Source organism: Giraffa tippelskirchi, chromosome 10 (assembly GCF_054371585.1).
Source record: "Giraffa tippelskirchi isolate mGirTip1 chromosome 10, T2T-mGirTip1v1.2.pri, whole genome shotgun sequence".
In the NCBI taxonomy this organism is placed as follows: Eukaryota; Metazoa; Chordata; class Mammalia; order Artiodactyla; family Giraffidae; genus Giraffa; species Giraffa tippelskirchi.
This window is the reverse complement of record NC_137284.1, coordinates 68,137,623-68,209,711: the sequence shown is the minus strand read 5'-3', so window position 1 is coordinate 68,209,711 and position 72,089 is coordinate 68,137,623. Positions and strand designations below refer to the sequence as shown.

The following is a 72,089-nucleotide window of genomic DNA, read 5'->3' as shown; positions in this document are numbered from 1 at the left end:
AACCCACTCCAGTATTCTCACCTGGAGAATCCCATGGACAGAGGAGCCTGGCAGGCTACAGTCCAAGGGGTGGCAAAAGAGTCCCATGCAACTTAACAACTGAGCATGGTAAAGGGCAAAAGAAAAATAAGATACAAGATAGCTATGGCCATTGTAATTTCAGTAAGACCTGTGCCAATTAAGATCCAGAAGGTCAATTGACCCTCATCATATAACTAAGCTTACCCATTTGTAAAAGAAATTTATGAAGTGATTTGAAAGAGTAAATCCTAGATCTTTCTAGATTGAGAGGTAAATATTACTTCTAAAAGAAATTATAATGCCACAATGCTATTACAACTGCTGAATTTTCACCAGGTATCTATATACTTTAATGCAATAAAAACAGCCCTCACAAGGTTAAAAGGATAAATTTTCTCCAAGTTATCTATGTAGTAGGAAATAATTCTATAAAATTTTTATAAAGTATATTTTCATTCCCTATCAAAGTGTTGATATTGCACATTTATAAAGAATAAAACAACTAAACCATAGAATGTCATAAGTAAAAATCATTTTTTCCTATGAATGTGTATATCATCACACAATGAACACCTCTGTTAATTAGAAGTGTATATTGCATACAAATGCACTCCCTTCACATTGGCTATAGAAACATCCCTTTACCTTAAGGACATTCTACATCATTATTATTTATTCACTTACAGTAAAAATTTTAAATATTTTTTTTTAGGTTTTGGAAATTTTATTCATATGCAGTACAAATCTCTTATTACAGAGTAGATTTATTTCCTGACAATATTATCAATTGGGAGCATGATAAAAAGAAGAGAATTAGTATATGTCCTTTTTATTCCCATTTGGGGAGTAAATGAAATTGAACCTATTTTGATGCATATGAGCAATATTGAAATGTATATTACTTTGAATGGAGTATTTTATTAAAAAGGAATCTGTCATTGTCTCACTCATAAAATCCAAGCATGACATTTCATAATATATTACTCCCTGACATTAAAGGTTTTATGTAAGTTCTTAGCCTTTGAAACGTTTCAGTTATCATGTTTCAACACATTGTACTGGTTGATATTTAAAGTCGCTACAAGCTCATGTGGCATTTTAGGCCTGACTGTCATTACTCTGCTGCCTGACAACAGATTTTCTTCAGGTATGAAACTCAGTGACCCAACTGACACCACCAAGGGGGTATGAACTCATTAAATCCAAGCAGATCTAATTAACCAAATCAGTAATCCCTTGAAGTATTTTGCTTCCCAGAAATCTTTTGTTCCTAATGATTTAGCATTAATGGGAGATCATCCAGAATCACTTTCAATAGAGCTGTTCCAAAGAGATCTTTCTAAATTAAAGCTGTCTCCGATACTTGCCTTCTTGGAAGCCCTTTTTATGGATTTTAAGTGTCTTTCTTGTGATGAATAAAGAAACATTAAGGATGATCTTAATATTCAGCATCACCTTTCTAAGCTTCCCTTTCTTCACCCTATTCTATTTTTACTTGTCCACTTCCATGTTTTTCTGAAGTTTTTTATCTCAACTGTGTCCCAGTTACTGCATTTAGTTCGCCTTTTCCTCTTTTCCTCCTCCCCTTTGCACTTTAAAAAAATTTTTGTATATACCTAAAACGTGTTGTAAAATCTTACTCTCTTTCAAATTTTCATATATATTCTTGTCTGCAATTATTAGACTGCAATTATTCACCTTCAGTTTTGCTGACTTATCAACTTAACCATTTCAAAATCCTTATCATAAGCAGTCACGAAGTGATAGCTAATAAAGATAACTAAGATATACTAACTTCTTAATGTGTATCAAGCTCTCCTCTAACATGAGCTTGACATTTATTTTTTATAACAGATGAATGGCAACATAGATGATTGATACCTCAGATATGAATGGATAGATAAATCTAAAGATGTAAAGACAAATGGAATTTTCTGTATTTGTTCTTTTCATATGTTCCTCCATCAATTATTTCACACCTATGTTTGTTTTACATTGTTAATCCATAAAGTTGAACAAACTTACCTGTAATGTAAATTCCCTTTGTGTCTCAACTCTTACATTATGGCTATAATAAGCTTGTAATCATTTCAAACACAGAGCTGACTGGTGAAGTATCAGTCTTCATTCATTGAAAGGGAGCAAGAAATCCTTTCTACCAAGTACTTAAAAAAGAAAAAAGACATCAACCAACCACATGTGTACAGAAACACACCACCCAACCCTCACATCCCAAGCCAAGAAGAAAGCCTCTGGGACCCTGTGCCTAGACCTCCTTCATTCTGTACCCCAGGCACTGTGATGAAAGGGGAAAATTGTAACTACAGGAGGTGGGGACACATTTTTTTTCTAGTGAAAATGGGAATAGAGTCTCTAATTAAAAAAAAAAAAAAACTGCAATAATCAGACCCTTTCTTTCTTAACTCGGCAGCTATACACTACATCAAAGTATATCATATCACTAATAACCCCACCTCATTCAACTCAAACAGTATGAGGTAGCTAGCTGACAGAGTTGCTACTCCCAGTGCCTAAACCTTTTTGTCAGCCATTGTCATATACAAGGAAATCATATCTTCCCAGAGCAAATGCAAAAATGGGGCTGCTAACCTAATAGCTTATAATATTTTTGATTATTCTAGTTTCCCCAATTTCTGCTATATTTAACAGTGAAAGTTACTTCCTCCATATCTTTCCTCACCACAGTAGTAAAAGATATGAAAATTGCTACTTATAGAACACAGTAAGGGTAAAAGCAGGTGAATGAAAAACTAAGTTTTAAAACCAAGCTTGCATGCAACAAACTCCACAACAGATACACTGCATTTTTCTTACTTTTAGAGCAGGGATTCTTAACCATGGTTGATTTTGGTTCCCAGGGGCACGTGGAAATATCTAGGGACATTTTGGGTTATCCTAACTGCTCTGGGCCTCTAGTGGGTGAAGAACAAGAGGCCAGGGTTGCTGCTCACCATCCCTCAATGCACAGCACAGTCTCCCACCACAAAGAATCATCTGGTCCAAAGTTTCAATAGTGCTGAGAAAGCTGAGAAAGCCTGCTCTATGATGAAGTTTGCAGTACATATTTGATTATATTTTAATATCAGAACATGTGAAGAACAGTACATGAATACCTCAAGTAATTCAACAAAAGAAAATGGTAATTTCCCCTTTTGTCTTTAAAAATCCATTTGGAGAAGAGGGAAAAGACAGAGACGAAGATAAAAAAGACCCTATTTAGCTGTGTTTTCTCCCTCAGTAATTCAGACTTTAGAACCTGATTATTTTGTCTTCAAAACATGTTTTGGATACACTTGAGGATATTTACCAAATAACTCAACATTTTAACAAAGTTTAAATAATAATGCTGATGATTTAAAAAATGTGGGCTATAGTTCATTACAGTTCATGCACAATCCTCCAAGTTGTCTGAAGACAGGAATATTCACTCACCTTTTTGCCAACGATGCTTCTTCCTCCAGCTCTTCAAGCTCTCCAGACCCTCTCCTCCTCCCAGCTCCACCCCCCTATACCCTACTCTGTCAATTTCTTCAAACATTCAGTAAGAAAAAATAAAAAGCACTCAATCACTGATCTCAAATTACTAGGCATGTATCAATTCAATGATAAACAGAGCAATTAAGACCATGCACATTTACCTAACTTATCTTTATCAATACGTGTATGTTTTTTCCATACTTAACAGTTTCCTCATCTTCCGCCTCAGAGACAACCATGATATTACAATTTGTTAACACACACAGTTTTTATTTTATGATTCAGAGTCATCACTGACTTCTGCATCCAGATATTCCTGGGTGGTTGCACCCCAAATCCCTCTATTTTGGTTACAACAGCTGAATTGAGTTTAACTTTATACTTTTGGTATTTCTTAATAATAACATTATTGCCACTTCTAACTCTCCTGATCATTGAACAATTGAAAAATGAGCTAAGCAAACGAACCACAACAAAGAATAATTATCAGGACCTCATACAAAATAATGCCGTTTTTTTTCCCTGTCCTTAGCCATAATAAAGATAATTTCCTTAGTCTAGATTACTTTGAATTTTCACACTTCTATTGCTGTTTGCAATTTTTCCCTTTCTTTGACTCCATCTTTAAAATCACAGGGTAACTCCTTCTTGGCTACTACAAAAAAGTTTTAAGTTTTTAAAAATTAAGTCCTTTGCACTAATTTCTAGTCTTTCCCAATTCATCACTTGATAGTGGGCATTCTATTCCACAACTCTCCCAGGTTTATATGGAAAATCAAATTCTTGCTCCATAACTGCCCTAATTTCACCATTATTAGCAGCAAATATGAGAAACAGCAATAAGAACTTTCATCTAACTAGGAGTAGAGAAGCAAAACAGAGAAAAGGATAAGAAAGGCATTTCCTCACAAGCCAAAGTATGAGCATTTCAGGCAATATTTTTTTCACGTTATATATCATACAAGCACTTGCATTACCTTCCTTTACTGCTGTGACAAACTACTGCAAACTTAATGAGCAAAAACAGCACCAATTTGTTAACTTACAGTTCTGGAGGTCAGAAGTTCAAATGGTCTCGCTGAGCTCACATCAGGGTGCTGTGAGGCCAGGTGTCCTCTCTGATGGCTCCAGGGGAGAATCTATTTGCTTGGTTTCTCCAGCTTCTAGAGGCTACCCCAACTCTTTGGCTTGTGGGCCCTTCCGCCATTTGTAAAGCCAGTAACCGCAAGCCAAGTCTTTCTTGCACTTCCTCTCTCTAAAATTCCTCCCTCCTTCGCTTAGAAGGACGCTTGTGATTACCTTAGGCACACCTGGATCATCCAGCATACACCCAACGTGGAAGGTCAGCTGATCAGCAACATTAATTCCATCTGCAACATGAATGCCCCTTTGCCTTGCAACACAACATATTCACAGTTTCTGGGAATTAGAAGGTGGACATCTTAGGACAAGGGATTATTCTGCCTCCTATAGTGCTTATTTGTTTTGGAGTGTGGGTTTTTTTTCTTTTCAACTTTAAATCAGAATAATTTAAATAATTAGTTCTAACTAAAAAGTTAAATAGTATCTTCTCTCAATTCCTCTTAAAATCCCAGCTAAGTGGCAGTCTCTCTAAGAACAAAAACTACAAAACACTTTAGAGAATAATTAGTAGGCTTTTCATACATTGGTAAAACAAAACAACAAAAAGAAAAAAAGAATGTCAAATAAATGCTTAATGGAATCAAACTAGCTTTTACAATTTAACTGATTTTTGTTGGCATAAGCATTTTTAAAGGTTTTAATCTAAGCAATACATAATAGAGTTACAATTACAAATAAAAGAAAATTATAAAGTTCAAATTATTTCTAAACCCACTACAATGCTAGGCACTTATCTTCTTTATATACATTCATTCATATCATATTATCATAGAAATAATTTTATGTCAGGAATTAAAAATTTTAAATTGATGACCAAATAATATTTTGTTAAAATTTACAGTGCATATTGTCTGCAATTGGGGCTACTTTCAAAAGCTGTGGTAAATATCTTTTATCACATAAAAGATACTCATGTGAATATCTCTGTGTACTCTATCCTTAATTACTAGGAGTAAAAATAAATCAAAGACTATGCTCATTTTTTAGTAGTCATTGTTTATGCACACTACATGGTCATTTTTAATAGGTGGATTCATGAACTCCTTAGTCTGGAAGTGATGTTTAATTTTTCTCTATAATATAAAGTATTCCAATGCTTCTAATTTTGTGATTCCAAGAAAATGTTTCATGCAAATAGCAGCATTATAAACATAATTATAAGTACTCAGTAAAGAACATAGTGTATAGTGAGTAGTCAGTGAATGGATGAATAACCCTTTTTGCTTAGGGCAGGTGGCTCAGTGTTAAAGAACACACCTACCAATGCAGGAGCCACAGGAGATGCAGGTTCGATCCCTGGGTGGGAAAGATCCCCTGGAGGAGGAAATGGCAAACCCACTCCAGTTTACTTGCCTCCAAATCCCATGGACTGTTGGTCCACGGTGTCACAAAGAGTCGGACACGGCTGAAGCGACTGAGCACACAGGCACAGCGGGCATTCTCGCGTGCACACACTGTGCGGCACCAACACGTCCACAGGTCTCCTTAATGTTTTTTGTCAAATGACATATCGTTTTGGAACAGTGACTCTCACAACCTTGGCAGCACATTTGTAGTCACCTGGCAAGTTTTAGGAAATAATGCAGACTAGGCACTGATTTTATAAGCTGCCCCGGTGACTCTGCTATGCAGTCAAGGTTTTATATTTTACTACTCAGGCTTTTTACTGGACTAGACCATTAAATCAGACTCTCCAAGGGTGGGTGTGGGCAACAGCACTTTCTAGAGCTCCCCAGGAGAATAACTGGTGCAGACCAAACTGAGAACCACAGAAATGGTCCTCAGGGTCAATTATCCAAACTATGTGTTTTACAAGGATAACAGGATAACTGAGACCCTGAGTGCCCAGCAGTCTTCCCCCAAAGTTAAAGACCTAATTCCCATAGATTTTGTGTTAGAAGGCCACATTTAGCACAGAGATTCAAAGCACAGAATAAATCATTTTAAAAAATAAAAACATTTTCCAAACCACCAAAAATAGATGAAAATATGACATCATTTAGAATCTTCTAGGAGAACTCATCTATTATATTTGGGTGCTCAGTTGTGTCGAACTCTGAGATCACATGGACTGTAGCCCACCAGGCTTCTCTGTTCATGGGATTCTCCAGGCAAGAATATTGGAGTGAGTTGCCATTTCCTTCTCCAGGGGATCTTCCCAATCTGGGGATCGAACACATATCTCTTGTGTCTCTTGCATTGGCAGGGGGGTTCTTTACCAGTAGCGCCACCTGGGAAGCCCAGCTAATTATATGTCTTATCTATTTATTTGGGCTTCCCTGGTGGCTCAGACCATAAAGAGTCTGCCTGCAAGGCAGGGGACCAGGATTCAATCCCTGGGTCTCGAAGATCCCCTGGAGAAGGAAATGGTAACCACTCCAGTATTTTTACCTGGAAAATCCCATGGATGGAGGAGTCCACCTATTTATTGCTGCTAAACCCCTTGATCAGACTATCTACTGACTCATCAAAGCTCACCTTGCACTTTAAGTGATTCTGAAATGCCTTTGAACTAAACTGGGATAGAATCTTGGGGTTATGAGTGTTATACCCATGTGGGGTTCCATTTCTCAGTAACTGGTCCACTAATGTGTTAATGGCTGGGAGTTTAACAGAATGAAAACAATAGGAAAAGAGACGATATATAGTTAGAGGACTGATTGTTCCATGCCGTGTTTCCTGTGTGGGAAATCAAACGACTTGCTGCAAATTGTTTGTGTGCAAAAGTCTTTGGCAGTGAAGCCAACAAAAGCACTGGCTAGTGTGTCGGCTCAAAGCAAAACACATCAAATTATGTATTCAGCAAGTCCTCATAATCAGAACCCTGGTCATGTGATCACTTGCTTTCTACTTAGGCTTTGGGAGGCTCTTCCTGTGAACAGAATGTCTGGCCTATTAAACACAGAGCTGCCAAGTCAGAGCCACAGGTGGCCCTGACTTGGCAAGCGATAAAGCACCAGCTACACTGCAGACAATAAAAAATAGACAGGACTTTTCATCTGGTTTTCAGTATGTACATACAGAACAAAAGTTTCTTGGGGAAAAGTTGAGTTTTATGATTAAACATAATGCCCAGTGTATTTCCCTAATATATTACCAAGCTCCTGCTTAAGGTTTGGGAAGTTTTTATTGAAAGTCACTGATTTAAAAGTCTGTACAAAAGACAGCATTGGAGCTGAATAATAAGTAGCTATGTTCTTTTATTTTTCCTCATTTCTTCTTACGTTTTAAGTATTCATCATTGATATCTACCTTCTCTGCAACCTTACAGAAAAGGCATACAAAATGTGTCTACCGAGAATTTTATAAATCCCCCAACTTCACCTTCTGTGTCACTCCCAGTCATGATACATAGCCAAAGGATGCTCACAAGAGGTCATTCACCGAACTCTATAGACCCTGCACTCTTTCTCTCTTAACAGGTATGTTCATTGTATTTCTTCTTATCAGTCTGATCCTTCTCAAGTTCCTGAAATACCCATGTTGACCTAAACCTTATTGCACCTACTTAGCTTCACCCTACATCATGTATATGTTCCCATCTCAACACCATCTGTTTCCTCTAATGTATGTTCTCCAAATGGATGTATATATAATAAAGAGTGTGTGAGCAACCCTAGTACCTGCATCTGGGTATCTGTTTGCTCCTCCTGTTCTCTGGGGATATAAACTTCAGTCCCACATATGAGGTGACTGAAAAATGGGATCTCTGCCACAGAAACTGCAACCTATTTCAGGTTCTGCCACTTTATAGATTTATCAGAGTAAAAAATTTAAGGACCTATTTTCTTCATTCATAAAGTAAAATACAATTTTTACAGCATTTTGTTCAGAGTGGTTGTTAAAGTCATGTAACTCAATGGAAAATGACCATCTTAAAAAGGCACATGATTGAAAATTTGTATCACAAAGAATTTCCATATTTCCAATTTTCTTATAGTTTAAAGAAATCTTAAAATGTAACTAATCTAACTTACAGTAAGTACAAAATTTAATTCTTATTCTCTGATAAAAGGTTATCAGTTTCAGCTTGAATATATTTAGTGATAGGAACTCTTTCTGTCTGAAGGCAACTCATTCCAGTCTTAACAATGTGTATTTATCTGTGATAGTTTTCTTTCAAAAAAACCAAAAACAACCATAGCTGATATAACTTGTAAACTGACCAAAGATTTACCACAGGATATTATGAAAGAAATACAAAGCAATTTATTTCCTTGTTCCTTTTTGCTTTTCAAAATTATTACCAAAAATCAATAATTTACAATTAGGTTTAAGTAACAGGCATATTTGATCTTGGAGTACAGAATGCAGGGCAAAGACTAATAGAGTTTTGCCAAGAGAACGCACTGGTCATAGCAAACACCCTCTTCCAACAACACAAGAGAACACTCTACACATGGACATCACCAGATGGTCAATACAGAAATCAGACTGATTATATTCTTTGCATCCAAAGATGGAGAAGCTCTATACAGTCAGCAAAAACAAGACCGGGAGCGCACTGTGGCTCAGATCATAAATTCCTTATTGCCAAATTCAGACTTCAATTGAAGAAAGTAGGGAAAATCACTAGACCATTCAGGTATGACCTAAATCAAATCCCTTACAATTATACAGTGGACGTGACAAATAGATTCAAGCGATTAGATCTGAGAGACAGAGTGCCTGATGAACTATGGATGGAGGTTCATGACATTGGACAGGAGAGAGGGATCAAGGCCATCCCCAAGAAAAAGAAATGAGAAAAGGGAAAATGGTTGTCTGAGGAGGTCTTACAAATAGCTGTGAAAAGAAGAGATGTGAAAAGTAAAGGAGAAAAGGAAAGATATACCCATTTGAATGCAGAGTTCCAAAGAATAGCAAGGAGAGATAAGAAAGCCTTCCTCAGTGATCAGTGCAAAGAAATAGAGTAAAACAATAGAATGGGAAAGGCTAGAGATCTCTTCAAGAAAATTAGAGATACCAAGGGAATTTTTCATGCAAAGATGGGCTAAATAAAGGACAGAATGGTATGGACCTAACAGAAGCAGACGATATTAAGAAGAGATGGCAAGAATACACAGAAGAATTATACAAAAAAGATCTTCATGACCCAGATAATCATGATGATATGATCACTCAACTAGAGCCAAACATCCTGGAATGCGAAGTCAAGTGGGCCTTAGGAAGAAGCATCACACGAACAAAGCTAGTGGAGGTGATGGAATTCCAGTTCAGCTATTTCAAATCCTCAAAGATGATGCTGTGAAAGTGCTGCACTCAATATGCCAGCAAATTGGGAAAACTCAGCAGTGGCCAGAGGAGTGGAAAAGGTCAGTTTTCATCCCAATCCCAAAGAAAGGCAATGCCAAAGAATGCTCAAACTACCACACAATTGCACTCATCTTACACTCTAGTAAAGTAATGCTCACAATTCTCCAAGCCAGTCTTCAACAGTACATGAACCATGAACTTGCAGATGTTCAAGCTGGTTTTGGAAAAGGCAGAGGAACCAGAAATCAAATTGCCAACACCAGCTGGATTATCAAAAAAGCAAGAGAGTTCCAGAAAAACATCTTTTTCTGCTTTATTGAATATGCCAAAGCCTTTTACTATGTGGATAAGCACAAACTGGAAAATTCTGAAAGAGATGGGAATATCAGACAGGCTGACCAGCCTCTTGAGAAATCTGTATGCAGGTCAGGAAGCAACAGTTAGAACTGGACATGGAACAACAGACTGGCTGCAAATAGGGAAAGGAGTATGTCAAGGCTGTATATTGTCACCCTGCTTATTTAACTTATATGCAGAGTACATCATGAGAAATGCTGGGCTGAATGAAGCACAAGCTGGAATCAAGATTGCCGGAAGAAATATCAATAACCTCAGATATGCAGATGACACCACCCTTATTGCAGAAAGCAAAGAAGAACTAAAGAGCCTCTTGATGAAAGTGAAAGAGGAGAGTGAAAAAGTTGGCTTAAAGCTCAACATTCAGAAAAAGATTATGGCACCTGGTCCCATCACTACATGGTGAATAGATGGGGAAACAATGGCAACAGTGACAGACTTTATTTTCTTGGGCTCCAAAATCACTGTAGATGGTGACTGCAGCCATGAAATTAAAAGATGTTTGCTCCTTGGAAGAAAAGCTATGACCAACCTAGACAGCATATTAAAAAGCAGAGACATTACTTTGCCAACAAAGGTCCATCTAGTGAAGGCTATGCTTTTTTAGTAGTCGTGTATGGATGTGAGAGTTGGACTATAAAGAAAGCTGAGCACCAAAGAATTGATGCTTTTGAATTGTGGTGTTGGAGAAGACTCTTGAGAGTCCCTTGGACTCCAAGGAGATCAAACTAGTCAATCCTAAAGGAAATCAGTCCTGATTATTCATTGGAAGGATTGACGTTGAAGCTGAAACTCCAATACTTTGGCCACCTGATGCAAAGAACTGACTCATTTGAAAAGACCCTGATGTTGGGAAAGATTGAAGGCTGGAGGAGAAGGGGATGACAGAGGATTAGATGGTTGGATGGCATCACCAACTCAATGGACATGATTTTGAGTCAACTCCGGGAGTGGTGATGGACAGGGAGGCCTGGTGCGCTGTAGTCCATGGGGTCGCAAAGAGTCAGACACAACTGAGTGACTGAACTGAACTGAGGTTTAAACTTTCAATTTAAAACAATATTAGTAAAACTCAGATCATAAAGACAATCATTTTCTGTTCACTAACTTTGACTCTTGAACTCGAGATTTTAGAGGGTCCATCCTGCAGTGATTCTTTAAGTTTAGCAACTCTAGGTATAGCTTGCAAACAGCTAACAAAAAATAAACAATGACAAGGCTGTTAAGCGGTAATTAAAGACTAAAGGCCAAAAGGAATTTTTGATTAATTACAGATAACAATAAAAAACAGTATTATAGCCAAAAGCATATGGAAACATGCTCAACACATTATCAGGAAAATGCAAATTAAAAATGCAATAATATATCAATACATACAGCAGGTTGTTGAACAAGAGAATAACTGACAAAACAAAGCTACAGCGAAAACATGGAGTGACTAGAACACTAATATATACTGCTGGTGGGAGTGACAGCACAACCACTCTGAAAAATTATTTGACTATATAGTAAAATTAAAAATACCTGTGACCTAACAACTCTAACCTGGGAATGCACTCAATAATGAGTTCTTAGTTTGACTGAATTTAAGACATGAACAGAAATGTTAATAGAACCTTTATTCATAATTGTCCAAAACTGAGTTTGACTCAAATGTCCCTCACTAGCCAAAGGAATAAATTGTATAGTATTCTTGCTCTCAAGTATGAAAAAGAACAAACCATTGCTATAAGCAACAACTTAAATGAATCTCCCAGACATAATATTCAGCAAAAGACGACTCAAAAGAGGAAATATTGTACAATTCCATTTACATGAAGTTCAAAAATAGGAAAAATAAACTCATGATGATAAGTTATACTAATGATTACATTTGTATGTTGACATGGGGCATGAGGGAGCCTCCTGATGTGTTGGAGATATTTTGTATCTAGATCTATAAGGTGGTTACCTAGGCATTTACATTTATAAAACACTTGATTTGTATATTTAAGAACTGTGCACAGAAAAACTACTATCAGTAGAGACCTGTAGTTTTATTATGCTGCTGCTGCTCAGTTGCTTCAGCGTGTCCAACTCTTTTTGACCCTATGGGTTGTAGCCCACCAGGCCCCTCTGTCCATAGGATTCTCCAGGCAAGGATACGATGGTGGGTTCCCCTCCCCAGGGGATCTTCCCAACCCAGGGATCGAACTCCCATCTTTTGTCTCCTGCTTTGCAGGCAGATTCTTTACCACTGAGCCACCGGGGAAGCCTGTAGTTTCACTATATTATATTCTAAAATATAATTCACCTTCTTTTTCCATCTCAGTCTCTTTAGACTATACCAAAATAATATCGTGTGTAATAGAGTCAATTTGGACACAGTTGTCAAGAGTTTAATTTGAATTAATTATTGTGTTTGAGAAGAAAAGCTGCTTCATAATTTTATATCTTGATAGTAAGAAAATATAGTTAGCACCTCTAAAAGTCCTTCTGTTTATTTAATACAGGCATTTATTAAAATGAGTTGCAGAGTTTCTCACTGATGAAAGAATTTGTGAAAAAATAAGTGTATTTTAATCAGCAGTTACTATTCACTATGAAGGTAAATTAGGATGACCTAGGTCAACAAATGGATTTAACTGAGAAGGACTACCTTTTAATTGTGGAATTCTATTAGCCAATTTGAACTAAAATGACTTTTACCACATAACTCTCTCGAAAAAAAAAAGGGGGGGAATTTACTAAAGAAAGCAGTTATTTAGAAAAAAGCATTCTAACAGTATATACCCAAGTATCATGAACTCCAGGAAGTAAAATTTCTAGTCACTACTTCCCCTAGGCAAACATTTTGGGAGGAAAGTGAACGTTCATCCCTGCTGTGGATTTTACTTCTATGAAAACTGTACAGCTGCCTACGCATCCAAGTACACTCAATACTTTCCTTATTCAAAACTATTCATGTGATTTTCATTGGAAAAAAATACTATCCTAATAGCATCTAGCCCCTTTAGAGAGGAATATGAAAATAAAAGTAACCTTATTCTTTCATTGTTAATAAGATAAAAATTAAAGAAAAATAGAGAAAACCAACTACTTAAAACACATAGTATTTTAAAAATAAACCGCAAAAAAAGAGAAGAGAGTGTGTGTGTGTACGCGTCCCCGCAGAGTGAAGAGAGACAGAAGAAAGTCTAATCTTTTCCGTGAGAATTGTTTTGAAATGAATGGGAAAGAAATTAATCAGACAAAGGAAGGGGGAGAAAGAGTCCATTACAGAATTGAATGTCAAATGCTTTTATGATATACGACATTACCTAAGTGGGGCGTATGAGAAAAAAAAAAAAGGGAACATTTCTGAGAAACGGCACAGAAACCCTATTCCACAGGGGAGCAGATAACTTAAGTTCTGTCTTTTAGAGAAGTCTGGGCTCCATCAGAGAACAAGCTTTACTTACGAATCTCCCCCCATAAGAAGGGCTGCTTGCTTTGAGCCCCACCACTCACCTCTATCATCCTCTTAAACCCCTGCCTTTCACATCCCTACCCTCTGCTTGTGTTGGTTTTGGGTTTTATATTGAAAAAGCAGAAGGTATGCTGTAGGTTGAAAGGAAAATGTTCAATTTTCTGGGCATTAGTCCAACTCATGGTTTTACTAAATAAACATTCAATATACTTGTACTGTACGCAAGGTACTGTGATAGATCCAGGAGAAAAAAGACAATTAAAGGAAAATAAAACACATTCTATGAAAGGTTGACTTCAAATTGCTTAAAATCCTGTGGAAGGCAAAAGTGTTGTGGGGATATTTAAGACCAACAGAAAAACATGAATACAATTAAGGAAGTAAAAGAGGGAAAGGATATCCTAAACGCATCATATCTGGAACAATTCGACTTTACTTTTCCATGGGAAATAAGGGTGTTTTAAGTCAGTGAAGGTCATTTAAAAATCTGGTCTCAGAGTCATGGTGAAGGTAGAGTCCAAGATAGTCTCCAAAGATGGGCGTATAGAACAGGGCTGAACACAAAATGTTGTGTGGAAAAGTAAGTGTAGGGAAAAACAAATAATTTAGTTTGTTTGTTTTTAATGAGGCTAAGTACATTCAACTGTTGTGCTGTATTCACTCAGTCGTGTCTGATTCTTTGTGGCCTCATGGACTATAGTCCACCAAGCTCCTGTGTCCATGGAATTTTCCAGACAAGAATACTGGAGTGGGTTGCCATTTCCTACTCTAAGGGATCTCCCTGACCCAGGGACCAAACCTGAGTCTTTTGCATCTCCTGCGTTGGCAGGCGGATTCTTTACCACTGAACCACCTAAGAAGCCCACATTCAACTGTGGCTGGCACTAATTACTACCTTGGAGGTTCAGAGCTTCCTAGGTAGATGAGTCTAGGGGAGAAATTTGGTTCAAGAAAGGTAAGCCAACTTGTCTTCAAGCTTAATTTTCATAGCAAGCAAATCATTTTGTTTCCTTTGTTTATTCAGGATGGCTCAGGAGAGGCTGGTGGACACCAATCTGGCCTCCCATCCCTCTTCCCCTTTCCCCTCCCCCACAGTATTTTTACTCACAGCCTCCACTGATTGTGAATAAAAATAATAATATAGAAAATGAAGAAAATCCAAACAGTTATTTCTTTTTCAAATTAATTTTTATTGGAGTACAGTTGCTTTACAATGTTGGGATAGTTTCTCTTATACAGTAAAGTAAGTCAATGGTATATATGCATATATTTCCTCTTTTTTAGATTTCCTTCCCATTTAGGTCACCACAGAGCACTGCCAAGCAATTATATCTCAATTAATAATTTTAAAGGCAATAGAATAACTAGATATCGTTTACCATTTCAGAACCAAAGGATAATTTGCATAGCCATCTGCAGGTTGGTTGTTTTTCAGCTGCTAAGTTGTGCCCCACTCTTTGCAACCCCATGGACTGCAGCACACCAGGCTTCCCTCTTCTTCACTGTCTCCAGAGTTTGCTCAAAGTCATGTCCATTGAGTCAGTGATGCCATCCAACCATCTCATCCTCTGTCACCCCCTTCTTTTCCTGCCCTCAATCTTTCCCAGCATCAGGGTTTTTTCCAATGAGTCGGCTCTTCCCATCAGGTGACCAAAGTATTGGAGCTTCAGCTTCAGCATCAGTCCTTTCAATGAATATTCAGCATTGATTTCCTTTAGGATTGACTGGTTTCATATCTTTCTTTGCTGTCCAAAGGACTCTCAAGAGCCTTCTCCAGCATCACAGTTCAAATTGTCAATTCTTCAGTGCTCAGCCTTCTTTATGATCCAACTTTCACACTCATATATGACTACTGGAGAAACCATAGTTTTAACTATATGGACATTTGTTGGCAAAATATGCTATCTAGGTGCGTCATAGCTTTTCTTCCAAGAAGCATCTTTCTTGTTAGTTATAGTGGTTTTTGAGAATTAAAAAAAAAAAAAAATTAGTCTCTTCCTTCCAAACTATGTTTATTTGCCTCCGCACACATATTCAAATTATATCAATTTTATGGAGTTTATGGGTCCTTGGGAACTCATATAGTTTTTATTTTAGCCTTCCCTTCAGCCTCCCATCCCCTATCCCTAATGTTTGGAAAGCATAGATTGTGTTTCTATTTTCATACTGCTCTCTTTATATTTTTATACAAACATCCTTCACTATAAAAGGAAATATAGAAGAAGTTTGTAGATACTAATCTTAAATGAAAATACAGGAATTTCTGTATGACTTTTTTATTTGGTGTTCATTATTATCACTGATCTTGATTTTTTCATAGCAATAAGGAGACAGAAAAAAAGATTCACAGATTATTTGGACGAAAATTTTGACTTTGGTGTCTGTAATAGGCTGCTTTTATATACTATGGCTTTTGAAATGTCTAATAATTTAAATAGAAGTAAATTATTAAAGTAAAATTCGGCCCCATCCCTTCACGGCAAATAGATGGGGAAATAATGGAAACGGTGACAGACCTTATTTTCTTTGGCTCCAAAATCACTGCAGATGGTGACTGCAGCCATGAAATTAAAAGATGCTTGCTCCTTGGAAGAAAAGTTATGACAGCATATTAAAAAGCAGAGACATTACTTTGCTGACAAAGATCCATCTAGTTAAAGCTATGGTTCTTCCAGTAATCACGTATGGATGTGAGATTTGGACTATAAAGAAAGCTGAGCACCAAAGAATTGATGCTTTTGAACTGTGGTGTTGGAGAAGACTCTTGAGAGCTCCCTGGACTGCAAGGATATCCAACCAGTCCTTCCTAAAGGAAATCAGTCCTGAATATTCATTGGAAGGATTGATGTTGAAGTTGAAACTCCAATACTTTGGCCACTTGATTTGCAGAACTGACTCATTGGAAAAGACCCTGATGCTGGGAAAGATTGAAGGCTGGAGGAGAAGGGGATGACAGAGGATGAGATGGTTGGATGGCATCACCGACTTGATGGACATGAGTTTGAGCAAGCTCCAGGAGTTGGTGACGGACAGGGAAGCCTGGTGCGCTGCAGTCCATAGGGTTGCAAAGAGTCGGACATGACTGAGTGACTGAACTGAATTGAACTGATTAAAGTAAAATAGGCTCATGCCCCAAATGAAGTTCTCCTAATAAAAAATGCATGTCTGAAACCATAGTAACAAAATGTTCAACAGTAATAATTTATTTGACATAATAACTTCTATCAGACTTACAAATGCAAACAAGACAAATAAGAATATGAAAATTAAAATCCTTTCCTTCAAAATATTTTATTTATAACCAAAAGAATTATACATTTATACCCAAGAAAAATAAAATTAATTTATTTCAAGATATTAAATTATGTATAACAATTATTCCAATTCCTTCTAAAAAGTATCTCTTAGACATAATCCCATGGACTAAGTTTTAAAAAGAAAGAAACCAGATTATAGTCAGTGTTTAATACAATGTTGCTCCATACTTCTTTTGAGATTTTGTAGCTAAAATTAAGTAATAGAGAACAGACATTAGAACATAAGTTACCCCATTATGCTAGTTAAGAGGATGGGTAAATAACACATTAGAAAAATGATCAATTTTGCTATTATAATAAGAGGCAAAATAATAATTAAAGAATTATATTTTTTAGTTGAATGGACATTATAGTTATTTAATAAAACTTTGTTTTAAAAAGAAGGACTAGGGGGCATAGACTGGAAGTTTGGGATTGACATATACACGCTGCTACATTTAAAACAGGTAACCAACAAGGACCTACTGTATAGCACAGGAAACTACTCAATATTCTGTGATGACCTAAATGGGAAAAGAACTTTAAAAAGAATAGATAAATGTATATGCATAACTGAATCACTGCAGTATACACCTGAAACTAACACAACATTGTTAATCAACTACACACCAATATGAAATTTTAAAAATTCTTTTAATGAAGAGGGAGCAGGAGATGTTCACATTAACATATATTTACAAAACAAATAAACTGTACTTGGAATCGGATGACTGATTCAGAATCCAACCGAGCATCTTAATAGTTTGTGTCCTTGGACAAGACATTCGACCTGCCTAAAGTAAAGTCGCTTAATCGTGTCTGACTCTTTGCGACCCTATGGACTGGAGCCTGTTAGGCTCCTCAGTCCATGGGATTTTCCAGGCAACAGATTTAATTTATCAGACAAAAGAGATTTAACAAATTCATAGGATGGTCAGCCTTACAGAATAATCAGTTTAAATAAGATGCTCCATGCATGTATGATAAGTCACTTCGTGTCTGACTCTTTGCAACCCTATGGATCGCAGCCCGCCAGGCTCCTCTATCCATGGGATTCTCCAGGTAAGAATACAGGAGTGGGTTGCCAATCCAGAGATTGAACCTAGTTCTCTCATGTCTCCTGCAATGGTTCTCTACCACTAGCGCCACCTGGCAAGATGATTTATGATTTGCATTGTTTTGCTCAAATATCAGTTATAATTTTGAAGCACTGGGTCATGAAGCTATTGAAGAGGCAGAACCAGGATCAAAAACGTCTTCCCTCTCAGTTCTGTAGGTTTGGTTAGAGCACAGTACTCTTGGAGGCTTTCTAGGTGGTGCTAGTGGTAAAGAACCTGCCTGCCAATGCAGGAGATATAAGAGACATGGGTTCAGTCCCTGGGTCAGGAAGATCCGCTGGAGGAGAGCATGGCAACCCACTCCAGTATTCTTGCCTAGAGAATTCCATAGACAGAAGAGCCTGGCGGGGTACAGTGCATAGGGTCACGAAGAGTTGAACATGACTAAGCATGCATGCACAGATCCCCTGGGTTTCTTGTGAAGCCAGATAAGCCTAGAGGGCTCACAGCTAGGGCCTAATGGCTCTGGCTGCAGTCTTTGGTCTTTTTCCCCAACAGAAGTACAAATAGAAACTCCTCCTACTTGTGCAATTCTGGGAGAAAGTTAGAGAGCAACACTTCATTAACATGGATCCCTCCTGTAGCCTTACTCTAATGGTTTCTCCTGGTTATCAGGTCCTCACGTGTTCGTGCTAAGTTGCTTCAGTCATGACTTACTTTAGTTACTTAGTTTAGTTACTTGATACTACATTTGCTATCATTGAAGTTTTATATAGTTATTTTAAGATAGCATTTCCATAATATAAATGGCTTGAATATAATTCTTAACCGTGAAATATTCCCAGTTCATTAGACCCCCTAAAATTAGATTTCATATGCATTACACTATAATTGGTTCACTATTATTTAAAATATAATTGAAGTCTGGTGTGACCTGGTAGAGACAGATCAGTTCAATTCAGTTGCTCAGTCGTGGCCGACTCTTTGCGACTCCATGGACTGCAGCACGCCAGTTCAAAAGCATCAATTATTCAGCACTCAGCTTTCTTTATGGTCCAACTCTCACATCCATACATGACTACTGGTAGAGAAAAGTGAAACATGAAAAAATATACTGTAAAGTGTGATAAGAAATCTCTATAAGTAGTCTCACGTTTATTTCAGCAAATGTTGATTGGTTGTAAAAACAAAATAAAAAATCAAATCAACTATCACCCCCTTGTCAATTTATTTATTTTATTTTATTAATTTAGCCCTAAATTCACTGATGAATTTTGGGGAGTTGACATTTAGCAAGCACCTGTTTGTTTTTTAAAAATCATGTTGTTTCTAGTACACATTGTACTTTATACATTTCTAAATTATGTACAGTCAAAATACAGTTTCCTTATATGACTTCTAATTTCAGTTTTTTGCTTGGAAACAATTTCCTCCAAGAATTTTTTAAAATTTTCCTCTTTGGTACTTCTATGTGAAATGTGAATTTCAATTCGGCAAACATTTGTCAGATACACTGCCAAAATACTATATATATGTGTGTGTGTATTTTGTTGTTTGGTCACTAAGTTGTGTCTGACTCTTTTGCAATCCCATGGACTGTAGCCCACCAGGGTCCACTGCCCATGGAATTTCCCAGGCAAGAATGCTGAAGTGGGTTGCCATACACACACACACACACACACATAAACGTGCATGCGCGCACACACATACACACATATCATATACATATATATATATATGTATGCTGGACTTTCAAAATTAAAACTTTCTTCTCTGTGAAAGACAGTGTTATGAAATTGAAAACTGAAGCCATAGGAATTACAGAAAATATTTACAAATCACAAATCTGATAAAGTACTTGTATACAACTAATGTATAAACAGCTCTTAACACTTACAAGAAAACAAACAACAAAAATAGAAAATCATGAAAAAGATGAAAACAAATGCTTCACTAAAGAAGGCACAAATGTGTCAGTGAAACATATAAAAATATACTCAACATCATTACTCATTTGGCAAATTAAACCACATGGATAAATCACTACGTATCTATTTTAAATGGTTTTTAAATAAAGTAACTCCAAGTACTGGTAAAGAGACAAAATAACTGGAACTTTCATACACTGATGGTACAATGCAAAATGGCATAATCTGGCAGTTTCTCATAAGGGAAAAGATTTGCTTACCTTATGATCTAGCAATCCAACTTGGCATTACTCAAATGAAATGAAAACCTGCATTCACACAAAAACCTGTAGGCACAAGTGTATAGTAGCATTATTTGTAAACACCCAAAATGGAAACAGGGTTTCCCTGGTAGCTCAGCAGTAAAGAATCCTCCTGCCAATGCAGGAGATGCAGGTTAGACCCCTGAATCAGAAAGATCCCCTACAGAATGCACTCCAGTATTCTTACCTGGGAAATCTCATGGACAGAGGAGCCAGGCTGGCTATAGTCCAGGGGTCACAAAGAGTCAGACATGATTTAGTGACTAAACAGCAAACTGGAAACAATCAGCATGTCACTCTACTGGTGAAAAGATAAACTGTGGTACACTGCACTCAGCAATAAAAACAATGAAGAACTGATACATGCAGTAAAATAGATAAAATAAAATGCATTAAACTATGTGAAAGAAATCAGATTCAAAAGGCTGTAATACTGTTTGATTCTATTAATATGACATTCTTGAAACAGCCATACTATTGGAATAGGGAAGAGAGATGTGCAGTGGGGAGGGACTGCCATCAAAAGCAAAGTCTACTTGGGAGGCAGTGATGAAACTGTTCTGTATCTTGATTGTGGTGGTAACCACATTTTATCAACATTCGTAGAACTGTATGCACTTAGAGTAAATTTCACTGTATTTAAATTATATGTTAATGCTTTAAATGAAGAAAAGAAAAAAAGAATAGGATATTGGTCTCACTCATGGTCCATAGAGTCGCATAGAGTCAGACACAACTGAAGCGACTTAGCAGCAGCAGCAGCAGCAGCAGCATGATTCATATCCATAAAACAAAATCTCTGGATAAATTCCAAGGTACTATTGTACAGCACAGGGAACTATATTCAACATCCTGTGATAAACTAGAAGAGAAAAGAATATGAAAAAGATAATTGAAAAGGAATATGAAAAAAATATAACTGAGTCACTTTGCCATATAGCAGAAATGAACATATTGTAAATCAACTCTAAGGTCATTTATCAGATCAACTAAGATCATGTGTCTTCAGCTAGATCATTTTCATGTTTTTTATAAATTAATTTCTTTATCATTATTTTTGTGTGTGTTTACCTAAATAAGCATTATATTTGAACACTTTAGGAAATCTAAGAATTGTAAAGTGATCCATGTTGTATAGTCTGGAAAGTAAATATTTCTCAGTAATTCTCTTGGGTTCATCTCCCTGGCTAATCCGGGTTTCTTAAATTAGCGACAGTAATAGGATTAATTTAGGATAATTTTAGGATAATTCATTGATTCATAGATTTAAAAACTACTAAGATTAGCTTGTTCTGGAAAGGGAATGCATTGGGAAAGAATGACTAGTAAAAGCATGACCAGAACAAAGGCCATAGGATATATAACTTCCAGAGGGAGCAAAAAAAGAAGTGTTTAGTTGGGACTTCATGCTGGCAGCCTGGGCACCTTGCAAGATATCAAGAAGGCTGCTGCTGGATGCCATGCCCACATCAGGGCTGTTTCCTGCCACGGCTGCAGAAGAGCATGTGTTTCCCAGGTCTGCTGCCAGACTGTCTGCTGATTAACATACTAGTCTAAAGCATGGCATTGGGTGGCATTGTCTCCTCACCAATGTCCTGCAACTGTGTGAACCTGGAGCAAACCATCACTGACAGTGAAAATATAGACTTTGTGAATTTGGGAGAGAAATACTGAAAAGAACCATCCTCAATCTCTAACTTCTTATATATCTCCTAGCAAAAAAGTCAAATGGTGGGAGAGGGGACAAGAAGAAGAGGATAGGAATATGACATTATACAATTCAGTTATAAGTTTATATACAACAAACTTCATCAAGATTTTGACCTTTGCAATGAAAGTCATAGTGAAAGTGTTAGTCACTCAGTCATGTCTGACCCTTGGCAATCCCATGAACTGGAGCCCAACAGGTTCCTCTGGCCATGGAATTCTCCAGGCAAGAATACTAGGGTGGATAGCCATTCCCTTCTCCAGGGGATCTTCCCAACCCAGGGATTGAACCCAGGTCTCCTTCATTGCAGGCAGATTCTTCACCATCTGAGCCACCAGGGAAGCCCATACAAGAATACTGGAGTGGATTGCCATTTCCTACTCCAGGGGATCTTCCTGAACCATGGATTGAACCCACATCTCCTGTGCTTTTTGAGTCATTGCAGGCAGATTCTTTACTACGCCAAAATTACCAAACTGTAAAAATTAGTCTCTAACATTTTTTTCCACAAAATGTTTGTTAATAGAAACAAAAAACAGAAAAACAAACATGGAATAAATTAATGATAAAACAGACATTTGTCACACGCTGAATCAGTGCCAGATTGGTTACATGAGTGATCTCATTCAAAACTCAAAACAATGCAATGAGATTGGCAATATTAACTACTTGGAGTTTTAAGCTGAAGAAATGAAATCCTGGAGATGTCCAATAACTTGCCCTGAATTGGACCTGGTAACCTTACCCCTTTTCCCCTTTCAAGTTAGTGCTGCTCCCAAAGTATGAGGAATGGGCCTCCTTTTCCAATAAAAGTAAAGTGCCCTCCAGGGGACTTACCAGGATTCACCAACCATGATCTTAAGAGCTGATAGTTCAAGAAAGGAAAATTCTCTTTAATTTTTTATGCCTCATGAAGCTTAACATCAGCAGAGGAAGTAGAGTCATCTCTTCCTTTTAACACTAATTCATCTGCAATGTGAATATCAGAGAGATGTCTTGTACCACAATAGCACAGAACATAAGGCAAGAATTAATTTCCAGCCCTAATTTCACTTATCAAACAAATAACCATAATCAGGCCTTTTCAGCCCATTCTATAGTATCATGGATACAGCAAATCTTCATTTAGAATGTCAGAATAGCTACCAAAATATTTTCAATATCCACCTAAGGATAAACTCAAGATAACTCACAGAAGTTTTTAATCTCTAAGTAGAATATAACGTGAAACATTCTTTTTCTATTTACATTTCCTGTGGAGAAAATATAAAGCCAATGCCAATTATACATTAGCCAAAGTACAAAAATATACGACTCAAAAAGTACAAATATTATATGAATAAAATGTGAAATGATAAACCAATTTATTACATTTACTGGGTTTATTTAAATCTTAAGTATATATTTGACTTGATGACTACAATTCTCAGTACATATCTTTTTGCAAATAAATGCTTAATTGACATGATTTCACATTACTAGAGTCGGAAATTTTCTCTTGTGCTCTCCTGCCCTTCAGAGGTTATTTATCACTCTGGGTAGCTGAGTCTATAGTTCTTTCATAAACGTGTTTTCTTCCCATTTATGTGTGTATTGAAACTTTAAAAAATTGCTGGCATGAATTTAAAAATTTGTGAAAATGGCAAATTATTCATGACCCTCCTTTTTTGCTATGGCTCACCTGTCTTCTTTGAGATTTTATTCTCTTTAATAGACCAGCAGGTAGTAATATGTTAGCTCTCAGAGGTGATGACTGTGATGTACTAGAAGTTTCTGGAGATTTAAAGGACAGGTTCTATTGCTGGGAATATCAAACTCTGGGAAGTTTGAGATGAATGGTTCCTTGTAATGCCAACAACTCAAATTGTGTCTGGGCTCTAAAAAGCAAAAGTAACTTAGAAAAGCAGAATTATTAGAGTAAAAAAGAAATCTGTGCTATTTTTTAAAAAATCAACTCACTACTCATAATTCTACAAATCAGTCCAACAATATGAACCTGTCACCTGTTGGGAACTTGTCTTTCTACTAGAGATGCAAATAAAAAGGTAAACACAGTCTTGCTCTCAGGGAAGTCCTAAAAGAAACTACACAGCAATCATCATAGTGGCACTGTGCTTTGCTATGCTTAGTGACCCAGTCATGTCTGACTCTTTGCAACCCAAGGGACTGGAGCCTGCCAGGCCCCTCTGTCCATGGGATTCTCCAGGCAAGAATATTGGAGTGGGTTGGCATGCCCTCCTCCAGGACAGTGGCACTATGAGTTCCATATTAGGAGTATATGGAACAGTAGAAGCACAAACAAGTAGAGGCCAAAATCTTTCAAGTGGGGGCAGAATGAGAAACATGATGAAAGTCTTTGGAAAAGGGAAAAATATAAAGAGTGAGTTTTAAAAAATAAAGAGATATGGCATGGTGACAGGGACTTTAGGTGTCCGGGAAGCATCAGGTGTCATGGCTCAGTGAGACAATGATACGAGGCTCATGAATAGAACTGTGAGTATTCAGAAGAGCTGGGAATGTAGGTGAAGTTGCAGAAAGAGACCCAATTATGAAAAGCCTTAGAATTCCTGATGAGTTTGATATTATCCTCTGAGTAATGATATGATGGTTAATGTGTCACTGCTTCTCTGGAGAATCCCAACTAATACAGAGAGGAAAGCATAAAAAATAATAACCAGAGAGTAACATGATCAGTTTTACATTTTGAAGAATAATTCTGGTGATGGTGAGTGGAGTTCCATTTTCTTGTTAATTTTTAACAGGTTGTGTGTGTGTGTGTGTGTGTGTGTGTGTGTGTGTGCGCGCGCATTTAGTTATCTACCATGTGTTAGGCACTGAGATGGCATTAAAGTTATAAACAAAAAATAAATAAACACAACCCTTGTCCCCATGGAGATAGTCAAAGTAGTTACAAGATGTATTTATTAAAAGGAGATCAAATAAGAGATTACTGGAAAGCCCCATCAAGAAATAATGAAAGCAGAAGTGACAAGCTAGTTATGAGATGGATTCAGGAGATGTCATTCTCAAGACCTAGTGAAATAACTGAATGTGGGGTAGAGGTGGTTCAAGAGAGAAAAATAAGTTGAAGATGATGCCCAGGTTTCTATCTTGAGAACAGCAGAAAGATAGCATTTAGAGTAGAAGATAAAGCAATTCATTTAAGAGTTAAACTTTATTGCATAGAAATCTAAGCTGTTCATAAAGATTATTCATTTAACTTATAGAACAATCCAACGGGGTAGATGTTCCATTATTATCTCATGATTCTTTTGTGGATAAAGAAACTGAGTGTGGGGAAGTTTATGATGTCTAAAGTGAAAGCGAAAGTTGCTCAGTCATGTCCTACTCTTTGTGACTCCATAGACTATACAGTCCACGAATTCTCCAAGCCAGAATACTGGAGCGGGTAGCTTTTCCTTCTCCAGGGGATCTTCCCAACTCAGGGATCGAATCCAGGTCTCTGGCATCGCAGGCAGATTCTTTTACCAGCTGAGCCACAAGGGAAGCCCAAGAATACTGGAGTGGGTAACCTATCCCTTCTCCAGCGGATCTTCCCAACCCAGGAATCAAACTAGGGTCTTCTGCATTGCAGGTGGATTCTTTACCAACTGAGCTATCAGGGAAGCCCCTATGATGTCTAAACTAACACATTTTGCAAGGAGCAGAACTGGATTCAGACTCAGATAGGGCTGAAGTCAACCATGTCCTCTCAAGGGTAGCATAGTGACCATAGCTGGTGGCTCTCATTTGGTTCTCAGATGACTGAGTAAATAGAAAGATGCAGAGTTAGAAGTTCTCCCAAAAAATGTAACCTTATCACCAAAAGCATAGTTGCCCTGTTTGATTCCCTGGTATATGAGTTTAGGTTGATTAACAATCTCTTGAAAGTCATAGGCCAACACACACTTTCTGATTAACTGATTTATTGAACTAGAGAGGTTTTCTTTTAATAAACTATTTGCAAAATGTTCTTCCAACATTTCCTTTGAACTATTTCAGCCACTGCAAATGATATCTCTTAGATATAATAACTGACCATAGGCATGTACTGGTTCTGATTTGTCGTTCAAATCAATGTTCAAAAAACTAAGATCATAGCATCTGGTCCTATCACTTCATGGCAAATAGATGAAGAAAAAGTGGAAACAGTGACTGATTTTATTTTTGGGGGCTCTAAAATCACTGAGAACAGTGACTGCAGCCACGAAATTAAAAGACACTTGCTTCTTAGAAGAAAAGCTACAACAAACCTAGACAGCATATTAAAAAGCAGAGATATCACTTTGCTGACAAAGGTCCATATAGTCAAAGCTATGGTATTTCCACTAGTCATGTGAGAGTTGGACCATAAAGAAGGCTGAGTGCCAAAGAATTGACGCTTCTGAATTGTGGTGCTGGAGAAGACTCTTGAGAGACGCTTGGACAGAAAGAAGATCAAACCAGTCAATCCTAAAGGAAATCAGTCCTGAATATTCATTGAAAGGACTGATGCTGAAGCTGAAGCTCCAATCCTTTGGCCATTTGATGCAAAAAGCTGACTCACTGGAAAAGACCCTGATGCTGGGAAAGATTATGGGCAAGAGGAGAAGGGGGTGACAAAGGATGAGATGGTTGGATGGCATCATCAACTCAACATACATGAGTTTGAGCAAACTCTGGGAGACAGTGAAGGACAGGGAAGCCTGACATGCTGCAGTTAACAGGGTTGCAAAGAGTTGGACATGACTCAGGGACAGAACAATAAATGTGCATGTACTTGGTTCTGATTTACACATGATAGTCCTATGCCAGTGTGCAATGATTTGGGTATATGTAACATGTGTGATCTTGTTATACTTGTGAACAGTCTCTTTAGGCATAACAATGATAGGCTGTACCACTCTTTTCACAAATGCAAAACTAGTTCTTCAATCCCAAATGATACCCAACATTTATGTAGCACTTATGTGTCAGGCACCATTGTAACCCCTTCATAAATATTAGCTCATCTGTTCTCGACAATGGCCTTATGAAACAGATACTATTATTTATTATCCCCATTTTGTAGATGGGGAAACTGAGACATTAGGTAACCTCAGTGTCACAGGGCTAGAAAGCAGCATGGCTAAAAGTAGGACTCAGAGTCCATAGTCAGCTTCTAACCACTACTCCACACTGCCTCTCACATACAGAGTCTTCCTTTTTCGATCCTCAGCCTTCCACTTTCAGAACCAGTTGCAGTCCATCTTAGGGAATCCTGAGACGCAATGGTGATGAAATTCTTCCAAGTCACAGAATAAGAGCGGGGCATGGGCTAGAATTGAGTCACTACAGACTGCAGCACAAACTTGGAGGGGCTCTATGTCACTTAGGTCTGATTTATTTTCCCCTCCACATAGATCCAGGAACTGAAACCCTGAGTGGACTTCATGCCCCACCTTCCACTCAGATGATCCTATAGAACCATGACTAAATTCCCTACTGCTACATACAGGGCAGGGCGAGAGCTGACAAAACCAAACGTGACTGTGGCAGAGAAGAGAAAGATAACATGGCTGAAAACGCACTTCTCTGCTTGTCATTTAACTGCCAAATGATCAATATTGCCTCTTTTCTTTCTATTGCAAAATTGGGGCAGTTTGCATTATAGGAAAGAGCAAAAATTTTGAATTTAGACAAGCCAGATGTTCAGGCATGGTCCTGCCACCTGCTTGGTGAATGAACCCACAGAACACATGGATCTTCCCAGAGTGTCTGTTTCTGCATTTGCACAAAGGGGATAGAAATAATTTCACAATGCTATCTGAAAGAATAAGCGGAAGAATTATGAAAACTGTAAAAGCACTGCTCAAAGATCAGATGTTATCATTATGGTTCAGCAACCAGAGTTTATTACCTTCAGTTGCTATGCACATTATCCAATTGGCTACACCATTTTGTGTGTAAACTACTGGGTTGGAACACTTTTCTCTATCAGATGGTTCACATTTCATTAATATTTATACACATAGAAAATACCTTGTAAATATACATGTATACATATTCTTATAAAATGTTTGCTTTCCAAAATAGTGTTGTTCAATAATTTGCTGGCCTTATTATATTTTATAATTCTCCTCAGTATCTTAAACCTACTGATACTTACCCAATGATACCTTTTTCTGGAAGATGTAAGAAATGTGGGGATATTATAAAAGAGGAGATATATATAGCACAAAAGAAAATATTTTTGGTGGAAAATTCTCACAAATAGTTTGTTTACAACAAAAGTGTTTAAATCATTGTTTTCCTTAGATATTTATTATTGAAGATCACATGTGTATGTGTTCTGGGGAAACCTACACATTTAAAACTTCTTTCTTGAATTACTTTCTAAAATTATATTAATTACTAAATAGTTCATAAGCAAATAACAGTGAGAAAAGAACTCATGTACAATTGTTTGTCAGAAGAGAAGATCATTCAAATTTTTTTAAAAATAGATTTTTATAGGTTGTATACTAGAAGTTAAGTTTACAATTCAGTAACAAATTGCTCTTTGTTTTAAGGAATGAGAAAATTGTTGCAATAGTAACTTTCAAGATGCTGTTTCCTTGGAAGAAAATAGTTTTTAGTGGCAAAGGCCCAGCATACTGAAAAAGACTTATCTTACTGTTTAAAAGTAATTTCCAGGTAAAATCTAAATACAGGTAATTAATTTAGTGAAAAATGGCCATAATATGATCTATTTTTAGGACTTGTAGAACTCAAGATATGATATCTGAATAGGGAACAGAAAGGTCTGGAAGAAAACATAGCAAAGTTCAAGATAACAGCTGCCTTAAGAAGGGAGCAGAAAAGGGAATAAAGTCAGAGATGGTGTTTGCCCTTTATCTGCAATGGAGAAATTTCATTTATATTAATGCAAGGATATTTTAAGTATGACTATAAGCTTTTTGGCTTCATTAATTTTATAACTTAAATTTTAACTGTTTTTTCCCTAGTATTTTTGGAAACTGCTCAGATATAAAAGCCCAGATATAAAAGATGATTATGGATAACCATACTTTTAATATCAGCACTAAAATAATGCATCATTTCTACTACTCTTTCATTCAACTGAAATAATATATTTTGTATTTCTGCCATATTTAAAAGTGTGACCTATTTCTCAAGTACTTTCTAAGTGGGGAGATACAAATGAAAATATTTCAAATATAGAAATACTGCTGAAGTAAAACATAAATAAGTATGATATGGTATGCTTTCACAAACCTGGTCATGTCCCTTGATAGAGAGATGCTCATTTTTCTTTAAAGTTTTGAATAGACTGCCTGGTATCACAAAGTGGCATACCACTGCATTTAAAACTACGGTAATATCCCAAAGACAAATTCAGAGACATAGCATTTTCCTTCACCACAAATGCAGCCCCCAAAATAACAACACCTCATGGTGAACAAATTGTGCACCTGGTGTAGTCATGTGAGTAGCAGAATGAGAACAACAACCTAGGCTTCAATGATCAAATACTAACGTGACATCTGCAGGTAACTCCTTGGGTCCTGGAGTCTACCGGTTATTGCACTGACCTGCAGTGAAAATGCTCTCCATTAATATTAATACCCCCAAAATATTAATACAAATCTTCAGCTTTGCTGATCTTATTAATGAGTGTGAATTTAGACCCAACACTGGCAGTTTTATATATTTGGAGATGAGACGCTGAGAATATCTTTGTAATTGAAAATTCATGTCCACTAAAAAAAAAAAATTCAACTGAATAGCAAATTCTTTTGGAATTATTCTTTATATATTAGAGGAATTTTTTGAACTAGGTACACTAAAAATTTTTTTCTAGCTATTGCCTTTTATATTTATTTACTTGTTTATTAAAATAATCAATCTAGGGATAGTTACCAACTCCTTTATATGCCATCAAAAATAATCCATATGTTATATTTTTGTTAAAATCTGATCCGAAGAGCTAGGAAAAAGCTATCATGAAATACAAGCATAAAAACTTAGGATACAAGGATTTGTCTTCTAGAGGGTCAAAGCTAAGTCTATTCAAGATTTTGTTAACCTTGGAAGATTAGCAAATTGTGAAGTAATTATGATTATTTTCTGAGGTGGTAAAGGGTAGCCAGAATATGCCACCCCAATATATGCCACTTTGGCATGTTGATTATTTTGAGCTGAAGGTATTTGAAAAACAGGAAATACAGGAAGACGATTTCTCTGAACTCCTCTTACCTGCCTGATGACAGATCCTCCAAAGGAATTCAATGGTCATAAATCCTCTCCCTGGAAGTTTAATCAACCAGGGAAGGCTGACCCTCATCATAGGAGAGGAAATTGGAAGCTAATACTAAACCTCAACAAACTTTGTCATACCTTCCCTCCCATCTGTTCTTTAACTGCCCATTCATCTTTCCTAAAAATCACTTATTCCCCTCTGAGACCTAAATCTCCTCCCCCATTTTCTATTAAAATGATGTTTAAGCCTGAATTCTAAGCTAACTCTTTGAGTTACTCACTTTTCCTCAGTATCTCTCAGGTATACACGAATTATACATGTTAATAAATACCTGCTTATTTTTCTCTTGTTAATCTGTCTCTCATTACAGGATCTCAGCTAGGAAATCAGGAGAGTAGAAGGAAAATTATTTTTCCTCCCTTATGGCAGAACACCAGACAGGTTATAAATATTAAATAATAATATCACTTACATCAAGTGAAATATGGGCTTTATCTGACACAGCCCCTGAAAATTTGATTACAGTTCTGTGTGGAAATAGTAATGAGAAATTCATTTGATACAAAATTCACATATGTCTTCATGGAACTTTATTTTCAATCAGAATTCTGCACACCTGCTCCAAATGGCAACTTCTAAAGTCAAACTATCGTTATGCTTCATTTATTGAAGGCCAATAAGGGATAAGTGCAGGTGATATTTTCTCTTTTCTGGAATCATTCAATAGAACACCAGGATCATTTTTTAAATTTATTTTACTATAACAGTAAAATATGCTCATAGTAAAAATTTCAAAACTATCCAGAGGCTAAAAAGGAAAAGTTAAAATCCGTCTTATCCAAAACAATCCTGCATTTTCACTCCACAGAGGTAAATATTTTATAGTTTCCTGTGCATCTTTCCAAAACTCTTGTAATTTGCATTAATTTTTAAGACTCTACAAAGGTTATAATTATCTAGCCTTGGACTAAAATGAATAGAAATCAATAATGAATATGATGCAACTAATGTATCAATTGGCACTTTCTTACATAGAATCTTTTGATTTTTTTGTGCATACATACAGGCTACCTATGCAAACAATCATATAGAAATGATTTAACTATCAAAAATGATCCAAAGTTACTAAAAAGTTTCCAGAAATTTATTGTTTATCACATAGAAAATCTTTTATATTGGCAAAATTTTAAAAATCACTTTAAATATTTTAATAAATATCTTTATTCTAAACTCTATGTGTTGATGTGTTAGTTGTTCAGTCATGTCTGACTTTTTGGGACCCCATGGTCTGTAGCCTGCCAGATTCCTCTATCGATGTAATTCTCCAGACAAGAATACTGGAGTGGGCAGTCATTCCCTTCTCTAGGGAATCATCCCAACCTGAGGACTGAACCCAAGACTCCTGCATTACAGGCAGATTCTTTACCATTTGAGCTACCAGGGAAGCCCAAACTCTATAGGGAGAAAAGCAACAACAACTGTTTGGGCTTAGACCAAATTATGGCTGTTTTTAACACAATCTGTGTAAACCCCGGGTGTCATAGAAAAATGTTTGCCTACTCAAACCATCTGCATCACCATTTAGAAAAAACTCAGCAACAAATGGCAGTATTAATTTCAAATCACAGTTCCCAAATAAGCCAAAGATTTCTGGAGAGAAATACAACTGGTCCAGACATTAGGAAATCTCTTCATTGACATGAACAAAAATGTTCCAAAGAAAGCATTTTTTTATTCCAATGTAGGAAGAGAGGGGAAAGCACAGTAAGAAAGAATTATGAGAGCCACCCTCGCCCTCCGAGACAGTCCACACTCTCTCTGTGGAGTGTGTTTTTCTCTAAATAAATCCGCGTCTTACCTATCACTTTGTCTCTCAGTGAATTCTTTCTGCAATAAGGCATCAAGAATTTGAGCTTCACTGGGTCCTGAAACCAGGCATTCTTCTCATCCTAGGAACTTGCGATCCAGTGGTAAAACTGACCTGGTCTAATGGAGGAGACATTCTAGCCATATCAAGAGGAGGAGGCAGAGAGGAGGCTGCAGTACCGCACACAGAAGACAGTGTAGCCAACTACTGGCTACCAGACTGCGAGATACAAGTACCAGGCTACCAACTTATGACTGTTTTTGAAAGAATGCAAGAGAAAGAATACCAGACACAAGAATACAAGAGGACATCTTTGCTCCTCATCTCCTGTCCCTGACTGTGAGCCCTCATTTTACACAATCCCTCAGATTCTCCACAGAAGTGAGGCACAGTTGAGGCACAAGCGTACTGTGTTCTCTTTTTCTGCCAGCTGAGGGTTAAAGCTGCCTTTCTAGTTCCTCCAAAAAAAACCAGAAAGAATTATGAGAATAGAATAGAATAGGTAGGATTTCAATTCACTTAATTATATCCAATTTATCTTTCTTTGCCATGTACATTAATTTTCATAGTGAAATTAAGGGTTTCTCAAACTTACTAATAACTAATTCCCACAAATGCACAAATAATAAAACAGTAGATAATAGGATTTTATTGACTTTCTATAGACTAAAATTAAATTACCTGAGAATAAAGACAAATGATAAAAATCAACAGTGGTAAAATAGTTCAAAAAACCTGGTCACCTGCTAAATAAGTTAGTTAGCAATTTTAGCAGGATAAGGAATCTTAAAAGAACGCATAGCTCTGGTAATGTTTCCCTATCTTCGTAAGTTTTCCACAGCAAATATATTTATGAGAGCTTTTCCTCTGTTAACTTTATAGAAACATATTTGCATATGAACATAATGACATATATTTATCCATTGTTTTGTTTGCTTGTTTAGTCACTAAATCATGCCCAACTCTTTGACCCCATGGACTGTAGTCTGCCAGGCTCCTCTGTCTGTGGGATTTCCCAGGCAAGAATACTGGAGTGGGTTGCCATTTCCTTCTCCAGGGGTTCTTCCCCACCCAGGGGTTGAACCTGCATCTTTGGTGGCTCCTGCATTGGCAAGCAGGTACTTTACTACTGAGACACCAGGGAAGCCCATATTTATCCATCCCTCCTCTTTATTCTTTCATCACAGCAAACCACTATGAATCACCTGTAGCTGTTAGCTGGGCTGCATATCTATCTGAACCTTCAGTATACATCCTGTCCCTAGAAAAACTCATCTGGATAGAGAAAAAAGTCTTAAAAACAAAACACAGTCATGGAAAAATCGAGTTGTTTAAATCTTGTTTTGCCTCTGACTTCAAAGGACTCATATATGAAACAAACATTGTGAAATATGAAAGGAAGAAAGGATTTGGCCAACAGAACAGAAGGATAGGATCAAAGTACAAAGTTGTGAGAATGCCTGAAAAACACTTCACTGCACTCAGAACCCCTGACTGTGCACTTTGAATAAAACAAAACTCACCCAGACTTGTCAACTAAGAGAAGGAGCAAATGATGCTAATGATGGCATATTAATTGTTTTAATGGAATGATTTAAGTTACTTAAGCATAAAGAAACTTTTCTTTTCATCCAAAGCCAAAGTTACCTGATGTATATTTTTGGATATTATAAATTTCTATTTGCCATTAATTTTGAATGTGGAAGTTAATTAATAATTCAAGTATGCTTGAGGTAAAAAAAAAATCAATATTTTGTGTTTGCTTGGATTTCTAAAAATAAATCAACACATATAAATAAATACGAATCATGTCTGACTCTTTGCAACCCCATGGATTGTAGCCCACCAGGCTCCTCTGTCCATGGAATTTTCCAGGCAAGAATACTGGACTGGGTTGCCATTTCTTCCTCCAGGTCATCTTCCTGACCCAGGGATCCAACTCTCATCTCCTGAATCTCCTGCATTAGCAGGGGGATTCTTTACCACTGAGCCACCTAGGAAGCCCATATAAGTATAGTCTTACCTTAATTACATGATAGCTACTCAAAGATATCATGTAATCATTGTTCCAGGATTGCTATTGTCACTCAAAATATTTTGTGAATTCTCTTTATAATGAAATTTTGAGCCCCTGAAAAAAATTGCACTCAAACTTCCAATTTTTTAAAGAGAAATAAATATTTTGTTTTGAACACAAACTAGTTATTTCCGGCATGCAACATTTTTTTAAATTTAAAAACACATATAAATATAATGGAAATAAAATCACTTATACTTTCTAACCACATTAACTTTTTAATATACAGTGGGTCCTTGAACAACATGGGTTTGAATTGTAAGGATTTGCTTACACTTGGATGTTTTTCACTAAATATGTACTATAGACTATAAAACTTATGGTTGGTTGAATCTGCAGATGTGGAACCACAGATATGGAGGACTGACTGACTGTAAAGTTACATTTGAGATTCCACTGCGCAGAGTCAGCACCCTAGCTCCTGTGTTATTCAAGGGTCAACTATATATCCTTCCAAAATGTTCCTATGAATTTGACACATGGAGATAATATTTTACAAAGTGGTATCACTATTTTACTTAAGATATAATATATGCTATATATAATCATATTGATATATACATATATAATATATAATAGTATATTATACAATATACAATAGTTAGTAATATGATTAGATATATTACTAAGACTCTCTATGTTAATAAATATGCCTTGTTAAATCCTTTTTAAATTGGTGACTATTGTTTTATTGAATTGATCCAACAAACTTTTTAACACTGTTTCCCAAAATACTTTCTGAAAGCTTTCCAAGATATTCCAAATCATGGGAAGAGAAAATGAGTGATTTTGACCAAACAAAGTTAAAACAGCTATAAAATATCTTAATTGCTGTACTTCTCAGAGTTTTTAGTATGCTAATTCAAAATGTTAACTTTCCAAAAGTGGAATATATTATGATGCATTTACAAATCTAAATAAGCCACTGGATTCTTTTTTTTTTTTTGTAAAGTCCTATTGATGTATTGAATTACTCAAATTCCAGGGTATGTACCTATAAAATCTCTGATACAATTATCTCCCTACTGTTGGGTTTTTAGGTTCTTTTAATTTGATAAACTATCATTAATTCCTTGATAAATATTCTCAGATACTTATCTTTAAGCATGAATATCTAAAACTATTATTACTTCTCGCTATTCCTTTAAATAAATTTTGAGACATAGAATGTCCTGCCCTATTTTTAAGGATTTGATGTGTATCACTAAATTGCTCCTAAAGATTTTATCACTTTACAACCAGCACTTTCTGAGATTACATCCCATAAACTAAACAATATCTGTTTTCATTCCTCAAATTAACACTTTTTCTCTACCCTATTGATTAGCCACTTGATTCAAAAGTCTTACCTCTAAATGACTTTAATAACCCTTTATGTACCAAACCACACTGGCATGGGAATATATATACACAGGGCATCAGAAAAAATTAACCTTTGGAATCCCACAAACTTCTATTCCCTCTTCCCCTATTTCATCCCCCATCACCACCACTGATGCTCTCTGTTTCATAAATTTAATTTCTATGATACAGCAGGAAAGACACATATAAAGTCACACCTGTCTGACTTATCTAAGTAAATAACACCATGACGACACTGCAAAAAATTAAAATTAAAATGCCTGTATTGAAGGCTTTCAGATCCCTTGACTTCTACCTGGTAATTATATCTACTTTATAAATATTGCTAGAACAAATAGTCAATCTCAAAGACGAGAATTCCCCAAGCAAGAATTTCCAATCATTCAGGGAAAGACAATACCATGAAAGAGAGGCAGCAGATTAAAACCATGAGAAAATTTTGTCCAGTGAATCATAGACAAAAGAGCAGACAAAATAAAACTCTGAAATAGTTATTAAAACATAAAAAGAAAAACAGGAGGAAGGATAAACAAAAATAGAATCTGATGTTTTCAAAAGGGAGGTATAAAATAGGCAGATCTAATAAGATTAATAAACAGAGAGGGTATAAATAAACCAAAAGTAACATTTGATAATAGAGAGAAAACAATGAAACCTTAGAATCATAAGAGAATAACATAAACAACCTCATGTCAATAAAATTAGATGATATGAATAATTAGCTAGGAAAATATAAAGTTAATAAAATTGACTCAAGAAATAGAAAAGCTGATTGGACTTGAACCATTTCAGAAACTGAATCAGTAGGTAAAGATCTACTTATCATAATAAGCACCATGCCCACAGTTTTACTCATTTCACTAAATCTCTAAGGCAAAAGTTAATCCTTATCTTATATAATTGTTCCAAATTATAGAAAAAGAAAAAAGTAATCAAAACATTTTATAAGGCTTTCCTAATACTGGACTCAAAATCAGACAAGGACTAAGTAACAGAAAAAAATTATGAACATAGATTCAAAAATCCTGAATAAAATATTAGCAAACTGAATTCAACAATACGTAATAAATTAACATATTGTGACTATTTATAGTTTATTTAAAGAATGGAAAGATGGTTTAGCATGAGAAAATTTATTACTGTCATTGCTAATTAAAAATTTAAAGAAGAAATCATTTTTATCATAGAAGTTATGCAGGAAAAAATAATTTAAATTTATCACCACTCAGAAATGTTTAAGATAGTAAGAATAGTTAGGAGTGGAGGTAACCTGGCGTTTCATACACGTTCTTTGCGATACAGACACCAGGGAGGGGAACGCTGCAGTGTCTGGCAAAATAAGAAAGCATGTGAATTAGGAGGCTGGGATCGACATATACTCACTACTGTATATAAAATAACTTACAAGAAACTGCCGTATAGCACAGGGAACTGTATTCAATGCTCTGTGACGACTGACATGGGAAAAGAACCTAAAAATGAGTGGATATTTGTATATATATATGCCGGAGTCCAGCTCCAGCGGGTCCAGAGTTCCCTCAGGATGGACGGCGTCGGTGATACGAATGAGTCTCAGCGTTTCCAAGTGTCTCCCAACTTTATTGTTTTTAAGACAGCTTTTGTATTTTTAGTGGTATATAGAAACAAATGTAAAGTATAGAGTCATACCAATTCAGCTTAAGGGACATACCAACTTAGCTTAACGGGTATATCTTAATGGGCCTATCAAGTTAGCTCAATGGGCCAGCAGTTTCCACCCTCATCGAAGCCGTTTGCATGTCTTTAGTTACAAAAAGCCTCATTTTGTTTACATCATCTTCTGGCCTGGTGGCCTGCTAACACCTTGTGACTCTCCATTGATAAGAGCAGATCAATCAGAACACTTTTGTATAGGGCACATCAGGAAAGAATTCATCAGCAGGAAGTTTTAAGGTAAAACCTGTTTTTGGTAATTTACTCTATGCCTTGAGCTTAACAGAAAAGAATGTAGTTCCATAAAGTCAAAGAACAGCAAGCTGAAATTCAGCTCTAAGTAAGAATCATCAGTTAAATCAACAATTGTCTTATTATTTGTATTAAAGCTAAACTTCTATTTATATAAATCTCTAACTATTATGCTTTCATTATATAGGCTAAATACGTTAAGAGTAAAAACATAGCGAGTAAAAATAGATTAAGTAACAGTTTCACAAAGCAATATTTTTTGTATTTCCTAACAAGCCTTTTTTCCTGCGAAGGGTTTTGTGCCCATAGGGGCTTTCTGTGCGGAGGTTCTCAATGCTGTTTTATTACTAGGGAGCAGTTATGCACATTAGCTCCAAAGGCACAGGTACATTTATTAAACAAACCAATATGTTAGCAAAAGGAATTTAGATCAGCATACTCTATATCCCAGATAATTTTATTTAGGGTGCTACCGTTCAGGGGCCTTGTTGATTTGAGGTTTCAGAATGATCTGTTTTAGAAGGGAATCAGGAGAGGCCTTTTGCCCAAGTCATAGAAAATAAGAAGAGGTTTATTATAGCAAGCGTCAGAAAGAGAGATCTCATTTTTAAGGTGAGCGCTGAGGCAGCCTCTCGAGAATCCCTGAGGCCTGAGTTGCTCTGCTCGTCAGTCCTTCTCCTCATGACTCTGTCATGAGTGGGGATCTTGTGAGCTGGCTCCTGGCAGTATATATATAACTGATTCACTCTGCTGTACACTGGAAACTAACACAACATTGTAAACCAACTACACTCCAATAAAAATTAAAGAAAAAAAAGTGTGTTCACTTTGGCAACTCTCTGTGTATTTCTGAACTAATACTTGCACATAAAAACAAAGAGGCCTGCACAGGGATACAGACTGCAACATTGTTTATAATTGTTCAGAATTGGAAATAATTTAAATTAATTATTTAAATAATAATGTAATACTTATTTAAATAAATAATTCAAATGTCCATAAATAAAGGAACTGTTAGATAATTCTTGGTATAGCTACTATATTACTAACACAGAAAATCTCCAAGACATATGGTTGGGGATTAAAAAAAAAAGTAAATAGCAGAAAATTAGGCAACTATGATATAACTTAAATTTCAAAACAAGAGCAAATAATATCATATATTTTACAGGCATGTAAATATGTGTGTATATACCTATAAATAGTTCTGAAACAATCCTCACCAAACTGATAATAGTTATCATTTCTACTATGAAGAGATAATGGATATGGTCATGGAAGACTTTTAGCTTCCCTGCAATGACTGAATGAGTTAATATTAATATACTACGTGTGTTGTTGCTGTTCAGTCACTAAGACGTGTCCAGTTCTTTGTGACCCCATAAACTGCATCATGCCAGCCTTCCCTGTCCTTATTATCTCCCTGAGTTTGTTCAAACTCATGTCCATTGAGTCAGTGATGCCATTCAACCATCTCATCCTCTGTCACCCCTTCTCCTCTTGCCTTCAATCTTTCCCAGCATCAGGGTCTTTTCCAATGAGTCGGTTCTTTGCATCAGGTGGCCAAAGTATTGGAGCTTCAATGAGCTTCAGCACTAGTCCTTCCAATGCATATTTAAGGTTGATTTTGTTTAGGATTGAATGGTTTGATCTCCTTGCTGTCCAAGGGACTCAAGGGACTTTCAAGAGTCTTCTCCAGCATCACAGTTCTAAAGCATCAATTCTTTGGTGCTCAGCTGTCCTTATGGTCCAACTCTCACATACATACATGACTCAGGAAAAAGCATAGCTTTGACTATACGGACTTCTGTAGACTAAGTGATGTCTCTTCTTTTTAATACACTGTCTAGGTTTGTATAATTACATGTGTGTAAGGAAGTAAATATTAGTCACTCAGTTGTATCTGGCTCTCTGTGATCCCATGAACTGTAGTCCATCAGGCTCCTCTGTCCAAGGAATTCTCCAGGCAATAATACTAGAGTGGGTAGCCACTTACTTCTCCAGGGGATCTTCCCGACTCAGGATAGAACCTGAGTCTCCCACATTGCAGGCAGATTCTTTACCATCTGAGCCACCAGAGGGTCTAATTACATGTGTAATTATACATAAATATATTTATAATTACTGGAGGCTGATAATTAATATTTTCACAAATTAATAAAACATTGAATTTGCTACCTGAATCTTTAAGAGAATGTTTTCACTATAACAGTCATCCCCAAATTTCTTAGAAAGATTATAAATTTGTGATGAGACCAGAATTAGACTTAAACAAAAAGCTGAATACTATAAGATCAGAATTAGCCTTAAAACAAAACAATACAAGCTACAAAGAAAATTTAGGAAATTGTTTTGTCCCAAGTTTTCTCTTAAACAGTATTTTTCAAACCTAATGAATGGAGAATATGAATTCTAGAAATTTCTAAACTGAGCAATCCTCTTCTCATGTGCAGCTACTGTAGATTCCCCAAATTTTCCTGGGGAAAAGCTGTAAGAATTCTCCCTTGAGATAGAACTTTTAGAGCCCTCCCAATGACCACACATCTTCACCTTAGCCCAGAATTAGCCACAGCATTCTGTAAGACAAAGGGGACTCATAGGCCAGTTAGCACTACACATCTATGGTGGAGAGAGAACACAATACTATTATCCATTACCAGCGCTCGGGCGGCAAGCCAGGAGGCCCCGGTTCTCAACCCTATTTTGCTTTGTTGCTTGGTCAACTCCTGAAGTTTATTTTCTCATCTGGAAAATATAGTCACTAGATCTATCAGGTCCCTTCCAATTCTCTAATTTGGTAACTTTATTATTAACTTTGGTTAGCACGCACCTAGAAGGGGTTTCCCAGGTGGTGCTAAGTGGTAAATAACTCATCTGCCAATGCAGGAGATGTAAGAGATGCCGGTTCAATCCCTGGATCACGAAGATCTCCTGCAGGAGGGAATGGCAATCCACTCCAGCATTCTTGCCTGGAGAATTCCATGGACAGAGGAGCCCGGTGAGCTCCATAGGGTACAGTCTATAGAGTTACAAAGAGTCAGACATGGGACTGAAGTGACTTAACATGTACCTAGGAACATGATTATCCCTTAGAACACCTTTGGCCAACATTTGTAATGGCAATGTCAGTGCTTGCCCTCAAAAACTATATCCTCTGAGATATAAATCACTACCGTAATTGCTAAATATGGGTGTGTTGTTGGAGAAAACTCTGGTATCAGAAAGTCACCTAGAATTAGAATGTAACACGGCAGTAAGTGGTAGCACAGTACGATCTATCAAAAATATTCAACCAGAAGTAGCAGGGAGATTGTGCGTACATGAGCCTTAATACTTTTCCCCTTAGAAAAACTTATTTGCACGAAAGCTTCTCAGAAATTACGTAAAAAGTCCTTTAATGGATTTCTCAGGAAAGATTTTTGAACGACGGTGTGAGTTATTTAACTCTAAGTGTAGCTGACCTTACTCACTGGTAGAGAGAAGACTTGGCTTCCTGGGCAGAGAAAAGACTTGGCTTCCTGGAGAGCAAGAACCTACTTGTCCTAAAATAATTCTTCCAAGGGCTTGTCATGGAACCACCTTCCCTCTTCTCCAGCTCCAGATTTTCTTTTCTAGGTTTAGTTCATGGCTAAGAAAATCAGTGGGAACAACTAGAGAGCAAACGCAGTAAGATGAGTTAGTAAAGGGAGCAGTGCTGAAATAATTCTTAGGCTGTTAGAGGACTTGGGTGCTGAACAGGAAATGAAGGCCCTCCCCCCCTTGCCCAGGAGCATCAGACACCCAACCTGGGGGGCCTGGGGCTGTTCTACAGAAGGGAACAGAGAGTAGGCTGGGGTGTTCGAGAGAAAATATTGGCAAGCTGGGTTGGAATGAAGGAGGAGATGCAAGACGCCATGGCCTAGGGCTAAACTCTTGCCAGAGGCTGTAATTAATTTTAATCATTTCAGAAGCCATTTTGCCAAATTATTTTTTGGTTTCTGCTTCACTGCTTCTTATAAGTAGTGCTGACTCATTAAGATTAATCCCATCCCTCGAGTTTTCAGGCTTTTTTTCTTCTAAATGAACAAGGAGACATCATGCAAAAGGGCTTAATATCTAAAAATAATCCCCCAGTTGAAAGAAAGGAGCATAGGCTTGCCTTAGTCCTAACTGGCTTAATTGCACTTTATCCCCTAGTATTTCAAGCGTGATCACTGCCGCCACCTCACTTTGCCTCCATGATAGCCAGAGGGAAATTAAGGCAAAATCACTCTCCGTAGTTACAATGGATGTAAAAGCAGGATGGAAACCTCATGACTAATTACACACACAAAATAATTAGATAATTAGCTAGATGAGAGAAAGAGAGTATGTATATGTATACGTTTAGCCAAGCTTATTGAAGTACAAGACCAAACTTTGGGGTTAGTTGCTATCAATAACTGAGAGAATGATTGTGTATGAGTATTTCTGTATTTAAAAATTTTAAAGACAAAAAAAAAAAAAAGAATTTCTATTTAAGACTGAAGGCTAGGCAAGTGAAGGCTAAATTAGTTCATGATGGATTGCTGTTGTTGGCTCAGAGTCTTCCTGTTCCCTGGATAGCCAAATGGCTATCCATGCAGACAGTTAGACTTAAATGATTTACACAATACTCAGTGAATTCTACTGATTCTGAGGGTAAAATCTGATGTACTCAAAGATAAAGTAATTCTTCTGGAATTGTTGTTCAGTCATTCAGTTGTGTCTAACCCTTTGCGACCCCATGGACTGCAACACACTAGGCTTCCCTGTCCTTCACCACCTCCCGGAGTTTGCTCAAACTCATGTCCATTGAGTCAGTGATGCTATCCAAACATCCTCTGTCATCCCCTTCTCCTCCTGCCTTCAATCTTTCCCAGCATCAGGGTGTTTTCCAATGAGTCGGCTCTTCGTATCAGGTGGCCAAAATATTGGAACTTCAGCTTCAGCATCAGTCCTTCCAATGAATATTCACGGTTGATTTCCTTTAGGATTGACTGGTTTGCTCTCCTCACAGTCCAAGGGACTCTCAAGAGTCTTCTCCAGGACCACAGTTTAAAGGCATCAATTCTTCAGCACTCAGCCTTTTTTATTGCCCAGCTCTCACATCTGTACATGACTACTGGAAAAACCATAGCATTGACTATATGGACCTTTGTAGGCAAATTAATGTCTCTGCGTTTTAATACGTTGTCTAGGTTTGTCATAGCTTTTCTTACAAGGAGAAAGTGTCTTTTAAGTTCATGGCTTCTTTTAATTTCATATGGAACTGCTTCACCAAAAATAATCTATTAAAGTTATTTTAAATGGTGTGGCCATTGACAATCTGTACTGACCACCTTCAACTTATATATATTAAATTTCATTTAATATTTTTTTCAATAGTTAATTTGGCATCATCCAAATACCATTACCTTCTTTCTTCAAACCTTGGCACCTTAAATTCCATCAATTCCTAGTATCAACAATATTCCCAATTGAAAGAAAAAATATTAGAATTCACTTAATAGAGAATGCGTTTTCTTTAAAAAGATTCATTGTCCTTTTTGTAAGCACTAAGTAGGACCCTTTTAAACCTCCGAAGCAAAAAGGCTTAACTATTTTTATCTCAATTTAAGAGTTAGATCAATAAACCCAGGAGCAAATCAAAGGTAAGAACTAAGTAAACATAACTTCCTAAAGCAGTTAAAATCACATTTATTGTCACTGTTACTCATCCTTGCTATAAAATTTCCTTATTGCCATTTGAACTGAGAAAATTTCTGAATAACTGGGCTCAATATAGGAATTGTCAAATGAGTTATTCTATGCTCTAAAATCAAGAAATGACTTAGAAAGAAAAGATTTCCATTCCTGCTGGACTCTAAGTTCTTTGGTGGCATTAGATTTTCCATGACTTTACAAAATAAACATGTTGCAATCTGTACCCAGAACTATGTTTTTAATTAATGAATTTCTTACATGGTATAAAATGGCACATAAAACCTATAAACATTTTCATCTCTGTAGACCTTTTATCAACACATCCTATGTCAAGACTACTGTAGTACCTATAGAGAGAATTAAAAGCCTTAGATAATCTCAGGAGAAGGCAACAACTTCTCTGTTAAGTACCCATTTGCATGTATTAAAATTATACATACACCAACTTACAAAAGAGAGAAATTGTGCATCTACCTCACACCATTCAGGAAAACTAACTCAAAAAGGATCATAGGCTTAAATGTAAGAGCTAAAACTATAGACGACATCAAAAACACAACTGCAAGAGAAAAATTAGGTAAATTAGACAACAAAATTAAAAAAAAAATTTCTGTATGCAATATTATGAAGAAAGAAAACACACAGAAAGGGAGAAAATATTCATAAATTGTGGCTTTTGTAAGGATCTAGTACCTGGAATATATAAAGGACTGTTATAACTCAAAACAAAACAAAAAGAGAGAGACAAACACTGTGATTGAAAATGGGCAAATAATTTCAATGGGTTTTTGTCCCCAGAACATATATAAATGGCTAAGAACATGATAAAATGTTTCACATCTTTTGTCACTAAGGAAATGCACATCAAAACCACAATGATAACCACCAAAAAGCTATGATAAAAAGAGACAAACAATAAATGTTTCACGAGGATGTAGGAAAGCCACACTGTAGAAGAAGCCTCACTGACATGGCTGAGCCCACTACTGGGTCCGCGTATGTCTGGACTGATAGATCATGGCCTTGGCCCCACAGAGAAGTAAGGAGCTCTGTGGAGGAAATCCAAAGGGAAGAGAGCATTAGGCACACCAGAGAAACCCGATAACCAAGCACAGATCAGGAAGGCAGAACAAAGTACTCTGTGGTCTCTGTTACTGTGACAGGCCTTCCAGTATGAGCTCCCAAGAATCTATGTCTGACACCCATAACACAGAGGAGACGGTCAGTAAAAACTGAAGAAAACAGATTTTTTACCAGGAAGAGAAACACACACACTCTGATCTCATGTTGTTTCTTTTCTCATTCTCATATGTCTACTCTCAAAGACAAAACAGTGGGTACAGTACACTATCATCTGTGTAAAAAGTATATTTGCATGCACGCTAAGTTGCTTTAGTCATGTCCAACTCTTTGGAAACCTATGAACTGTAGCCCACAGGCTCCTCTTTCCATGGGATTCCCCAGGCAAAAATACTGGAGTGGGTTGCCATGCCCTCTTCCAGGGGATCTTCCAGACCCAGGGATCCAACCTGGGTCTCCTGCATTGCAGGTGGGTTCTTTACCACTAATGCCTAATGCCACCTGGGAAGCTCCAAAAGTACATTTATTTATATTGTATTTGACTATATATACATAACTCTGAAAGAATTAACAAGAAGTTATAATACACACTAACTCATATGAGGAAATTTTGGGGTTTGGGAATAGGTACGGAGGGATATTTTTTGTAATTTTCTTTGGTATATCATTTGTACTTCTAGATTTTGAACCATATGGATATATTATCACTTTAAGAATAAGCTTTAAAAAAGTGAAAACTTAAATTAAAAGGTGCCATGTATATGCAAACACACACACATATACATATATATGTATGCACATTATAAAGAGATACAGATCTATATCTCCCTTGGAACAATTCTATTAACTTGAAAATACAAAATAATCAACTGAAAACTTATTAGAATTCATATAAGAACTTACTAATGTAGCTACCTAAAAATTTAATTCACAAGAATCAACAATTTTCCTATATTAGTATATCTATGTTACATATATATATATATATATATATATAATTCAAAAGAAGAATTGTGACTCTGAAAAAACAACATATCTTTAAAATAATCAAAATAAAATGTTCTAAAACAGGATATAGGTAAGGAAAACTTGAAAATTCTAATTAAAAAATCAATAAATAGAAATATATCTTATATTTTGAATATAAAAACATTTTAAAGATGGCAGCTATCCCTGAATCAATTTATAAATGCAATGTGATTACCAACAAAAGTACAAAGAAAATTTCATATTTTGAAACCTGTTAAAATGGAAAATAAAGATGTGCAAATATAAGCATGTTAGAGTGGCTAGAATAGACACGGAAAAGGGAAGAGAAATGATGGAGAACTAGCCTTTTAATGTCATACATTAAAGTATGACAGTGCTTCAGGAACCAGATGATCATTAGCATATAATTTTCAAATAGAGCCAAATTATGTGAAAATTCTGTATATGATAAAGGTGGCTTTATAAACCAGCTGGGAAAGGTGGGATAAATTAACAATCAAAATGAGAAAATGAGTGGGAAAAAAGCTAGGTCTTTTATAGAAAAATAAATTCCAAATTATGAAATATTTCAAAATAAAATATGTATCCCCAACTATCCTAGGAAAACTATGGCCACTTAAAGAAAAAACTTGGAGTGGGAAAGACCTTTCTAAAGAAGATGCAAAATCCAGAACTCTATAAAAGAAATGATTAACGCTTTCATAACGAGTACAAATTCCCACATGGCAAGAAATTCAATTAAGAAAGTCAAAGGATGACTAAAACCCTGGAAGAGTTTAAGGATGACTAAAACCCTGGGAGAGTTGAAGGATGACTAAAACCCTGGGAGAGTTTGTTTACAATGCATGTAAATATGTTTTAATTGCCTTAATATACAACAGTCCAACAACCCACTAGAAAAACAGGTAGAGAGAAACACTGACTCAAAGCAGAATCAAGAAAGACAAATAGATTATATATAGAATTGAAGTACTTTTTTAATCTCTTAATATGACAAAAGGTCATATTAATATGCAAGAAGATCAAAGCAGTCAATTCTAAAGGAATCAATCCTGAATATTCACTGGAGGGACTGATGCTGAGGCTGAACCTCCAATACTTTGGCCACGTGATGGGAAGAGCCAACTCATTGGAAAAGACCCTGATGCTGGGAAAGATTGAAGGCAGGAGAAGAAGCGGACAACAGAGGACAAGATGGTTGGATGACATCACCGATTCAATGGACATGAGTTTGAGCAAGCTCTGGGAGATGGTGAAGGACAGAGAAGCCTGGCGTGTTGCAGTCCATGGGGTCACAAAGAGTCGGACACAACTGAGTGACTGAACAACAACAGCAGCAAATATGACAAGGATAAAAAATATTGATAATACATAGTATTGGCAAAAGTGTTCAGTTAGGGCCTATCATTATTGCTGGTTTGAGTGAAAATGGTATAGACTCTTTGGAGGGTAAGTTGGCAATATCTACATTATTTATCAAAATTCTAAACGCAAAATCTCATTCAAAAACTTTGCAGAGAAACATACATATATATAAGCAAAAATGGAAGTAGAGGACATTAATTTCAGTATCTTTTAAAGCAAATATAACATAAAATGTGGATGTCCATTGATATAAAACTGATTAAGTAAATAAATATTACACAACTGTTAAATATAGTGAAATATATCTAAAACTATTATGGAAAAGCTTCTCCAAAATTAGATGTTAGGTAGAAATAGCATTACATATATACATTTTTGGATTTTTTGGTTAGTAGAGACTTGGTCCTGTCTAAAACATCCATAATACTCTTGGTCCATGACAAAAGGTCCTTGAAATTTGGTCCTATTCAAAACCTCCATAACCATGACACATGTCAAGTGGTTGTGACAGAATCAAATATCAAGGACCTTTCTGCATGTGCCAAACGTCTTATGGATGCTTTGTGAGTCACTTCAGTTGCGTCTGACTCTGCGACCCTATGGACTGTGATCCACCAGGCTCCTCTGTCCATGGGATTCTCCAGGCAAGAATACTGGAATGGGTTGTCATGCCCTCCTCCACAGATCTCCCTGACCCAGGGATCAAACCTGAGTCTCTTATGTCTCCTGCATTGGCAGGCAGATTCTTTACCACTAGCGCCACCTGGGAAGCCCATGGATATTTTATTGTGCTTAGTTGCTCAGTCACGTCCGACTCTGTGCGACCCCATGGACTATAGCCTGCCAGGCTCCTCTGTCCATGGGGATTCTCCAGGCAAGAATACTGGTGTGGATTGCTATGCCCTCTTCCAAGGTATCTTCCCAACCCAGGGATCGAACCCAGGTCTCCCACATTGCAGGCGTATTCTTGATCGTCTGAGCCACCAGGGAAGCCACAGGACCAAACCTGTCCTTCGAGGCATTTGTATACATACACATACAGTTTGTATATTTATTCTTCTATAAAAATATTTCAGTCTATTTTTACAACTATACTATTTATATATTTTACATATAGAGGAAATTCTGGGGAAATGCACAAGACACCATTAGCAACAGCTGCTTCCGTGACTGGGATGGGGTTGGAAGTTGGTGGTTTAGGATGTATGGGAGAATTTCTTTTCATTGTACATATTGGCACAATTTGAAAATTTTTACCAAGTGCGTGTATGTTTAATTAAAATAACTATTCAAAGATAAATTCTTTATTATTTGAAAATGGAATGACATACATAATATTTGACCAAAAAATAAATAAATACATAAATAAGTCCTTCCCTACAGAAATTGTAACCTAGAGACAATTACTGGCAGCCCACAACTTGCCATCTGCTGTAATTTCTGACAACTGATCTGCTTTTATCTAAGGTGATTTAAAGGCGCTGGTAACCAGGAAACAGATCCGATCTTTTACTGCCAGTTTCTATCACCTCAAAGGTCAGACTGAAGATGATGCAACTAACTAAGCTTACCATGTAGCAGCTAACTGAAAGCCACTGACCATCATATTCCACTAGGTCTCTGATTGTTTAAAGTTGTTATCCAAGAAGAGTCCACTTAGCAAAATAGCTGATGTGAATAATTTAAGACTTGTACTTACAATCATTATTCATATTTAGCTGGGAAATAAAAGGACATAACATATATAAGGCCCTGCAATCGTGTGGACCTAAAGAGTTACACTGCCTTCAGAACAAGGCATGTGAACCATGATAAATCTTTCAGATCTAAGTTTAGGTGATGGCATAGTTCTGGTCCCAAATCCAAGTTCAAAGTCCAAGTGCATGTCCAGAGAGACAAAGATCTTCAGTGTTTTTCAAGGGCCATTTTGTAAGAGTAAAAACATTAGAAGCACCCTTTCTAGAGACACAATGTATTTGATCTTGCCTCCTTAGAATTTCTAGAGTAAGCAAGCAGTTTTTTAAATTGCTGAGGAGAAGCCTTCTGATATTTAACTTCTGCAGGAGACCTGGGTTCGATCCCTGGATTGGGAAGATCCCCTGGAGAAGGAAATGGCAACCCACTCCAGTATTCTTGCCTAGAACATCCCATGGACAGAGGACCCTGGTAGGCTACAGTCCATGGGGTCACAAGGAGTCGGACACGACTGAGTGACTTCACTTTCTTTCACTTTTCAGTATAATACCAAGAAAGTCTTGCAGGAAGGTATCCTGATTAAAACAGTATGTTTATCATAAAAAATAAAAAACATAATTTCTATCTTTGAGAAAGTAAACTAGAATACCAGAATTAGGATAGCAGGAGAATTAATTTTCATGGTATACCTATTGCTTTCTTTTTTTATTATTTAATATTTATTGCAGGATAGTTGCCTTATGATGTTGTGTTAGCTTCTGCTGCATAGCAAAATTAATCAGCCATACATATACATATATCCCCTCCCTTTTGGGTTTCCCTCTCACTTAGGCTACCACAGTTACTTACTTTAAGTACTTTGATGTGTATATATATTAACTTTTAGAAATAATAGCAAGAGTGGGCTTTTCAAACATTAGGACAATTAAGTACTGTGGAGTGTTATGCCAAAAAGCATCAGACTGATTTTTGTGCTTCTATTTCTTTTACATGCCTCTTCATTTCTTGGTGGTTCTATTCCTATATTATTTAGTTGTGAGCTGTGGTGATTTCCAACAGAATTCACTTGGAAATGCTCATATCCCACACTGCTGTATTTAAAATGGATAACCAACAAGGACCTACTGAATAGCACATGGAACTCTGCTCACTGTTATGTGGCAGCCTGGAGGGGAGGGGTGTCTGGGGGAGAATGTATCCATGTATATGAATAGCTGAGTGCTTTCCCTGTTCCCCTGAAATTACCACAACATTGTTAATCGACTATACCGCATGCAAAATAGAAAGTTTAAGAAAAAATAAATGCTCATATCCCACCTTGTTTTACACTTATTCACATAGTATATAGGAGGGACACAGTTATATTCCTTCACACACACTAGGTTCCCAGTACACGTTTGTATGTCAGATAAACTAATGATTGAGTAATCTCAATATTGATTCCTGAGAAACCCTTCAGCAAACAGTTATCTATAAAAGGACTATTATCAAAAAGAATTTACCACCACTACCATTATCATTGTTAAGAAAGAATAACACACTTACTACATGCCTACAGTTTTTAAGTGAGCAGAAGTTACTGTTTCTCAAATCAAATATAATATCCCTTTGAGAATCTGCTGAAAGCTTAAAAACCTCCTCTGCGGAGTAGGGTAAGGTGGAAAGGGGTGAATAAATTTATTTACCCACAATTCTGTGTGTATCAGGGCATTCATAGGGTAACATCAAGTCTTCCCATGGACCACTTTGGTCTCAGTAAAGCCCAGATTAAAACCATTTATTGAAATCAATTCTCTGTGATTCACAAAATGTCCATCTCAAGTTAAAAAATATCTAGATTCTTGTTAAAGATCTTATTAATGGACTTTTAGACATCTAGATATAATAAATCTCAATCACAAATAAGTCTACATAGAAGAAGATTGACTTTGAAAAAAAAAGCAAGTAAGGGAGATAATTATTTCTTCTCACTAAATGTAATAATGGAGACTTTTTCTGTATAGGAAGGTAAGCAAATAGTTTGGGGAAATATATATTCAATAAAAGAAGTGGTGGCTGACATCATCTTGTTTCAACAAGTATTATGCTGTCTTATAAAACAAACATTTCTGAAGGGCCAGCTAGAAACTAGTATTTTCTGTTGGGATTATTTTGTCACGCAGTAGGACTGCTAATCCTAGCCTGTGTTAACAAATGTGCTGTAACTGCACTTCTTTGCTCTGCAAATGCAAGGTTTAGTGGGTTGAAAGACTTGTCCATCCATCACTTGACTTCTTATACTCTAGGTTAATGCAACGCCAGTCAAAAGGCAAAAATGTGAAACATTGCCAGTTCTCTGTGAACTATGCACTGATTTCAGTTTATTATTATATTAATAGATGAGAAGATTGCCTGGGAACTGCAATCCATCTCCTGAAACAATTGCTGTCAAATGAATAATATGAGGTAAAAAAGTTATTTAAAGTTCAAATTAATAAAGTTTTTGAACCCCGAGAAGAGCATAAATTGGTATTTTCAACACTGCCTTGCCACAGTCATTAGCCTTTTGATAAAGGGAAAAATACTTAAGAGAGTTAAAAGTAAGAATTTTTCTTTGACACAATAAGTGTTTCTTTCTTTGGAGTCTATCCTCACATAAAATATAAATTCTATTTAGGAGGCTGGGTTTTTAAGTTTGGGCCTAGTAAGACACTCCAGTCTGCCCATCACCCACCAACCCCAAGTCTGGGCCAGGTGTGACCTCACATCAATGCCAGCATCATCACAGGCTCCTGAACATTCGTGATGCTTCTTCTTTTATCTCATGTTGCTTCACCAAAGCTCTCCAAAACTAAATCTAAAGGAACAAGAGGAATTCCCTGGTGGCTCAGTAGATAAGAACCCACCTGCCAACCTAGGGGACATGGGTTCAATCCCTGGTCCGGGAAGATTCCACATGCCACAGAGCAACTAGGCCCATGCACAACAACTACTTAGCCCACATGATGCAACTACTGAATCCCATGGGCCTGGAGCCTGTGCTCCACAATAAGAGAAGGCACCCCAATGAGATGCCCACACACTGCAACAAAGAGAAGCCCCAGCTCACCTCAACCAGAGAAAGCCCACACAAAACAACAAAGACACAGAGCAGTCAATAACAAAATAAATAAATAAAATTTTTAAAAAAGAATAATACAACGAACTCTCAAGGAGCCAGATACAATAGAAGAGAGGGCTCAGAGAAATAGCAAATGATGCCTTAATAGTCCGTTTAGTTTTCAATAGTCCAAAGTGGGGCTTTTCCAATGTCTAGTGTAAGGGGTTTGAGGGATCTCTGTGCCCCAGATGCATCACTAGGTGCACAGAGATTAAAGGGAAATTCATTATCATTAAGGGTCTAGTTGTGAAATCCAATTCAAATTTATTTCAGCGAATTTCTTTGACTATCTGCAAGAATGTGACTCAAGACATCTGCATTCTTCTGCAGTCTTTCCTCATTTTTCTCCTCTGCTTTGGATCCCGCTTCCTAAGCAACATTGATTAAACATTAAGCAAGATCACAGAGGGGGTTTAAACAGCAACGATCATTATTCAGAGACACTCTTAAGTCAAAACATGTCCTAGAGAACACACTATAAATTTGGGAAGTACAATACATAAGCCTTGTTAACTCGCATTATAGGAATTAGTCCATGTCTCCAGTTACACTGTGTTTACTGGTATATAAATCAGGATTCCAACAGGAAACAGATGGTGCACTCAAATTAGGAAAATTAGAGGAGGGTGTATTTAGGAAGAGACTATTTAGAAAGGTGTCAGTGAAGGATGATCACAAGGGATCGTGCAAGAATGCTGAGCGGTTACAAGGAGTTAAAACACCTAGGTTCGCAAGGACAAGAGGAAGGAGTCAAAACTAGAAATGGAAGGAGAGGGTCATGCAGAGACACTCACCCTGAAATGATGGGTGACCTTCAAAGGTGAGCACGGCTGGCCCGAGTGTATCTGACAGTGAGGTCACTCTCTTCCATCTCGTATTCTACAAGCCAACAGGAAGCATGAAGGGAATGAGAGCTTTAATGGCCTCAGTCAACACTGCCACTCCAAGCCGCCTCTCCACAAGCTATCTACGAGAATGAATACCTCTGGGTCTCCTGCAGGGGTTCCCCAGAGGCCAAACCTAACTGAAAGCCGGAAGGGACATTTGTTAAAGGATCAATGAATCAGCCTCCTGGGGCAAAGAACAGGATGAAAAAATGGCAATTCTATACGAAGATATACAAGACAATGATTAAGCCCTCTGTCTACATATGCTCTTAATACACAAATATGCTCACACATATAACATGAAAACCTCTCAGGAAGGAATTCTCCTTGGAAATTTGCACATTATTAATGTCTTTCACGTTCAAAATTTCCACCACCAGTTACTTCTGCAATTTAATATTTCAGATAATCCATAGATGCTGGGTAGCATCAATCATGAACTGGAAAGCCAAAACAAAAATGGAAATTATAACTTGGTATTCACATTTTAAAGATACAATGAGATTCAAATAATTTAAATGATTTATCCAAAGCCACACAGAAGATACAAGATGACTCACTGAAGCCAGGCCTGTTTGATTCTGAAGCCCATTCAGTGGCCCTCTTACCATACGGCTTATTGTTAACTGACTGCACTTTAACTCAAGATAGTTCAATACTTCTCTAACAGAAGGTAGGGAAAGCAAAGGTCAAGTAAAGATAAAAGGAGAATTTTGATTGTATAGTGTCCACAGTCTATCTGGTAGAATATGAAAGGGAGAATCCTGGAGGTAAAGGCAGTGGGGTAGTTAAGAAGGGGATGGGGGCTTCCCTGGTGGCTCAGTGCATAGGAATCCACCTGCCAACGCAGGAGACACAGGTTCTATCCCTCGTCCGCGAAGATCCTACATGCCCTGGAGTAACTAAGCCTGTGGGCCACAACTACTGAGCTCACACTCTAGAGCTAGTGAGCATCAAGTACCAAGCCCGCGTGCTTCAACTATTGAGCCTGTGTGCCACGACTACCGAAGCCCACTTGCCTAGAGCTTGTGTTCCACAATAAAGAGTAGCCTCTGCTCGCTACAACTAAAGAACGCCCACACACAGCAACAAAGGCCTAGTGAAGTCAAAAATAATTAATTAAAAAAAAAAATTTTTTTAAAGAAGGGGCTGGATGTCCAGGGAGAAAGGGAAATAGAAAGAGAGATTAAATACAATCTTTGAGTTCTTCTCACTCCCCTATCTTGCTAACCCAGCCCTGCCACTTTGCAGTGCCTATGGACTTTGCCCTGAGGTTTACACCCTTCCACAAAGGAAGCATTTGATTAGGTCTATGCTGATGCAATGCCTCGCTCCTAATAATAATTTCACCAGCATTCCATTTTCCCTTGCTCCTACCTGCTGTAAGCAGCAGCGTGCAATGGCCAGTTGACTGTAGGCTCCTACAATCACCCTGAGGGCCAATGACTCTTGTCAGTTGCAGCTGCCTTTGTACACGTGTGCTGTCACAGTACAACAAAAATCACGCAACTCAGGCAGGAGGATGTTGCTCCCAGTGAGTGTACATCTTGTTAGGACTGAGTGAGTCAGTGACTCCAGGCAGGCATTATGATTTCATAGGAAATCATAAAGGGAATGTGCTATTAGATTCTGGGGATTAGTTTGCCTAGAGAACAAATAACATGGATCCCAATCATGAGAGGGCCCTCTTTTGCTTTCAGTCGTCTGCAAGCATGCGTTTAGACCACAAACAAGAAAACCCATGCACTGTGCTTTTCGCATAGGCAAAAATGGCCAACCAGAAGTGACGAGTAAGAAAGAACATAGAGTTATATTCTTTTCTTTTCTTTTTTTTTCTGGACAAACAACAGAATTTTATTTCTCACAGTTCTGAAGACTGAAGCCTCAGATCAGACTGCCACAATGGTTGACTGAAAGCTCTCTGTTTCTGGGGTTTGTCTTTTGTATCCTCACTTGGCAGGAGAGGCTAAGGATCTCACTGGAAACTCCTTTATTTTTTTCTCTTTTATTTTTTAAATTATGAAAGTATGATGACACATTTACAGGAGACTTGGAAAATACAGAACAAAGTTACATATAGTTCTACTATATATTAAAATTATTTTTTTAAGTAGATAAATTAAGATTTTTAGTTGGAGTTTCAATATCACTCAAAAATTAATAGAATGAACATACAGAAAAGCAGGATATAGTAGACCTGAGCAGCACCACGAACCAATTCAACATAATTAATATTTATACAACTTTCACACAACAGTAGGATACAGATTCTGTTCAAGTTCCCATAGACTATAAACTAGGAGACACTGGGACATATCTAGGGACATAAAACAAGGTGCAAAAATTTCATGGTTCCAAGGTATTGAAATCATACAGAGTCTGTTCTCTTATCACTGTGGGATTATGTTAGAAATCAATATCAAAAGATATTTGAAAATAACTCACATATTTTCAAGTGTAAAGTGACATCTACAAGGAGAAATCTTTAACTTAGCCATTGAAAGCCTCAATAAAGTTAGAAGACTGAAAAAACAGAGGGTGATTGCAGAGAAGAAAGCATTTAAATGAGAACTTAATATCAAAATGAGAAATTAATATCAAAGATACTTTTTAAAACCCCATGTATTTGGAAATTAAATGTCCACTTTTAAATGATGGGTGTATCTAAGAAGCCATACAAGGAAATTTAGAAAATATTTGTAACAGTATAAAAATGAAGAGAGAATTTACAGGATTTGTTCTATGCAGCTGAAGCTGCTCAGTCATCTTTTTTAGAAAGATGGACTCAATGCCCTGATGTAGGCATTCAACATTTTCTTGTTTAGAATAGAGCCAGAAATGTCTAAAAAGAGAACACAAAGAAATAACTTCCAGGGCTGGGTGGCCACTCCCTGAGTCAATGGGGAATCACCAGCAGTACTTTTATTTTTGACTCAAATTCCACAGTTGTTATAAGGCCATTCTCCTAGCTTCTTCAATTTCCACACTGGATTCTACAGAACTTATTTGTGAATTTTCTGTTTACCCAGCCAGCCTTCCTGCCTGAGCTGTGAAATCATTTCAGACAGCTAAATGGATAAAGAGCTTAAAATAGGGTGGCCTTTATTCTTTATAGCTTAAAATTGCCAGCCAGTAGCCAATTTGGGCATTGGATAAATGCAGAAATGCTTCTGAGCTATTTATATTTTCTTTGCCATTCATGGAATAATTTAATTCAGAACTAATTTAAATAAAAGAGACTGTTTAACTCATGGAGTATTTTTTGATCAACTGTTTGATTAGCAAGACCTCTTTGAATTTATTCAAATGGTTTAAAAATTAAGAGCTGGCAAGTTGCTTGGAAATTAAGGGACAATTTGAAAATACTCTCCATTGAATTCATATGCAACCAAAAATTATGCAACATTTTATATTATGACCCATATGTAGACATGTAAGTGTCCATGTGTCTTGATGGAAGAGGCTCTAGTGCAAGAGTCAAGAATACAGGATTTGAGTCATTTGTCTAGCACAAATTATCTGGAAGATTTTGATAATATCACTTAAAACCCTATGCTTCAGAGTACTTTTCTGTAAAATGAAAAGTACTTCTCTGTAAAATGAATAGTTTTCAAATCAAAATCAGAAGAGCATTCAGCAATCTGAAGGGGTGACTCAGTGGCCTGTTGGAGGCAGCAACTGGGTCACCATTCAACTGCACCACCACCATCAGAGCAGCTCCACAGTTTCCATTTTTGGCATACGATTTTGTTGAAGACCATTTTCAAAATGTTGAAGAGCTTTGATTACAGTATCTCTCTGGTCAATTGTATGACTTTGGATTTTCATTTCCATTGACATATAGGTGTTCCCTTTTGCAAAGCAAATACTATTTCCCCTGATGTATTTATCAAATATAAAAAAATCAATAGGCTTCACAAGATATATATAGGATTATGATAATCTTATTTCTTTGAAAATGGGCAAACACCTTGGTTTGGATAGATTTCTACAATTTTCCTTGCATTAATGCTTTACTACTTATATTTGAACAGTATGATGGTATAGAATCCACCTGCAATGCAGGAGACCCTGGTTCAATTCCAGGGTCGGGAAGATCCCCTGGAGAAGGGATAGGCTACCCACTCCAGTACTCATGGGCTTCCCTGGTGGCTTTGACAATAAAGAATCCACCTGCAATGCAGGAGATGTGGGTTCAATCCCTGGGTTGGAGAGATCCCCTGGAGGAAAGCATGGCAACCCACTCCAGTTTTCATTGCCTGGAGAATCCCCATGGACAGAGAGGCCTGGGGGGTACAGTCGATGGGGTCACAAAGAGTTGGACATGACTGAGCGACCAAGTTCAGCACAAGTAGGTTTTCAGAGTTGATAAGGAACTAACTGGTGACTGGAAGAATGATATCTCTCTTTGAAATAGTCAATTTTTTGTAATTGGGTTCTTCAAGACATATAAACACACCATACGCACACATACACACACATTTCATTAGAAATATATCTGCACTTAGACAACCAAATTTCATCAATGATCAAGAAAAACAAAGCAGGGTGGTGAAAGTAAAGGAAGCATGATTTTTCTCATTCATTCTCTGAGTTTGGAACAAAAACAGGAGAGGTCTGGACCTCACTTATTTAAAGCTGCCTTGGAGGCCAGTACACAGATATGTTTGGGGAGTGTAGGGGAGTGGAGCACAGAGAAGGAAGAGAAGGCTAAATCTCTGGAGAAGACCCCAAAGGAGGCAAGCTAATGCTATGAGTCCAAAAACTGCTGCAATTAGAAGGGCCCAACGCAAGAGAACCCAGGAGGCCAATCCTCAGACTAGAAACAAAGCCATGAGCAAACTGCAGACAAAGGCTTGAGGGGCAGAGTGGGCTTGGAACCAAAGCACAAAAGAGGTGAAGACTGTTAGAGAATGAATTTCCTAAACAAAGTTAATTTCATGTGACATAATTTTCAGGGTGTGCCATGTTTTTGATGGACGAGAACCTATCCTTAAAGTGCACCATACACCATGCACCTTGGGTGCTTAGTCACTTCAGTCGTGTCTGACTCTATGTGACCCCTTGGACAGTAGCCAACCAGGCTCCTCTGTGCATGGGATTCTCCAGACAAGAATATTGGAGTGGGCTGCCATGCCCTCCTCCAGGGGATCACCATACACCATACGAGGTATTTAATCTTGTGTGTATGTGAGACAGAAAGGGGCTGGGAGAGACGATTTCCTACAAGGTAAAAATCTACGTTAAACTCCAAACATTTTTTTTTCCTCAGAACACTGATTTCAATTACTTTGACATGTTAGTACTTTGGATTTAATAACGACTGTGTATTTTTAATAATTTCATGACATTTCTTTGGATAACAGGAGATTTCTTCATTCACACAAAACTAGAGAAAAATGAATTTTTATAGTACCCTGTAGGCACTTAGTCCCATTATAATTCTATCTCCCATCAGGTACATTATTTTTAATGAGATAAATGTATTTTATATTGTTTGAACTTTTCCTTACCTACTTAAATATTCCATAAAAACTCTACAAATATATTGTTGATGAAATAATTACCAGTTTTTACAAAGCAAAGTCAGAACTAAAAAGGTCTACTACTACTTCTGTAAGAATATACTTTGAAATAAGAAAATTTTGGTTTCAGTCAAAATTTGTGAGTGGCCCTTAAATTTAAAGGCCCTCTCAAAATGCATTTGAAGGCTTCCCTGATGGCTCAGTGGTAAAGAATCTGCCTGACAATGCAGGAACACGGGTTCGATCCCTGACCCGGGAAGATCCTGTATGCTTCGGTGCCACTAAACCCATGTACCACAACTACTGAGCCTGTACTCTAGAGCCCGGGAACCACAACTACTGAGGCCCCGGGCCGCAACTACTGAAGCCTACACGCTCTAGTGCCCATGCTCCACAACAAGAGAAGCCACCACAATGAGAAGCCCACACACGGCAACTAGAGAGGAGCCCTCACTTGCCACAACTAGAGAAAAACCCACACAGCAACCAAGATGCAGCACAGTCAAAAATAAATAATTTTTTTACAAATGCATTTGAGAGGAATTTTTGGCCTGAGAAATTGGTTTTCATAAGCCTTTCTTTCTGGCCTTTAATAATCTTATACATAAAAAATAGATCATATGTAGCATATTTCTCTACCGTCACATATACAGAGGACCAGTTATGATTTTCACAAATTAAAATAAGTAAGTTTTGACAGTATATACAATTTGCCTAAAGGGAAGTGTCATTAGTCCCACTTTTAGTGACAACAGAGTCTTTGGAAAAAAGCCATAAATCACTTTGACATAAGTGAGGTAACAGGAAATTGGCTAGCAGCTGAGTGATCTATGTCATGAGTGGAGATAGCTTAATGCTTTGTTTGTACATGTTTTCTTAGCCTACAAAGCAAAAGGGACCTGGATTTTTATCTACAAAACCACATGCTATTCCTCTCGTGATTTCCTTCATTCAGATGTAGGGGGAAATCACAGAATTTTTAAAATTCACTTTTAGTTGGAGGATAATTGCTTTACAAGGTTGTGTTGGTTTCTGCCACACAACGTGAATCAGCTATAGAGATACACATATCCCCTCCCTCTTGAACCTCCCTCCCACCGCCTACCCCATTCTTCTCCTCTTCCTCTAGGTTACCACAGAGCACCAGGCTGAGCTCTCTGTGTTGCACAGTCACTTCCCACTAGCTATCTATTTTACATATGGTAATATATACGTTTCAGTGCTACTCTCTCAATTCTTCCCAACTTCTCCTTCCCCTGCTGTGTCCACAAGTCTGTTCTCTATGTCTGCATCTCTATTCCTGCCTTGCAGATAGGTATAGGTTCATCAGTACAGATTTTCTAAAATAATATAACTCCTCACAAAGATACCAGACATCTGACAATGCCAAAGTGATCGCCATCTAGATCATCAGTAGGTTTTCACAGAGGTACTCCTATTGGTTTTGGAGGATGGGAGCACCCAAATGTAATGTCCTTTGAGTTAAATTTCTCCTAGTATCTCAAGGCTTAAACTAGAATTTCTAAATGGACTATAAAAGAAACTAAACAAACCATCAACAATCTTGGTAATAAGTAACTTGTAGCATTTTAAAAGTCACTGATGATCTTACTAGTCATGAATGCATTGTGCTTTAATTTAAGCCTAAAGGATTATGTAAATGATTTTGGATTACCAGTTTTATGGTTGTTGATCATGAATGGGACATTATTTTGTTAGCACCACTATTAAAAATAAGATTACAATTACAAGTATAAATCTATTAAATTGACAACTCATATTTCAAAGTAAAAATAAAGAGGGTATATGATTGTCTTGGGTTTCCCTGGTGGCTCAGATGGTAAAGAATCCACCTGCAATGCAGGAGACTGGGTCAGGAAGATCCCCTGGAGAAGGGAATGGCTACCCACTCCAATATTCTTGCCTAGAGAATTCCATGGACAGAGGAGCCTGGTGGGGTCACAAAGAGTTGGATATAACTGAGCAACTATCACTTTCACTTTCACTAAGATTGTTTTCAGTAAGAGTCCTCAAGAAAAAGACTAAGGAACAGAAATGTGTGCACAGTAATGTCATTGTGGGATGCTTTGGGGACGAATCCCCTTTTAGGCTATGAGAGAACCAGGATAGGGCAGAACTGAACTTCAGTATAATAGCAGCTTTACGGGCTGCTGATGTGGAAATGGAATAGTCTTTCAGCATTGCTCTTGATGAGGCAACAAGGCCCAGTCTCCACTACTTCATTCCCCTGACAGTCATTTGATATGGTCTACCACTGGTGAGAGTTTGTTAACTGAGGTGAAATGGTTTCCTTCAGCAGAAGGCAATGTTCTGAGAGGTACCCAGATGTGAGCCTTCAGTAACTGATAATATGAGTACCATAAAGGAGACATATGTATGTATGTAGCACACCACAGCATTCACTACAGTGATGAATTTCTTTTAAAAAACCTAGGATCTTCAGACTATCATTCCAAATGAAGTAGCAATTCTACTTAGTTTGGTAAACTAAATGGCTTAAACTTTAGCATCTCTAGAATAGCCACCATTAATATCTCTCTCATAGATTGACATGAAATAAAATTCAGAGAAAGAACGGACAGAACACATCAGTAGCTTTAAAAAAATAATGATAATCAAACAACTAACAGTCTTTGGAGCTAAGTTCCAAACAGTTAAATCCCCGGACCTCTGAACTGTAAAACCATTCTTATGGATTTATCTTTTAGTCACCTAATGAGAAGAACAATGAAAAAGTAACATTTGCTTCCTAATAGTTTTTCATTTTCAACCTGGTGTCCCAATCTTATTTTGGAGTGTGATTTGGCTCTTCATGTTTAAGAGCCCAAAGTAGACAGATGGCATGGGAGGTGGAGGGGTCAAGAAGAATACTGTGTACATATTGCAATTTAGCAGCAAAGACTCAAGTATCTCAAGATACTAAAGAATCTTTTTCTGTTTTCCTTTTTTGCCAACTTGAAATGGAATAACACTTCTATCAACTTACAAGCTCCTATGAGTTCATTCTCTCCTAATGCTGTATGCATTTCCAGTTAAAAGATATTCCAGAGATGTCCTTTATCTTCTAGGCTCTAGAACAACTCAACTCAATAAATGAACTTTAAGAAAAGATAAGAATAAATATAGGCTGCTTTCTAAAAACCATAGTAGGTGTTTCTGACTTGTTTTTGAAAAAGAAATGTGCGTATTTCAAGATGGCATTTAAATTTTCTTGGAACATTTTCCTAAGCTGAGAAAAAACCGTTATTTTGTTGTAACCCATGGCTAAAGCAACATATCTCAATGGGATACTTCCTATACATCATAGAAAAAAATTGCAAAAAATTAAACCTTTCAAAGTTGTGGAAAAGAACAAAAGGAAAAAAAAATTGACTTTAAAGTTACAAATTGAGTCTTGAAATAATTTCCTTGACAAAAAAGCACTCTCACAAAATACTAGGGTTTAGAGGAAAATTAGTGCATTGTATAAGAAACATTGCATCTGTCTCTAGGAAAAGATTTTACTGGAATGACATCCTGCAGATTCTGTCAAGTACAAACAGGTTCTCCTTAAAATTATTTACCCTGATAATTGTCACCACAGTATAATATCTACTCCTCAGTAGCTTTGCCAGTTTAGATATTTGCTTTTATGTCCCAGAGTAGCTTACTGTCAAGAACACAGGTTCATACTAACAAAGTCATAAGGGACTGCTAAATCAGATTATAATAAAACACGTGGCGCAAGTGTTCGCTAATGAGTCTAGTTACCCGACTGAATTGACCAGCAGATCCTCATGTTTTAGAAAAACTACGTGGAAAGCCAAACCATCAGGCAGTGGCTGGATAACAAGGATTATGATTCGGTTATTTAGTGAACTCTCATTCTGATCAACAAACACAGACTTTATTGTACACAATAGATATTTCTGAGAAGTAACCAGGAAACTTATCTAATCTGGGCCAGGCAGTATCTCCCCTGAATAGAGAGTTCTTTGACAGAATATGGCAATGATTATATGATTATTATTTTTCTATAGTTCCATGGATAGATCCACATTTGGTTTGTATTGTAGTTTATATAATTTGGTGATCCCTGGGGTTTATATATACACAAAACTAGGTATAAAAGCAATTATTTATTTATTAACAGAATGACAAAAGAAATCACAAATATAAAGAAAGAGAGTAAATATCAACAGCATCACAAAATTTATAAAAATTATGTATTTGTATTCATGTTAACTGTCAAAACTATCTAATTTCATATTTAATACTTTCCTACATACATGATTCCTTCTTCATATGACCACAATTTTGTAATATTTTCTATAGAGATAATAGAAAGATATTTCAGTCTTTCCTCTAGCACAGCATGTCAAAATTTCTTTTTTATTACAGAGATTTAGAAAAGTTTAATTTTGTTTCTCAAGTTTTCACTATCATGTCATATCTGCATCTTTCTCCCTTGTTTCTTGCTTAGGTGGTGGGGAACAAATGGAGGGAGAAGGGCAATGGAGAGGGGGTTCCTTGAGACTCCCAGCCCTTTGATCCTTATGACAAATTTCTGATGAAGTTTCAGATCCACATGAGCTGTTGCCACTGGTGGTCCATTCACTGCAGACAAGTGGAAGTACTGCTGGCAGCAGAGGCCATGCCCCTGGCCACAGGCCTGCCCCCATCCAGCTCAGAGGGACCCCTCTTTCCCCAAGTTGGACCAGAGCTTACTGCCTCCTTCTGCCTCCAAAGGGAAGACAAGATACCCAGAGCCTTGAGAAAGGCTTGACCAGTGAGGGTCCTGAAGCTTACCCTTCATCATCACCAGGACATAGAGCACTATCTCACTCAAGTTAGACAAGTTTTACTACAGAATCGTCCTCTCTCAAAGGGAAGTGGAGAAGATGATGGCACCCCACTCCAGTACTCTTGCCTGGAAAATCCCATGGACGGAGGAGCCTGGTAGGCTGCAGTCCATGGGGTCGCAAAGAGTTGAACACGACTGAGAGACTTCACTTTCACTTTTCACTTTCATGCATTGGAGGAAGAAATGGCAACCCACTCCAGTGTTCTTGCCTGGAGCATCCCAGGGATGGGGGAGCCTGGTGGGCTGCCATCTATGGGGTCGCACAGAGTCAGACACAACTGAAGTGACTTAGCAGCAGCAGCAGCAGCAGCAAAGGGAAGGTTATTAAACACACAAATTTCAGGCTCCTTCCTGTGAATTCTGTTCAGAATTTGAGGCAGGGCCCAGACTGTATTTTTAATAACTGCCTCAGGTGATCTTTATGCTGTGGCACATTTAGACACAGAGTTTTAAGCCCATGTGATAGCATTTCTCAGCCTTGAACATTTTAAGCACAGGTTAAATATTTTAAATCTCAACAGGCAATCTTATTCCCCTCATCTTCTAAATTTCTAAGGCATGACTGTGTGGGTGAGTGTGTATGAGTGGTGGTGACGTGAATGTGTATCTGTGTGGTGGGTGTGAGAATGTGTGGTGTGTGCATTTGTGTGGTGGGAGCAGTATGTGTGTGGTGGGTGTATAGGTGTGTGAATGTGTGGGATGGTGTATGAGTGTGTGGAGGCCTGGTGAACAACACCTCACTTACACAGCCCAGTATTGCCTACAGTGGGTGCCTTGAAAATCAAGACTCTCATCCCTTCTAGAAATGTATGACTCTTTCTGAGAGAGAAGTAAAGAAGATTAGTTTTCAACTAACCATTCTTAAAAGAGTTATCTTTTAAATTGACATTGCTTTTCTTCTTCCTAGATTTCTATTTATTGCCAGGTTTCTGTGATTAGTTATTACTAAGTTGAACCTTCCCCAATGAATCAAATACTTAAGTTCAAAGAAAAATATCATTGATTCAAAGAAAATTATGTACTTTAAATAGTAGATTCATGTTAGAATGACACTGCCCATATACAACCATATTATTTTTTGGAGATACAGTTTGATCTGATGAAGTACTGAGCTAAATTAAAATTTTTAAATGATAATAATACTGTAATCTGTCTATCTTTCACTTGAAAAGCTCTATTCATATTTAAGGTATAGTTTGTGGCAGTTGCAAAAATAAAAACCACAAATGGTCAATCTTTGTACCCATTAAAGATGAGAAATAATTAGGCAACGATTTATTAACATCCCATTTCAGTCAGTGGCAGAGCCAGAAATCAGACAGAGCTGCCTAAACATCTACTTGGCCTGATGCTCTATTTTCTCTCACTTTAAGGAGAAAAGTTTGAGGACTTTTGAAGATGAGAGACTTGTATTTGAATATTTTCTCAACCGTTTGAAATGTTATCAACCATAATGTTGATAAAAATATCAAGGCCAATGGTCCACATGGTGCTACTGGTAAAGAACCCATCTGCCAATGCTGGAGATGCAAGAGACGCGGGTTCAATACCTGGATCGGGAAGATCCTCTGGAGGAGGAAATGGCAATCCACTTCAGTATTGCTGCCTGGAGAATTCCATGGACAGAAGAGCCTGGCGGACTATAGTCCATGGGTTCGCAAAGAGCTGGACATGACTAAGCACACACAAACCTCATAGGTTTGAAGAAGTTTAAATGGGATAATAATTGGTAAACATCTGGCTATAATAATAAATGTTAGTAATTTTCTGTTTTTTTCCACCTCTTTTAGTGTTCTAACCCTAACATTGTTCTTCATCCTTTAAACACTATATCACAAAAGGTATTCACTCACAAAAAAAATCCTTCAAGATTTTTGTCATCTCTACATAACATCAATGTAAAATTATACTTCGTTTCACATACTTTCTTTTTACACTATTTACTTTACTTACCTAAAGCAGCAGTAAGTGAGAAATAGGGGTTTAAATTTTAGAGGTATTGTAATACACATTAACATAAATTACAACTATCAAAAAATGTATCCCTGCAACACCTGAAGTCAAGTTCTCTGCCACTGGAGTAAAAGAACCATAGTTCAGCCAACACTGGCTAAAAGTGATTGTCTCTGGATTTTTCAGTGAAACAGATGATGCTCCTTCTGCTCATGGCCTGTCCTCATAACCCAGGAATAGAGGTTGCTGATTCTATCACATACATTTACCATGGCCCCCAAACAACTTCAAAGGCCCAGAGTTAAGCTACTAAATAAATTCCAAGAAATTCACAAAGTTTCTAGATAATTGCACTTTCCAATTAAATGCACCTGTCTCTAACATAACATTGAACAATATATAGGAAGGCATCTTGGCCACTTAGTTTATCTATGTGAAAACACACATCTCCCTATAGCAAATCTATAGTCATGCACCCCTTCAGTGCCAGAGTACAAAATATTAAAAAAGCTAATTACATGTCAGTAGAAAGAACAATTAAAATTTATGAGACTTCTTTACACTAAAACTTGTTTTCTAGGCGAGAGGCACTTGAATATATCAATCTATATGTTGGGTGGCACAATAACACAAAAGATAAATTTAGCAAGTTGAGATCATTACACAAATAATTTACTCTGTATCTTTAAGATGACTGTTATTGTTCAGTCACTGAGTACTGTCTGGCTCTTTAAGACCCCATGGACTGTAGCACACCAGGCTCCTTTGTCCTCCACTGTCTCCCAAAGTTTGCTTAAATTCATGTCTATTGAGTCAGTGATGTTCTCTACCATTTTACCCACTGATGGCCCCTTCATATTTCACCTTCCATCTTTCCCAGAATCAGAGTTTATTCCAATGAGTCAGCTCTTCATATCAGGTGGCCAAAGTATTGGAACTTTAGCTTCAGCATCAGTCCTTCCAATAATATCGGGTTGATTTCCTTTAGGATTGACTGGTTTGATCTCCATGCAGTCCAAGGATTCTCAAGAGTCTTCTCCAGCATCACATTTTGAAAGAATCATTTCTTCAGTGCTCAGCCTTTTTTATGGTCCAGCTCTCACATCTGTACATGACTACTGGAAAAACCATAGCTTTGACTATAAGGACCTTTGCTGGCAAAATAATATCTCTGCTTTTTAATATGCTGCCTAGATTTGTCATAGCTTTTCTTCCAAGGAGCAAGCATCTTTTAATTTCATGGCTGCAGTCACCATCTGCAGTGATCTTGGAGCCCAAGAAAATAAAGTCTGTCACTGTTTCCACTTTTTCTCCATCTATTTGCCATAAAGTGATGAGACCAGATGTCATATCTTAGTTTTTTGAATGCTGAGTTGTAAGCCAACTTTTTCATTCTCTTCTTTCACCCTCATCAAGAGGCTCTTTATTTCCTCTTCACTTTCTGCCATTAGAGTCGTACCATCTGTATATGTGAGGTTGTTGACATTTCTCCCAACAAAATGATTCCAGCTTGTGATTCATCCAGCCCTGTATTTCATATGATGTAGTCTGCATACAAGTTAAATAAGCAGTATGACAATATACAGCCTTGTCATATTCCTTTCCCAGTTTTCAATCAGTCCGTTTTTCTACATCCAGTTCTAACTGTTGCTTCTTGACCCACATACAGGTTTCTCAGGAGACAGGTAAGATAGTCTGGTATTTCCGTCTCTTTAAGAATTTCCCACAGTTTGTTGTGATCCACACAATCAAAGGCTTTTAGCATAGTCAATGAAGCAGAAGTAGATGCTTTTTTGGAAACCCTCTGCTATCTCCATGATCCAATGAATGCTGGCAATTTGATCTCTGGTTCATCTGTCTCTTCATACCCAGATTGTGCATCTGAATGTTCTCAGTTCATATACTGCTGAAGCCTAGCTTGAGGGATTTTGAGCATAACCCTGCGAGCATGTGAAATGAGTACGACTGTATAGTAGCTTGAACATTCTTTGCCATTGACTGTCTTTTAGATTAGAATGAAAACTGATCTTTTCCAATCCTGTGGCCACTGCTAAGTTTTCCAAATTTGCTGGCATATTGGGTACAGCACTTTCACACCATCATCTCTTAGGATTTTAAATAGCTTAGCTGGAATTCCATCACCTCCACTAGCTTTGTTCATAGTAATGCCTCCTAAGGCCCACTTGACTTCACACTCCAGGATGTCTGGCTCTAAGTGAGTGACTACATCATCATGGTTATCCAGGTCATTAAGACTTTTTTGTATAGTTCTTCTGTGTATTCTTGCTACCTCTTTATAATCTCTTCTGCTTCTCTTAGGTCCTGTTGTTTCTGTCCTTTATTATACCCATCCTTGCATGAAATGTTCCCTTGCTATCTCCAATTTTCTTGAAGAGATCTCTAGTCTTTCCCGTTCTATTTTTTTCCTCTATTTCTTTACATTGTTCCTTTAAGGCCTTCTTATTTCTCCTTCCTACTTTGTGGAACTCTGCATTCAGTTGGGTATAGCTTTTCCTTTCATCCTTGCCTTTCACTTCTGTTCTTTCATTAGCTATTTGCAAAACCTCCTCAGACAACCACTTTACCTTCTTGAATTTCTTTCCTTTGGGATGGTTTTAGTCACTGCCTCCTGTACAATGTTATGAACCTCCCTCCATAGTTCTTCAAGCACTCTATCAGATCTAATCCCTTAATCTATTTATCACCTCCACAGTATAATCATATAGGATTTGATTTAGGTCACACCTGAATTACCTGGTCAAAATACCTATGCATATTTTAAATTGAGTTCCAAGATACGGTACATAAATTTAGCACAGACAGAACAATCAGGAGAAAATCTTTTAAATAAGAAGGAAAATAGAAAACATGGATTTATCAATGGGCTTGCTAACCTTTGTTATTCAGCATTCTTGAAAAAGAATCAGAGGCCACTTTGCAGCTGCTGGTAAGTAGATTAAGCTAGAAGCTGTCATTCAGGCACTTTCAGATAAGAGATGTGAGGACTATGATCAGATCTACTAAAGTCTGCAGAAACTGGGACCAACTACAAAATTCCTTTGGAAAATAGGTTAATAGTTCAAAATAAATGCATGATACTCTAATATTAAGAGAATTAAATTTTTCATAAAAAGGAAACAATTTCATATTTAGACCTAAAATCAGTCTCATTTTGGAAAAAAAGAAAACATAAAAACCATGAAAATTAAACTCAAGGAATTTCTTGGGACATAGCTGTGCTCCTTTTCCAATCAGTTTCTGAACTGGGACATTTCAATTGTGGAAGAGAAATTAATTCTATTTGCCACAGTGAAATTTCAGACAATGGTGTAAAGTCTTCTAGCATAAACTTTTTCAAGCCAATTCTGATTTGGCCAAGAAAAGCCAAATATTTAGAAATTCTAACCAAAAAACATCAGGAAAAGTAGGAAAATGTGTGCCATTTCAACACACTCTCTGTGTCAGGAGCCAACATTATTATCTTTCCTTTCAGTAGAATTCGATGTTCATCAGAATAAAACTTAAATGCAGCTGTACAACGTTCATCATAACAGATACATTTTTGAGAAGGTATTACTCAAATATTTTAATAGTGAATGATATTTTACATACACTAGGGTAGTGGTTCCCATTTTTAGGTTTTAATGACAATTCTATTTTTAAACTATTTCTTAAAAACTAAATTGGATATGGGCAACTTATCTTTGACAAAAGAGGCAAGAATAAACAATGGAGAAAATATGGTCTCTTCAATAAGTGGTGCTAGGAAAACTAGACAGCTATCTGTAAAAGAATGAAATTAGAACATTTCCTAACACCACACATAAAGATAAACTCAAAAGAGATTAGAGACCTAAATGTAGGAAAAGATACTATAAAGCTCCTACAGGAAATCATAGGCAGAACATTCAATGACATAAATCACAGCAAGATCCTCCAAGACCCACCTCCTAGAATAATGGAAACAAAAACAGAAATAAATAATTGGGACCTAACTAAACTCAAAAGCTTTTATACAGCAAAGGAAACTATAAACAAAGTGAAAAGACAATCCTCAGAAGGAGAAAAAATAATAGCAAATGAAACAACTACAAATGATTAATCTCCAAAATATACAAGCAACTTATACAACTCAATACCAGAAAAACAAACAACCCAATCAAGAAGTGGGCAGAAGATCTAAACAGATTTTTCTCCAAAGAAGACAGACAGATGGCTAATAAACATATGAAAAGATGCTCAACATCACTCATTAGTAGAGAAATGCAAATCAAAACCACAGTGAGATATCACCTCACATGGGTCAGAATGGTCATTGTCAAAAACTCTACAAACAATAAATGCTAGAGAGGGTGTGGAGAAAAGGGAATCCTCTTAGACTGTTGGCAGGAATGTAAATTGATTCAGCCACTATGGAAGACAGTATGGAGATTCCTTAAAAAAACTAGGAATAAAACCACCATATGAACAAACAATCTCACTACTGGCATATACCCTGAGAAAACCATAACTGAAAAAGACACATGTACCCCATTGTTCACTGCAGCACTATTTACAACAGCTAAGTCATGGAATCAATCTAGATGTCCATCAACAGATGAATAGATAAAGAAGCTGTGAACAATATATACAACTGAATATTACTCAGCCATAAAAAGAAACACATGTGAGTCAGTTCTAATGAGGTGGATAAACCTAGAGCCTATTATACAGAGTGAAGTGAGCCAAAAAGAAGAAAACAAATATAGTATATTAACACATATATTTGGAATCTAGAAAGATGGTACTGATAAACCTTTTTACAGGGTAGCAGTGGAGATACAGACATAGAGAACAAACCTGTGGACACAGAGGGGAAAGCAGAGGGTGGGACAAATGGAGAGAGTAGCATGGAAACATATTCATTAGCATATGTAAAATAGATAACAAGTGGGAATTTGCCATGTGACGCATGGAGCTCAAACTGGTGCTCTGTGACAACCTAGAGGGGTGGGATGGGGTGGGACGTGGAAGGAAGGGCCAAGAGGGAGGGGACATATGCATATCTATGGCTGATTCATGGTGGCGTATGGTAGAAACCAACACAATACTGCAAAGCAATTATCCTTCAGTTCAGTTCAGTCGCTCAATCGTGTCTGACTCTTTACGATCCCATGAACCGCAGCACGCCAGGCCTCCCTGTCCATCACCAACTCCCAGAGTCTACCCAAACCCATGTCTATCGAGTCACTGATGCCATCCAACCATCTCATCCTCTGTCATCCCCTTCTCCTCCTGCCCCCAATCCTACCCAGCATTAGGGTCTTTTCCAGTGAGTCAACTCTTCACATGAGGTGGCCAAAGTATTGGAGTTTCAGCTTCAACATCAGTCCTTCCAATGAACACTCAGGACTGATCTCCTTTAGGATGGACTGGTTGGATCTTCTTGCAGTCCAAGGGACTCTCAAGAGTCTTCTCCAACACCACAGTTTAAAAACATCAATTCTTCGGCGCTCAGCTTTCTTCACAGTCCAACTCTCACATCCATAAATGACTACTGGGAAAACCATAGCCTTGACTAGACAGACGTTTGTTGGCAAAGTAATGTCTCTGCTTTTTAATATGCTATCTAGGTTGGTCACAGCTTTTCTTCCAAGGAGCAAGTGTCTTTTAATTTCATGGCTGCAATCACCATCTGCAGTGATTTTGGAGCCCCCAAAAATAAAGCCAGCCACTGTTTCCACTGTTTCCCCATCTATCCACCATGAAGTGATGGGACCAGATGCCATGATCTTAGTTTTCTGAATGTTGAGCTTTAAGCCAACTTTTTCACTCTCCTCTTTCACTTTCATCAAGATGCTTTTTAGTTCTTCTTCACTTTCTGCCATAAGGCTAGTGTCATCTGCATATCTGAGGTTATTGGTATTTCTCCCCGCAATCTTGATTCCAGCTTGTGCTTGTTCCAGCCCAGCGTTTCTCATGACATGGGGTAGCTCCTCTTGGCCACCGCCCCTGACCTCGGACTTGGGATAGCTCCTCAAAATCACTTGACAAGTGTCAAAAAACAGAGACCAACCCTCCAGTATATCTAAAACAAGGTTGATTTTTTGTTGTTGTAGTTAAGGAGAAACTGCTGGCAAAACACAATCTCTCTGAACCAAGCTAAGAGCCCCCTCTATGTCACATTTAGGAAAAGCTGGCAGTTTAGGGATTGGCTGATCTTCCAAAGGAAAGGCACTGAAGCAATGCTGTCACATGGATCTTTAGGACTGGAGCACCAGGGCAGAATTAACGTCCACATATGGGACTTCCTGGTGGTGCAGTGGATAAGAATCTGCCTGCCTTCCCTGATCCAGGAAGATCCCACATGCCTCGGCAGCAAACTAAGCCCATGAGCCACAACTACTGAGCCTGTGTGCGGCAGTTACTAAAGCCTGTGTACCTAGAGCTCATGGTCTGCAACAAGAGAAGCACCACAGTAAGAAGCCCGGGCACCACAATAAAGAGCCGCACCCACTTGGCACAGCTAGAGAAAGCTCTCTCAAAGCAAGAAGACCCAGCACAGCCAAAAGTAAAATAAATTTTTAAAAATAAAATCTGTGCATGGTTTAGGACTAGAGCCAAGGATTCAGCCTTTCCCTTATATGAGATCAAGACAGGAATTTTTTTTTTTTAAATATGGAATCTGACCACATCGCATACCTGTTGAATCTGAATCACTGGTGGTAACCAGGGAAATAGATATAGATACACTTATAAATAGAAAATGAATAACTGATGCACACATCAATACACATCTATATAAGTATATATATTGATACATTTATCTATTGATACATAAACATGCATAGAGGTATATATAAAGTTATAGTTATGATATAGATATTGATATATTCATTCATTAAGCATTTCCTGTTTAAAGTAAAGCAATGTGAAGCGGCTCTGAGTTTGTGATATTTTTGAAACCACTGGAAACACCATGAAGCAGAGCAAACCAAGATGAGGAAACTTATAAAAAGGAGGCTACAGTCTCTACAGACTCTTTTTGGACTCAGCAGAGAGTATTAACTAGCATGACTCCTCCTGTGTATCCTCAAACCCAAGGCACCCTCTCCTGTTCTTAGTTCCAATTCTTTCTTTTTTCTTCCACAAATGGCCTGAATTATGAAGAAGGAAAATCCTCTCAGAACCTTTGGCCTCTCCTTTATCCCTTAGAGGGAAGACATTAGCACATCATACACTTAGTCACTTACTTTGAGGCCAAAGTTCTTTACATTATTGCAAAATGAGAGAGTCTTTAGATAAATTACAGTAATTCAGCTTACTTACTGAATCTTTTACTACACCAATCAGCTCATACTATTGGGCTCTTTGGGATAGTCAGTCCTCTTATGAGTTCACATCTTTATGTTCAGACTGAATT

The 72,089-nt window shown here is 37.3% G+C and overlaps 1 long non-coding RNA gene across 1 annotated transcript; it reads right to left on the bottom strand.

Annotated features, from left to right (window-relative positions):
* Positions 1-17,654: 17,654 nt before the first annotated feature.
* Positions 17,655-53,887, bottom strand: LOC145524029 (uncharacterized). Its single transcript, XR_014067038.1, has 4 exons — positions 53,723-53,887; positions 22,853-22,984; positions 20,266-20,331; positions 17,655-19,158 (listed from the first exon to the last, which is right to left on the bottom strand). It is a non-coding gene; the product is annotated as an uncharacterized LOC145524029 (long non-coding RNA).
* Positions 53,888-72,089: the final 18,202 nt, after the last annotated feature.